General features: G+C 38.9%; 1 protein-coding gene across 2 annotated transcripts; it reads right to left on the minus strand.

The window, feature by feature from the left end:
• Positions 1-21415: 21415 nt before the first annotated feature.
• Positions 21416-52692, minus strand: LHX2 (LIM homeobox 2). 2 transcript variants are annotated; one of them, XM_066579779.1, is made up of 5 exons: positions 51966-52692; positions 48554-48756; positions 47259-47638; positions 24371-24576; positions 21416-23986 (listed from the first exon to the last, which is right to left on the minus strand). In XM_066579779.1, the coding sequence occupies exons 1-5, from the start codon at positions 52176-52178 to the stop codon at positions 23699-23701; spliced, it is 1290 nt and encodes a 429-aa protein (XP_066435876.1). In that variant the 5' UTR covers positions 52179-52692; the 3' UTR covers positions 21416-23698. The 2 variants fall into 2 exon arrangements, with proteins under 2 accessions (XP_066435876.1, XP_066435877.1); XM_066579780.1 differs by having other exon boundaries at positions 52149-52164.
• Between the last annotated feature and the right edge of the window lie 19397 nt (positions 52693-72089).

Consider the following 72089-nt stretch of genomic DNA (forward strand, 5'->3'; position numbering starts at 1 on the left):
TGGGCACGTCGTACAGCAGTCGGTGCACTGGCAGCTTAAAGTGATGTTGCAGGGTGCGCAGGGTGGCAGCGTCCGTGTGGGACTTGCGAAAATGTGCGCAGAGCCGGCGCGCCTTTACGAGCAGGTCTGACAAGCGTGGGTAGCTTTTCAGAAACCGCTGAACCACCAAATTAAAGACGTGGGCCAGGCATGTCACGTGCGTGAGGCTGCCGAGCTGCAGAGCCGCCACCAGGTTACGGCCGTTGTCACACACGACCATGCCCGGTTGGAGGCTCAGCGGCGCAAGCCAGCGGTCGGTCTGCTGTGTCAGACCCTGCAGCAGTTCGTGGGCCGTGTGCCTCTTATCGCCTAAGCTGAGTAGTTTCAGCACGGCCTGCTGACGCTTGCCCACCGCTGTGCTGCCACACCGCGCGACACCGACTGCTGGCGACATGCTGCTGCTAACACATCTTGATTGCGAGACAGAGGAGGAGGAGGAGGAGGAGGGTGCTTTAGTGGAGGAAGCATACACCTCCGCAGATACCACCACCGAGCTGGGGCCCGCAATTCTGGGGGTGGGTAGGACGTGAGCGGTCCCAGGCTCTGACTCTGTCCCAGCCTCCACTAAATTCACCCAATGTGCCGTCAGGGAGATGTAGTGGCCCTGCCCGCCTGTGCTTGTCCACGTGTCCGTAGTTAAGTGGACCGTGGCAGTAACCGCGTTGGTGAGGGCGCGTACAATGTTGCGGGAGACGTGGTCGTGCAGGGCTGGGACGGCACATCGGGAAAAGTAGTGGCGACTGGGAACTGAGTAGCGCGGGGCCGCCGCCTCCATGATACTTTTGAAGGACTCCGTTTCCACAACCCTATACGGCAGCATCTCAAGGCTGATGAATTTTGCTATGCGGACGGTTAACGTTTGAGCGTGCGGGTGCGTGGTGGCGTACTTGCGCTTGCGCTCCAACAGTTGCGCAAGCGACGGCTGGACGGTGCGCTGAACTACACTGCTGGATGGGGCCGAGGACAGCGGAGGTGAGGGTGTGGGTGCAGGCCAGGAGACGGTAGTGCCTGTGTCCTGAGAGGGGGGTTGCATCTCAGTGGCAGGTTGGGGCACAGGGGGAGAGGCAGGGGTGCAAACCGGAGGCGCTGAACGGCCTTCGTCCCACCTTGCGGGGTGCTTGGCCATCATATGTCTGCGCATGGTGGTGGTGGTGAGGCTGTTGGTGTTGGCTCCCCGACTGAGCTTTGCGCGACAAAGGTTGCACACCACTGTTCGTCGGTCGTCAGGCGTCTCTGTGAAAAACTGCCAGACCTTAGAGCACCTCGGCCTCTGCAGGGTGGCATGGCGCGAGGGGGCGCTTTGGGAAACACTTGGTGGATTATTCGGTCTGGCCCTGCCTCTACCCCTGGCCACCGCACTGCCTCTTGCAACCTGCCCTGCTGATGCCCTTGACTCCCCCTCTGAAGACCTGTCCTCCTGAGTAAGCGTTGCACACCAGGTGGGGTCAGTCACCTCATCGTCCTGCTGCTCTTCCTCCGAATCCTCTGTGCGCTGCTCCCTCGGACTTACTGCCCTTACTACTACCTCACTGCAAGACAACTGTGTCTGATCGTCATCGTCCTCCTCACCCACAGAAAGTTGTTGAGACAGTTGGCGGAAGTCCCCAGCCTCTTCCCCCGGACCCCGTGAACTTTCGAATGGTTGGGCATCAGTGACGATAAACTCCTCTGGTGGGAGAGGAACCGCTGCTGCCCAATCTAAGCAGGGGCCCGAGAACAGTTCCTGGGAGTGTTTCCGCTCCTGAGCAGGTGTTATTGTAGTGGAGTGAGGAGGCTGGGAGGAAGGAGGACCCATTAATTGGGCGATGAATGTGGGGACACCAGAAACGTGCCTCTCTCCTAATCGTGCAGCAGTCGGCTGCGACACACCTGGATCAGGAGCTTGGCCTGTGCCCACACCCTGACTTGGCCCTCCACGTCCTCGGCCGCGTCCACGTCCTCTAGGCCTACCCCTACCCCTCAGCATGCTGTATTACCAGTGATTTGATTTCACAGGCAGGAAATAAATTGGCGCAAGACTGCAGGCCAAATATAATTTTTTCCCTTTTTTGAAAACGAAAGGCCCCACTGCCTCTAGTGAATGAATAATCTAAGTTTAATATCTGTGCTGTTTTCCGGCTAATGTGTCACAGAACGTGAGGGTAGCAGAGTTATTAACTGTGGCAGAGCAGGTATTTTTTTTCCCAATTAAGGAAAGCAAATGGCGAAGCCAGGAGTAAAACGTAGCTGGGTGCGTATGATTTTTACAGGTTGCACACGCAGCCGACACGTGTCCACCGGCGTTAGGACGGACAGAGGCAGGACAAATAGAATTATTTTCACTTGTTTTACAAGCAAAAGGCAGCACTGCGTATATTCAATGAATAATAACTGTGTTGTGGCCCTGCCTATACAATTCTTTACCTGCAGTATCAATGGAGGGTGGAATGCTCTGCAGAGGCGATTTTGAGAAGCAAAAAAAAATGCAGCACAGCTAACAGCAGCCTGGACAGTACTGCACACGGATAAATATGGCCCTAGAAAGGACCGTTGAGGTTCTTGAAGGCTACACTCACTCCTAACACTCTCCCTGCCTATGCAGCACTTCTGTCCCTAATGCCGGGTGCAACGCTTTGCAGAGCCGATTTTGAGAAGAAAAAAAATGGCACTGCTAACAGCAGCCAACACACAGCTATCAGTGGCCCTAATAAGGACCTTTTGGGGGGTCTTGAAGCCTACACTAACTACCAATTCTTTCCCTACAGCAGCTCCGGTACAAACAGCACTGTCCCTCATCTAACTCACACGGCATCTGAGCCGAACCGCGGGAGGGGCCAACTTTTATGTTCGGGTGACACCTGATCTTCCCAACCACTCACAGCAGGGGGGTGGTATAGGGCTTGAACGTCACAGGGGGAAGTTGTAATGCCTTCCCTGTCTTTCAATTGGCCAAAAAAAGCGCGCTAACGTCTCAGGGAAGGAAGTGAAAGTAACCAGAACACCGCATGGTGTTCGTTACGAATAACGAACATCCCGAACACCCTAATATTCGCACGAATATCAAGCTCGGAAGAACACGTTCGCTCATCTCTATTCTTTATGTCTTTCCTGACAAGTTATGTTCTTGAGACCTTCCACCATTTCTGCAAACCATCTTTTGACTCATTCTATTTTATCAATGTCTTTCTGTAGTAACAACCCTATTGCGCACTTTTGTGTCATCAGCAAACAGACAGATCTCACCTATGAAACCTACTCCTATATCACTTAGCAACATATTAAAAAGAATAGTACCAGGAGAGAGCCTTGTGATCATCAATTGTAAATCGTGCCACTTCAGTATACACTCTGTTAACAACAACCATCTGTTATCTATCTTTTTAACCAATTGGGAATCCATCGGACTATTAAGGCATTAAGTACAATTTTTAATAACATATCTATGAGCTCTTTATACGGAAATGTATCAAAGGCTTTTATGAAATCCAGATAGGTGATGTCCACATCAAATAAGATAAGTTTGACATGATCTGCCCTCAGTAAAGCCATGCTGTTTAGGGTCCAACAGGCTGTTAGTTTTTAAGTGGTCCAATATCCGTTTTCTCAGGAGAGTTTATATTAATTTAACTGCAACAGATGGTAAAGTAACTGGCTTGTAGTTCCCCACTTCTTCTTCTACCCTTCTTGCGGATAGTTACAACATTGGCCATACTCCAGTCATCGGCAACATCGGCTGTTAGCAGGGACTGGCTACACAAATCAGTTAGAGGTGCAGCAATCACAGATTGGAGTTCTTTAAGAACTCTGGTGTGAACATCTTCTGGACCTTTTGCCTTATTTAACTTTAAACATTCAAGCTCATCTACATCAGCCTCCAAAAACATTGGGCCTGAACCATTACAACTAGAGGTAATACATCATATTATTAATTAAAAAACAAGATTTTGGAAATACTGAACAAAAGTAGTTATTCAAAAGGCCAGCAACAGCCTTATCTAAAACGCATTATGATAAATTAGCTATGGTGCACTATAATGCTGTCAGTCGACTTATCACAATGTGCCAGTCATGCTAATGATTCCTACATCTGTAGTCGCATTTCTGATATAAAAGCATATCCTTTTTTTCTAACCCTGTACTGTGCCTTTAAGAGTCTGTGTTATCAATTTTTCTCAATGATGTAGTTATCAGATTTACTATTTATCCTCAGATTAATTAATTAATTAATTAATTGAATTGCTTTATATGTGAACAATACTAATATAATATATATACATTAGGATGCATTATATAAGCCAAGACTGCTAGGAACTATAGTCAGTTGTTTCAAACTGTATCAATTTACCAATGAATTATAACTATGCGGAATGGGTGAACATATGAACTCATTAAAACGTAACATTTATTAATATCAATTAAAATGAGGGTGACTGATAGCACTATAAAATCAAATCACCTACCACTGATGCATAGTGTAAAAGAATTTTACACATAAAGGGCAATCACTGTAACATAATCGAATGTTCTTACCACTTCAGATGTCAAACATTGCACTTCAACTCATTCAATGATGCCACCATATGTTATTGAATCACAATGAAAGCCATGATGGGCAGATCTAGTAAAAACAGGAGCAGATACGAATAAACTGTCCTTACTAGTTTTTTACAGAATTCAATTTAAACTTACTACCTTCATCCACAAAGCCCTCCACAGCGCAGCGCCCCCCTATATTGCCTCCCTCATCTCAATCCATCACCCAGCCTGGGCTCTCCTCTCTGCTAACGAAACTAGACTGCGCACCCTTCTAATTCGAACTTCTCACTCCCGCCTCCAAGACTTCTCCAGAGCAGCACCGGTCCTCTGGAACGCACTACCAAAGGATACCCGGGCAATACAGGACTCGAAAAACTTCAGGCGTGCTCTAAAAACGCACTTCTTCAGGGAGGCATACCGCATTCCCTAAACCAAATCCTCTGTACTCCGCCTGATAACATGCTCCCTGACCTACTGACTGCAATCCCTGCTAGCCGTCATAAACCACTCCTGCAGTCATACTGATCCTGCCGTCACACGGCTAAATGTCTGACCACTGTCTATGTGTATAACATCCCTCACTCTCCACCTCGCCATATCGTGCACATCTCCAGCCATTTTACCTTCTGTATCACCCCATTACTTGTAGTATGTAAGCTCGTTTGGACCCTCACCCCTATTGTTTCCATCAACTGATTACTATGTAACCGTGGTTCTGTAATTTTTGTATTGTCTTTCTGTATTCCCCCTGTCTATGTAAGCGCTGCGGAATATGTTGGCGCTATACAAATAAAGATTATTATTATTATTACTAGTCCCTAAAAAAGTAATCTAGCCCCTGTCTGAATAAAGTGAGGGTACGGCCCCAGCGTAAACCTAATATTAAAAAGCCATGTTAGGATTCTAATCCTTGGTCCTTGGCATATCTACACGTTTACTAGTTAAGCATGGCTCATCAGGGAACTTATCAAAAACTAATCTCATTAAGAGGCCAAAATTAATAGTAATAATAGCAAAACTTATTAAGAGTCTAGTCTGTGCAATTCAATCAGTCATAGTGTATGGCTAATGGAATACACTCGGGTCTTCCCGCCAGTCACGTGCAGCGGCAGCGCTAGTGTCCTGCAGAGCTAAACCACAGACGGGTGTAGCAGCTCACCTCACATGTGAGGCTATTAATCTTAGCAACATTGTAGCAAACTATTACCCACAATTGGATCTTCCCCATCGCAATTTCTTGTCTGCGTTATTACAGTTATTTTCACTTGGAGGCTAGCAAAAGTTAGCAAGGACCCTGCACAACATTTTCTATTCTTACAGTGCATATTACATATAAAGCCTTGTTAAAGGCCAGACGAACACACTGCTATGCGCTGAAACACGTTACCAATAAAAGGTTTCTATCACTCCTGGGTCTCCTGTCAAAAATGCCGACATCCCCTTTTCTTTTAGCGCTTTGCTGACTTCTGTTACAGAGGCTACTGCTTATCCATCGGGACGCTACTGCTACTATTGATGGGTCTTTAAGCATGTTGTGCTGCGGCACAACCACACCAGGTAACAATATTCCTATTCAATTCTTCTCCTTTTGTTGCCACCGCTGCGCTTGGCCGTGGAGCACTGTCTTACCTTCCTTTGTCGTATATTACATATAAAGCCTTGTTCACATAGGGGTTAGAGTTATGAGTTTCTTATAATGCAGGTGCGGCCTTCAAGCGGTTGTCCTATCATTAAAAATGTTCATTGTGGATCATTAAAAATAAGTACCGTAAGTATATGACCACTTTCTGTGACTTAAAAAAAATTAACAACTTCTTTTATATGCTGTTAAAAATGATAGAAACACGGCAAATTTCTTTAAAAAAAAGTTATTAAGAGCTACCGTATTCAAAATCTTGGTATGAAAATAATTTAAGGGATAACCCTTTTAAGTTAGATAGCAACCTTCTGTTGGTGCTCCCACCAATGTAACGCACCATGTAGTAACTAACAATACCACACACTGCCCAAATAACAGCAGCATATAAAATACCATAGCATATCTAACATTTAGCATACCATAACATGCCCAAGCACCGGTCCCACACAGTTGCCTATTAGAGATGAGCGAGCATACTCGCTAAGGACAATTGCTCGATCGAGCATTGTCCTTAGCGAGTATCTCCCCGCTCGGAAGAAAAGGTTCGGCTGCCGGCGTGGGTGACAGGTGAGTTGCGGCAGTGAGCAGGGGGGAGCAGTGGGGGAGGGAGAGAGAGATCTCCCCTCCGTTCCTCCCCACTCTCCCCCGCCGCTCCCCGCCCCGACGGCAGCCGAATCTTTGCTCCCGAGGTACTCGCTAAGGGCAATGCTCAAACGAGCAATTGCCCTTAGCGAGTATGCTAGCTCATCACTATTGCCTATGTAATGTTATACAATACTATTCCATTTTATTATAAACACCACAGAACATTTTCTTTACGTCTTACATTTCAAGGTAAACTTTGCTGCATCTGTACATCTGACTCCTAAATTACTGCCAGGCAGTGCCATACAAATGATACTACTATATAATTGACCTTATAATAGTAGAATTCAATGTCTAAATAATATTGCAATACAGCATACAGTTAAAATCTTTTTAAAGTTCTAAAGGTCGACTGGTTGGCTATAATGTGGTTTACGATCTTTTAGTGATTCATATCACTGATGGCCATTGCCGGTTCTCATACGAAGCATTATGGGTGTTCCAGGTGCAATATGCCTTCAGCAGGCATAAATTACATATACTCATAAAAAACAACCCTGTATCAATGATTATACTGAAAATTAAAGGGGTTGTCCAGTTGTAAAATCATTGGATAGGTTATCAATAGTAGATCAGTGTATACTTACCAGGGTCCCCACTAATCAGTTGTTCCCCTGGGCTGGTGCACTGAGCTGATTTCTGAAGACAGATCCATTCCCACTGTACTGGTCAGGCTTGGTACTACAGGTAAAATTCCCATTGAAGTGAATAGATGTAATACCAAGCCTGGCCACTGCAGTAGGAATGGAATTGTCTGCTTCCAGGAGAAATCAGCTTGGAGCACGAGCAGCGCACTGGCCCAGCGAACAGTTGATCCCAGGTGGTAGTTTTCTGCTGATTGACTATCAATGACTTTTTCAAAGGATAAGACATCTATAGTTTACAGCTGGACAGCCTCTTTAAAGGTGCTAAAACCATATATCTAATTAGAATACAGCTGTGATCTCTGACTATAGTTTAGCTACAATGCCTAATCTGAAGTGGTCTGGGACACACCCACTACCTCCTCTGCAGCCTGAGCCAATAGTTAGAGAGAAGGGTGTGTCCTAGACTACCTAAAACTAGGCACTGTACATAAGCTATAGTCATTGATCACAGCTATGTCCTAATAAAGTTAAAGGAGATGTCTCGAGGAAGCAGTGATTTTTTTTTTTGCCCAGTCCCCCTAACTAAACATACATTACTAATTACCCCTGTAAATGACTTTTCTAGCTGGTTTGTACTTACCGTTCCAGCGTTTCAGCAACTTATAAAAGTTTCCCCAAGATGGCCGCAGGCTCTTTCCCCGTCACTCGCTGCAGCCCGACGTGCGCGCTCCCGAGACGCTGCCAGCTGTGTCTCCATGGCAACCGGACGCCCTGCAGCCGCCGACCAGACGCCGCGCAGCCGCCGACCAGACGCCCCGCAGCTGCCGACCAGTCACCCACCGCCAGGCAGCAGGTAACCGGCGCTAGCCCCCGGCTCCCCAGCGCTACGCTCCCGGCTCCCCAGCGCTACGCTCCCGGCTCCCCAGCGCTAGACCCTCAGCCCAGGTGAAGGCCCCGGAGCCCAGCGCTAGATTCCGGAGCCCAGGTGAAGGCCCCGGAGCCCAGCGCTGGGCTCCAGGGCCTTCACCTGTCAGTGAACATCACCCCCGACCCATCACTTACCCCCCTGGCCCAGCGCTAGTTCCCCCGGCCTAGCGACAGCCCCCCCATCGCAGCGACAGCCCCCCCCGGCCTAGCGACAGCCCCCCCATCGCAGCGGCAGCCCCCCCCCCCATCGTAGCGACAGCGACGACAGCCCCCCCCCCCGGCGCAGCGGCAGCCCCCCCCCGGCCCATCACTTACCTGGACGGCAGGACAGCTGGACGGCAGGACAGCTGGGCGGCTTCTCCGGACAGCTGGGCGGCTCTGCACCTTCCTCTAACAGAGGAAGGTACAGAATGGCCGCTCCAGCGCGCTCCCGAGCAGTGACAGCTCATCTGCGCATGCGCAGAAGAGCTGTAGCGGGGAGCACACTGAAGCGGCTCGTGCTGAAAGGAGAAGACCGGACTGCGCAAGCGCGTCTAAAAAAGCAAGCTGCCGGCGAATTTAGACGGAACCATGGAGACGAGGACGCTAGCAACGGAGCAGGTAAGTGGAATAACTTCTGTATGGCTCATATTTAATGCACGATGTATATTACAAAGTGCATTAATATGGCCATACGGAAGTGTATACCCCCACTTGGTTTCGCGAGACCACCCCTTTAAGCTAAAAAGAAGTCACGGAGTAAGCACCAAGGTAAAAAAAATAGCATATAATCATCCCCGATACATACAGACTTACATATCAATTTTAAGCTCTTGACTGGAGGGTCACTTTAAGAACCACAGAAACAGTTCTATAACATGATGACAAATACAAGTGTCACTCTATATTGCTATAAACTAAACAATCGGTAAATCATGAACTGTACAAGTTATGTGCTTAGCTCTTGCCTTAAGCTATCATTGGGTTTACAGCTATGGCATGGGCACACCAGGTGAAGAACAGAAGTAGAGCCTATAGTATTTATTTTACACTCTTCCACCTTAAAACCATAATTATTCTGCTAATCAAAGAGGTAACTTATTTTTAGGTGACAGGTTCCTTTCAAACGTAAAGGCTGCCAGGGATTGATTGGTGACTTGAATACTAAGCTGCTTCTCTCCCCTCTTCGTGTAACTGAAAATAACACATCTGCTTGTTTTGTTTCTGCTGCTAATCCTCCCTGGGACTGTTTGTCGTCTGTTGGGGAATGGTAGCGACTGTTTGGTATCTCGGGGCTACAGCAAAGCAAAGAGCCACAAAAATAACAACCAGGAATATTTGTGAACTAGCCTGAAAAATGAAAACTGAGCGTCCTTTTTCCGCGTGTCACCTCGCTACTCGCTTTGATATCAGCTTTTTTTTATATTTGTAATAGAAGCAAGTTCTCTGATAACAGCATCAAGGCTGAACGCAGGCAGCAGCTGTGTGTAATTACCTAGCCACTCAGGTGAGCATAGGGTAGAAGTGTCCAAGCTGCCTAACAAAATGGTACCGTAGTAAGAACTTGATTTTGCATGAAGGCATGTTCACACAAAGACATTGAGTGTTACTGAGAAATTTACCATCTATCCCCATGTTGACTTGTTTCTTTGCTGGTTTGGATGTCCAAACCAGCAAAGAAACAAGTCAACATGGGGATCGTAGCAATATTTGGAATTGGGTCCCCTCCATGGTGGCTCCAGAGTATGAATTCAAGGTCGTATAGACACACACATATACAGGGTGTCCAAAGAAATACCAATTTAAGGGCAAAGGAGATCTTTCCGGCATTGCACAAGAGTTTGTGTGGAGCTGTGTGTTCCAGTGCTAAATAACCAAATGGAATCCATTGAAGATGAATTACTATAACGAATAATTTCTGTAAAGCCTCATTCACATGGGTGTTGTTTTCGCGCAGAATAGGCACATGGAAAAATTGCGTCTATTAGAACCACTGGCTTCCTATAGAAACATTCAGATAAAGGGATTTTAGATGCCCAAAAATCACACCTTACAAAGATAAGACATCTAAGGTCTGTGCTGCGTGAAAAGATAGGACCTGATCTATCTTTGGTGCGAGCTGCGCAGGAGTTTCCATAGACTCCTATGTAAGCAGGAGTTTAGCTGTGTCCAATGCTCGGAAAAGAAGATTACAAGGAGGATTTCAGCCGACTGAGGGACTTTCAAACAGCAGCAGCGCCGCTAAATCAAGCAGCACATTTTAAATGTCCTGCTGTAAACTCCTGTTAGTCCCCGTGGGGGCGAGGGCAAGCCCCGAGGGTTCTATTCATCTCTCCAGGGGTTCCCTTAATCACCGCGGGGACTAAAAGGAGTTTTCAGCGGGACATTTAAAATATGCTTCTGGGCGGCCAGTTTTAAATATCCCACTGTAAGCAGTGGGAAATTCCTCCAGCCCCACTGCTGGGCAATTCCCCAGCAGTGGGGGGGGGGCAGCGGGGGACTCCCTCCACCTCTCTTCCCAGCATCGGATTCCCCATAGCTGGGAGAGAGGGGGACAGGATTAGAAAGCTTCCCCGAGAATGTGGAGGAGAGGGCAGGACTAAAGGGATCCACCCTCTAGCCCCACCCCTCCTTGCTATGCGGAATCCCTGTGAGAAGCATTCTCTCTTCCTACTATGGGGAAATCCTGAAGCCCTGCAGGGCTTTATCTCTTTTTCCTCCCAGAGCAGCTTTCTTTTTTTTTTAGGCAACACGCTGCTCCAGTGAATCCCAGATTTTCAAGCACTTGAAGCTCAGGTCTTCTGTGCGTGAAAAAACGGCCATTCACACTATTTTTCATGCAGTTAGCGGCAATTTTTTCATGCGCCTATTCTACACGAAAGACAAATGCAGGGGTTGAAGCAAAAAAGTGAGCTTTATTATCTTACAGAAAATTTCACCACAACCAACGTCAGTAGTAGAGATGAGCGAGTATACTCGCTAAGGCACATTACTCGAGCGAGTAGTGCCTTAGCCGAGTATCTCCCCGCTCGTCTCTAAAGATTCGGGGGCCAGCGCCGGTGACAGGTGAGTTGCGGGGGGGAGAGAGGGAGAGATCTCCCCTCCGTTCCTCCCCCTTCTCCCCCGCCACTCCCCGCCCCCCGCCGGCCGCCGAATCTTTAGAGACGAGCGGGGAGATACTCAGCTAAGGCACTACTCGCTCGAGTAATGTGCCTTAGAGAGTATACTCGCTCATCTCTAGTCAGCAGGTATACAAAGATGTACATGGTTCAGCACGGCAGTATGGAAGTTTGCCAACAGTTCACATTTCTAAGACAAGGTCTGTGACCCTTTTCTGTGCTGCCGATCTGCCTCAAGCAACGAATGAGTCAGAAACAATGTATGTGACCATTTGTACCTCTCGTTAATTCTACGTGTTGCAGCTCCCACGTTTCGTCTTGTTTTTCCATAAAGAATTACCATTTCACAGTATTGCTCATTCGTGTATGACATTACCATTGTGTATTCTACGTATTACCTAGCAGCTTGCATCATTGTGTCTCTTATTATAGAGACACTGTCATTGTGTCGTAATATAATTCGCCTAGATTTCTTTACTGATTTGCATCTTGGCCTGATAGAATAATTTACCTATTGCTGCTGATTTACCGCATGATTGTTACAGGACCTGTTATTTGACTGATTTATTTTATTTTACTGATTGTATTATTAATTCGTAGCAGTTTTAATTGTCATGCAGGAAGAGAAGTGTTCAGCACTCAATTCATTTAATCATCCCAGACAAATGTCTGTCCAGCCTTTGTTTGAACACTTCCATTGAAGGAGAACTCACCACTTCCTGTGGCAACCTGTTCCACTCATTAATCACCCTCACTGTCAGAAAGTTTTTTCTAATATCTAATCTGTGTCTCCTCCCTTTTAGTTTCATCTCATTGCTTCTAGTCTTTCCTTGTGCAAATGAGAATAGGGCTGATCCCTCTGCACTGTGACAGCCCTTCAGATATTTGTAGACAGCTATTTAGTCTCCTCTCAGCCTTCTTTTTTGCAAGCTAAACATTCCCAGATCCTTTAACCGTCCCTCATAGGTCATGATTTTCAGACCGCTCACCATCTTGGTAGCTCTTCTCTGAACTTGCTACAGTTTGTCGATGTCTTTTTAAAATTGGGGTGCCCAGAACTGGACACAGTATTCTAGATGAGGTGTGACTAAGGAGGAGTAGAGGGGGATAATGACCTCACGTGATCTAGACTCTATTCTTCTCTTAATACATCACAGAATTGTGTTTGCCTTTTTTGCTACTACATCACACTGCTGACTCATGTTCAATCTGTGATCTATTTTCATATGTGCTGCTGCTTAGCTCAATTCCTCCCATTCTGTATGAGCTTTTTCTTTTTTCTTGCCCAGATGCAGGATTTTGCATTTCTCCTTGTTAAATACCATTCTGTTAGTCACTGCCCACTGTTCCAGCTTGCCCAGAAATTAATTTTCTCTCTCTCTTCTCCAGTGTTAGCTATCTCTCCAAACTTTGTGTCATCGGCAAACTTGATCGGTTTCCCATCAATTCCCTCCTCTAGATCATTTATAAAAATGTTGAACAACACTGGGCCTAGGACAGAGCCTTGTGGTGCCCCACTTAACGCATTCTTCCACTTGAACATGTAGCAATTTATGACCGCTCTTCGAGTACGATCAGTCAGCCAGTTGTGAATCCACCTAACAGTTGCTTTGTCAATCCCATATTTGGTCATTTTTTTCAATAATGATGGTATGAAATACTTTGTCAAATGCTTTACTAAAGTCAAGCTATACTATATCTACCACATTTCTCTGATCCACCCAATCAGTGAATCAATATAGGAGAATGGAGTTACATAAAAATAGACAGAGGCATTAAGCAGGTAAATATTAAGACAACCCTAGTCTTCATATACAGTAGATTAGAACAATGAAACTACATTTCAACACCAGCTAGACCACAGCATGACTTCTGCTGTTAATAAGACCAACGTTCCATTGTACACATTGGAACTTTACAAGACAAGGCAAAAAAAATTTGTATCTGTTGAGTTCATTTATTTTAAACACAACTTGTCAGCAGAAAAGAACCTTTGCATTAGATTACAATAAGAAGATATTCCCAATACACAACCTATAAAAGTGATACATAGCTTATCTTCTCTGTAGGCACCTTCAGCCATTTATATATGATTACTTACAAAAAGGAAGAAAGCTCTTTCTAAGGATTCAGGGGCAAGTCTCACTGCACCTTGACTTGTACTTTATGGGTTAACTGTTTCATGGCACTCTAACTGTGCCAGCAATTCAGTTTTGATAGCACAACATACAGGTAGTCTAAAGGTACCTTTACACGGGGCAGCTATAGCCCAAATAATCACTGGAAACAGCGAATTCAGGTGATAGTCGCCCCATATACACACAGCCACCAACAGCGCACTGAGCAAGAAATCACTCACTTGTCGGAGTTGCTTGGATTTTTGCTCATCTAAAACCCAATCGACTATCAACCTGAGTAGGCAGATACTCGTTCATATATGAATGTTCATATACTGAATGAAGGCGGGAGGCCGGAATCATCACGTCCTGGAACAGCAGAACTTTCCTACAGGATATAGGGCATTTAGAAGGAATGATGTGCCTTATCAAGAACAGTGCAGCCCACTTCACAGAGAACTGATTCATATTTGAGAAGTGTTTTAGCACTGATTTCGACTATGATAGGAAAATACAGACCAGACACTTTCCTTTTACAAGTCCTTATTTTCAGGTTCTGTTCCACCTTCACATCACTGAAATGTTGGATTAAAATAAGGGTAGTTTGGGAGGTTGCCCTAGATCCTGAAGCTCCTGGGGAGTCCACAGCTATTCAAAGTACCTGAAGATTTGCTGCAAATTGCAGTTTTCTCACGTTTTTTTATCACAATAAAATAATGAAAAAGCTGCAATATGCAATAATCTCTACGTGCATTAATGTGCGCAGGACCTTCACAGCTTTGGTCACATGACCATAGTTGTACATTTTCTGCCACAAATATATTCAAGACCTGTTACTGTATAAGAACCTGCACACATGTGGTAGGATCACATAACCATATGTGTGGGGGTCCTAAAGGTAAGGGACAGAGCAGCAAGGTTCCATATAGAAGGAGAGTGTGAGCCACTGTGTATATGTGTCTAGAGCCCAGTCGGGAGTAGGTATTAGTCTAGGAGTCTGTATTTAGGAGTTCTGGTCTGGGATTTCTATTAGTTTAGGAGCACTAGTCTGGGGTCTGAATTACTTTAGGGCATCTGGTGTCTAGTCTAGGGTCTGTATTTATAAATTCAGGTTTGGGGTCAGTATTAGATCAGACAGTCTGGGGGTCTAAATTAAGAGTGTGGTCTGGGGTATGAATTTATTTAGGAGTCTAGGTTTGTATTTAGGTGGTCTGGGGTCTCTATTTGATTAGGGAGTTCTGTTCTATCAGATGTAGTAGTTTAGGTGGTCTGTGGTCAGTTTTGTTTGGGAGGTTTAATCTGAAGTCTTATCTGGGATCTACATTAATTTATGGGAGTGGTCAGAAGTCTGAATTTATTTAGGGGTCTGATTTAGAGTCAGAATTAATTTTAGGGTCTAGTCTGTGATCTGAATTTATTTGTATTGTTATAGACGCTTGCAATGGCTGTGGAAGTGAGGAGACAAAAATGTTTTAGCATCAAACTTCGTAGTAATCCTGAAAAGTTGTCATGGTAGTCTGGGACAGGTGGAGAAATTAAAGGAAATAAAATATCTGCAATCAGAGAAAGTATCACCTTTGAGTCACTGGATGTATAGAGAAGCTGTTCGCTGTTAGTAACTGTGCACACAAAGGGACCTGCAAATCAGCATGTGGAGGAAGTAGGAGGGCATGGGAGTGTGCACATATGCATGATCTTCATTGGACTCATCTCCACTCTAAAGGCCCTTTATACATATAACCTATTTATTAATTTCAGATAAACCATACAAGAGCTGGATAAGGCTGCTAGAGGATGGGGTTCTAGACAGGGCGCACTTTATCAGAGTGATTCTTTCTAATCAGGGTGATATTCAGAACTGTTTAGGGATGGAAAGAGAGAGTTTTCATCCCCTTTCTGTGAATAGCCACAGACTTGTGTACTCTAATGGCCACAGTAAGGGGCGAGACGAGCCCGATTGACCTTCTTTAATGGATATAATAACTAATGCTAATTTTTGGATCTGGTGGCTCTGTGATATTTAACTGTAGGTTCTATTGAACCACTCATTGACACAAAAACTCTTGGCTTTCTTAAGTTTTGTTTTTGATACACACCTATACAGTAACATTGCTGCTGCCTGGATTAAGCTGGATTTGTTAAACTCACCTAAATGCATATTTCCTTTTATCTAGGTTGTAGTTGTTCTCATAGTTTGTACGGGTTACATCTGATCATAGAATACTGTACAGGTTATATTTCATTAAGCACTTTGAACCCAATCTGTGGTAGTTTGCAACTTTTGGTGGTACCTTTGTAAGGAGGGGACCATTTTAATTCACATGGTCTTTGTATGTTACAGTGCGCTATTCTTTAACTAAGAGCCTGTTTCTTTAAAAAGAAGGTAGGGCTCAAGGAGCTGCAGCCTCTTTGTGTGGCACTGGTTTCCAAAGTGGGTAGAGCATCAAGGTTGTATAAGCACAGCAGTGTTGGGTGGATAAGCTCCACCAAATTGCGAGTATACATAGCCCAACGGGCAGGACTGAGGATGAACTGCACCAATTTACCCTTAGGGCATAATGGCTACCTCCTTTTTTCTGTATGAACTCAGACTGCTGTTACCTACTGCCTTTGCCCAAAAAGTGCCTGGTCACCAGGGAGTGTGCCTCAGAGTCAGTAGGTCTTAATCCTTAAAAGAGAGCTACATTGATGCCCAGAAAACAGAAAGCTAGCAAAAAGACTTTTGTTGATACAGCATAACTGCTACATGAGGACTGTGGTTGCCTTTATAGTCCGGGAGAACTGTGTGTAGATTTTCGTTGATGTTTAAACGACTTGTATCACAGAATTCAGGACTATTGTCTAATTATGGCTGTGATGTTTATTTTTTCTTTTATTAAAGTTATTGAGCATCAAGATATCAGGTCCCAGCTTCTTTATTGCATTTCCAAGGAGTCTGCGCCATACTGTTGGCCCTTGGGCCTTATATCGAGAGTACAGTCGAGAGCCAAGATATGACCCAGCATGGCCCTATCCTGGCCATGAAAGATTGATGTCCTAGTTGCCAACCCGTGAAAATCAGGACATGATGACCCACTTAATGATTCAGTAAATGACCGAAACTGAGATGACCCTCCTACTCCCAGACCTGAATCATACTGTTACACTGGCCCAGTTTCCTCTGGAAGATAGGGACCAACCCCAGCCTGAAACCCAGTCTATCCCAATACCTTGATCGCTATGGTGTGATCATATAAGTAAGCTGCCTGATATCTGCCTATAAAAATACCCTAATTCATAACCTTACACCTCACCAAGTAGACATGCTACAGAGAATAGTTGAACATCCTAATTTGTGGTATTTTTCTATTCCATGCCCATTTTCTATTTTCTCTTCTTTTGCCCTACTCCTCCCAAGCCTTTACAAATCTCTGGCCAACACGGCAAATGTGAAGTATCTTCTCTGCAATACCTGTTTTTTCACACTGATTTTCTGCATTGAAAAGCAGCAAATGTATGTAATGCTTGCCCTCACATTGAAAAATTGAAGTGGATTTGAAACAATTGCATTAAAAAGTGTGAAAGACCAGATATATATTGATGCCTAATACTTTCTATGGCTTAGAAAAGAGAACTGTAAATTCATCAAATCCATGAAAATGATATTGCAGCTATTAGCAAACATGATACAGGTCTGAAAAAAAAGAAGACAAATGTGCACAGACATAAAGAAACCCATACAATAAGATTAATTGTTAGGAAATGCATGAATCTTAATTAACAACTTTCTCTATATCATGTTTTTAATATTTGGTTCTATGGACTTAAAAAAAATAGGATGTTTTTCCCCAGAAACAGCGCCACCCTTGTGCATTGGCTGTTTTAGGTTTTGCATCTTAGTATACATTCAATACCCCGTAGGACATGTACAAAAAAATCTAAATACTCAATTTTGATCCAAACAACTGCACTAAAGTATGCCGTATTAACAGAATAACGTTCTGATCAAGGGGGCTTGAGTACTGGGACTCTCGCTGATCCCCAGAATAGGGGCCCCAAAGGTTCTTGAATGAAGTGGTAGTCAAGCATGTACACCACCACTCCATTTCAATGGGACTGCTGGAGATAGATGAGTATGAGTAAGTGCCCAGCTATCTCTGGCAATCCCACTGAAATTAATGGAGGGATTAGCACAACCCATTTAAAGCTTACCTCATTTACTGCTGTTTGCACCCTGTTTCAAGTCTGTAAGTTGTGATTTTCAGGTGATCTTCCCCATTTTTCTGTTGCCCTACTGTTGGCAATCCACTTTCATGCAGGGGTCATGTTGCAAGCTTAGCATTCTGCCAGTAGTTCACTGTCCTGTACTTCCTTTCCCTGACTTCCCATGCTGTATCTTATATGATATATCAACAATTTTTTAACTATAGTTTATATTTTTTCTATTTGCATATTATACAGATATTATGATTATTATATCAATATAGATTTTTCATGTACTATTATTGGCACTTTATGAGGTTATTAACTCTTTCAATTTTTATTCCTGGACAAGTTACACTAGAACTGAGTATCCTAGATTTTAAAAAATTGAATTCGGTTTATTTATAACATATTATATTTTGTGCATTATGTGAACTGTCAGATTATTTATAGAGCACTGTGGTAGGGAGGCTTGGAGATCTATGGCCTCCTTTTGTGATTTTTGTGTGTTTTCAGAGCTTTTACCTTATTTATGCTTTACATGGAGATGGTCAATAAAAGGTTTTACACGTTTTTATGGGTGTGCTCACCTCTTTGTTTGTCACTTTCTCTTTGTGGCTTACATTTTTCCACACTGCTTCTACATTCTCTGTGCCAGGTTTCTTTTGACAGGCTACAGCCCAATCTGTGTACGAGATGTCACAAGCTTCTGCAGGCATAGTCCCCAGTGTTCAAGTTCTGAGGTGTATGATTGCTGCAGCAGCCAGTGATGTCCCATACACAGGCTGCTGCTGCCTCTAGACAGAGTTTCAAAGGGAGATCTCAAGCTGCTGGGGCAGGACATGCAGAGAGTATAGGCTAATTTATTATGTTTTGGCAAGTGGAACACTAACTAAATGGAGAAAAGTTAGCTTGGGCAATTTCTTTAAGGCTAGATTCACACACAGTGTTTTGAAGCATTTTTGTGGCATTTTTCGGTGTTTTCTTGGGATTGACAACCTTATATAATTAGTTCAGGAGAATGGGTAATGAGGATATAGGTAAATTACTAATTCACAGTTTGAGAAGTCCTGTGCCAATTAGTTTTTGCAGCACACCCCTTTTTTTCTGAGAGCTCCCATGCTACAAATGGCTCTGAGGGGCACATGATGCCACCCCATTCATCTGCGATTCCCACTGATATGCACTGTGCCTGGCACAGTGTCAAGGAAAGAAACTGGCACAGTGCAAAACAATGGGAGGCGCCAAAGGACTGGGTTGTGTCACATACTTTTCTATCAGTGGCCATTTGCAAGATGGGAACAGTGAGGTTTTCTGGGCAAAAGAATGAGTCTTGGATGCAAAAATTAAGTAATCTGCACAGAACATCTCAAGATTACGAATTAGTGACTTACACATATCACCATTAGCCAACCATCTGAACTAATTCTATGTAAGGTGGCCAAACCCATAGCAAATTATTGAAATGCCTATATACAAAAAGGCATATCTATCATCCTTTGTATCCGAGTTTTCTGATGTACAAAAGTCACAATATTGACACATGCACCAAAATTTTGACTTTGCGTATTCACGCTGGCCCCAACATATTTTCAAAAACTTTCACGAGGCCTGCTTGCAGCCCATCATATTTACTATAATGTATGCCCAAAGGTGGCGTACATTATAGCAAAAACCTACCCTAGCTTGTAACTGCTGTAGCTTTCCATCTGGCACACAGAGGCACCGCCAGATGTGACCAATATAATTTGACAGGAATGCCAGTGCTGTTTACTTGGGGTATGATCTGCTGGTCTAAGTGAATAGGCCCCAAAATGTTTTAGTCTCTGGCATTTTTGTGACATTTTGGGGGTCAGTCAGGTTTTTCCTTTTTTTCCAAAATACAGCAAGCACTGGAATTTTTCCCATAGACGTCCCTATAAGACTGGAAAAATGCCACAACAAATGTACGTTAAAATTGTTACGAAATGTAAAAAGTGGCATTAAAATCGGCTGCAAAAAATACTAAGAAAAACACTTAAATGAATGACATTTTTTTACATGCTAAAAAGGTATTACATTGTGAAGGATCCCATTTTCAAATAACCTTTTGGGGAATTCTAAGTAAGGCCTCCAACACACTCTCCGTGTGTCTGTGTTGCGCCGGAGAGTCTTGTGTGCAATTCGCATCAGACACCACACAGACACCTTTCCATGTGAAGTCCGATAAATAGACACCCCACAGATTGACATGTATGTCCTTATTCTTGTCTGTGATACAAACAAGGATAGGACATGTGATTAATTTCTTTCACACTGACCCAATTTCCTTTGGTCAGCTAACTTTTTGGGGTCCCTTCCAGCAGACAATCCCTTTAAGAGATTTCTGGTACTGCCTCCTTCACACTAGCGACAAAGTCACGCGATTTTGTTGCGTTGCTACAATACTACAAATCGCATGCATGTGAAGCCCATGCTTTTCTTTGGGTTAATTTACACATGCAATGTTTTGTAGCATGCAACAACCCGACACAAAAACCTTGCGGGTCCCACGATATGCACGTGACTCGTGAGGTTTTTAGCCCATGTTTCCCTATGGAGCCTTTCTCTCTGTTGCATCGCATCACACGAAAATGCAATTTTCGTGCAGTGTGATGCAACTTTGACAGTAGGAAGTCCTACTGTCAAAGCCCTAATCTAAGCCCTTGCTGCAGGGGAAAAAAACAGTATACATCACCTAAGAAGCGCTGTCAGCCCAGCCACATCTTCTCCCCAGGTCCCCGGAGCTATTCTCCTTCATTCTGGCCAAGAATTGAAAAATCCCCGCCTCCTGGAAGCACTGCCTCTGATTGGCTGATGCTTCGCCAATCACAGCCAGCGCTCGATGAACTAATCACAACTATTCATCGAGAGCTGGCTCTGATTGGCTAAGTTTTGCTTCCAGGAGGCAGGGATTTCTCAATCCCCGGCCAGAAGAGATGAAGAAGACCATTAAGGGGGACCAGAAAGAATCTGCAGTCCCGGACAACACTTCTAAGGTGAAGTATACTTTTTTTCTGGAGTTATGGCATATTTTCAGGGTAGGGCTTATATTTCAAACCCACCTCTTCCCCCGAAAATCCTCGCATTTGGAACTACAAAGTCGTGCGACTTTGTAGCACCACATGTGACTTAGTAGCACTACAAAATTGTGGTATTGCCGTAAGAAGACGCAGCGATATTGCACCAAACAGCGATGCGATATCGCTGCGATTTTCTCACGGCGATGCCGTGTCGCCTGTGTAAAGGAGACCGTAGGGCTCCCACCCACTTGCGTTTTTTTAACGCTGTGTTAACGCTGCATTTCTGTAACGCGAATGTCAATGGGACTTTCTAATGTTAAAAACGCATTGCACAAAAATCACAAAGCACAAACTTGCGATGCGTTTTTAACATTAGAAAGTCCCATTGACATTTGCGCAAAAAAAAAAGCAAGCGGGTAGGAGCCCTTAAGCTAACATATATTTGATAAAACTTATACCAAACTTCTCAAAACATTGAGCCATGTAATATAATATGTATCCGACAAATTTGAAGACCAGTTGTTTTCGAGTATTTCTTTTATAAGTTACAAGTTTCGTAAATTAATATAAAATGAAGATGTAAAATAGTAAATCCACTTCTCTGCAACAGTGAATTATGTCACGGACAAAATTTATTCTTCATATCAAGAACACTAATGTTTCTGTATTAAACAAGAACAAAAAGGCATACGTTCATTCTATCTTAAAAATTACGCATTGCTGAGGTAAAGTTATCCATCCAAAAGATGCAACAACATCTCAGAATTCTTCTGACCTTATCCAACATTACAAATAGGGGAAAATTTTCACAATATTCTAAAGCAGCTGTACTGTAGTCTTGGCTCATGTTCTTGTTGGTCTTCAGCCACCACCATTTTTTTATTGATCCACTTGCCAATCAGGTGGTAAACAATTTTAATGGAGACGATGCTGTAGATCAACAACCGAAGGGAAGCCAAATCAGAGTACCTCTGTGCTAAGAAATGGAATGGGCCCAAAACAAAATAAATGAAGCAGCTTTTGTTTATTAGTATATTTTTTTTTCCTGCTTTATACCTTTTTTTTTTAGAGATCAAACAAAACTTTACAAAAAATTACACACAGGTCATTAATTTATACAAGGTTGGTTTGAATTGGCTTTATCAATATTATTAATGAACACTAACTATGAGTTTAGTCATAAAGGGCATCATTTCTAAATACTTCTGGAGACTCTCAGAGTCGGAGTTGGCCTGTAACATATTCCAAAAGTGTTTCAGGCAGGTGTGGCACTGAATGGGATATGTTTTAAGGTGAACAGTGGAATCGTGTGCCTTTCTTAATTTCCTCATCTGCATTCAAGGAAGTTACATGGGATTTTTGTAGATCGTTCTACCGAGTTTGTAAAAAAGTTGAAAACACTGTGTAGTGAATTTATAGGTCATGTCGTCTTAAAAAAAAAAAGTGCTGTAAAATGACCAAGTGCAATTTTCTGCATCACATAGCTTGCAGAACACATCAGACAAGTTTACTGAAAAAATACAACTATTGCATTCTGATTTAGCCCATAATGTTACTCAGTGCGAATTACAGACAATAGGATGTTCTTCTAATGAAAATATGGTTTCCTAATCATGGCCTCATGGAGGGATCACAAGGAAAACTATTAAAGGAGTTGTCTCAAAAAGGACATTTATCACTCATCCACATATCACTTAGATGACATACCTGATGGATAGGGGATAAAGGTCCATTGTCAGAAAATCCTTTCAATTAATTAGTAGAGAGGTCATTGAGTTTGGTTGTAAGGGACACTTTAGTGGATTCTTGTGTGGTTGGTTTCATGGTCGTTTGGAAATTAGCGTTTTTTTTGCACTCATGCCCCCATATTTCCAAACTCATGAGTAGATTACTTTAAACTCTAGTTTGAAATGCATGTAAACACTAATACTGTATAGCCTGATAGCTCATACTGTATAACCAGGTAGCTCATATGGATTCACTGCCTTGTGAAATATGTCAATAGCTGCAGAGGATAACTTGGTTTAGTCCAATTAGAAAACAGTTTTCACAGTGAACAATGTAGCTAAGCTTTAAAGGAAAATAAGTGAATTTCCAACAATGGTGGATGAACTTACTCTCACTGGGTCGCCAATTATGTTATCTGCTAATTTGTTCTCTTTTATCATTTTTCATTATGTTTAATCCATCGCTTCAACTAGCCAATTATTTTCTGTCATAACCCTGCATATTATATAAACTTATTTACTGGATTGGAAGCAGGCGGGGTCAAAACATTATCTAGGACATCATCGAAAAGCCTTCTAAGATGATATATTTCACACCTCAAAATTTTAAAGAGCGCTATGAAAACTTCCTTCCCATTGACTAATGTTGCCCCTCCCCCCATAAAATCCCGTCTGGATGTTGATACCAGTGCAAACTTTGCAAGTCGTTGACAGAAACCACCACATTATCTATAAATGCTGAAATTTTACACTACTCACTTAGAGCAAAGTTCTGTCCAAAAATGTCTAAAACAAAGTAACTTTTTTTTTAGGACTAATTGAAAAGTAACAAACTTTTAACAATTTTTGTTCTGGTCATAAATATACAGAGAGAAAATGTATGTTGATAAGACAGTATATAAGGCACGTAACAGTCTTTGAGAATACAGAAGATTCAGCCAACTTAAATTAATGGTTCTTTCCCTTGTTTAGTCCACAAAACTGTATAGTTACACAAATGTTGTGTTGCAGATACATCTTCCAAGCAATCCTTCAGTTTATCAAAACACCAGCACAATGAACCCTTCATCAAGACCATTCACCAAAAAATGTAAATTATTCATTGAACGAAGTCTCTATTAAAATACACTTGGAAATCGACTAAAAATATTTTTTTCTTTAAAGAAACTTTCAAAGAGTCATCAGAAGAGATTTGTGAGTGTCGTCTGTGGAGGGCTTCTAGATTCGTGTACGTCCAAGCTGCCAGGCACCGAAGTCAGTACAGAGGTCACAGTTGGCATGGTGGGGTTAGTTAAGTCTGTTAATGTGGTTGGGGTAGTGGAGGGACTCATTGAGGCATTTGAAATTTCAGAGGCTGGTCCTGATGGAGTCCCGGCTTGAAGAGTAGAATCTGATGTTTTGTCCACCCCATTATTTTCTTGCCGTAGAAGGTTCCTTCTGAATTTGGCTCGTGCGTTTTGAAACCATACCTAGAAGAGAGAGAAGAACATTCAGAACTTGGCTAAGAATTTTGTCATCTCAAATGATATCCAAGTATAAATGAACTAAACATAATACTATTATAATAGGTGGGGTTGAATGGAGAAGCTAGTAGGAATTAGAGATCCAATCGACCACACGGTAAAGTACAACTATCGATACCCATTAGAAGCATTCATATGACATAACGAATCTCTATGTAGTCAATAGTCATTTGACTCCTGTGTAGCTTCTATTTTCTTTAGGACACACATTGGATGTTCCAAAAAGTATATCATGTGTTAAATATTATTTATTTTGTTACTTACTATCAATTGTAATGTTTTTGTATCTGAATTACATAGATTGGTATTTTATAAATATTTTATGTATACCTGTAAAACTCTTTTGGTTAAGCCTGTCTTCTGTGCTAGTTGCTTTAAGTCCTTGGCATCTGGATTGTGGTTAATAGCAAAGTAAGATTTCATTGTCCGCAGCTGATGGTGTTTGAAAGAGGTCCTCATGCGTTTGGTTTTCTGGTTAGGGGTGTACTGTTGGTCTCTGTCCATGTGGTCTCCATCATTTTCATTGCAGCTTAGAGCTAGCAAGAAACAAGAGAGGGGATGTTATTAACTGCAGTAACAAAACAATACTGTAGTTCTCTTACGATTAATTTTACCACTGATGTGAACTGGACTTCTAAATAAACTGTACAATGATATCTCTGAGAGACAAGGGAAATCTTGGAAAAAAATCTTGATTGCCTAATTATTTGTATATGCTTCAGTTCATCCACCTGTGCCACATGAGCAATAAATATCGTGTGACCATATAAGAACGCCAGTACACATCCAGGGAGTACTAGAAACCACAGCAGTGGAAAATCAGGAACAATACAACATCTTGGACTTTTGCTTTAAAACACCTTTGGTGGATAATGAAATTCATAAATACATATTATCATGTCAACACTCTTAAGATGAACTATCATTAACGTTGTCACCGGTTAGCCATCAAACTAACTTATCAAACACACAATCCCAACTTGTGGAAGGCTCAAATGGTTTACAGTTAAAAGGGCCTTCAAAAATGAAAACTACACAAAAAACATGGCCTGAGAAGTGTTAACCCAACTTTTTGTCTGCAACTTCAATACCACAAAAGAATATGGACACTTTTGCTTAAGAACTTTGCTGCAACTGGTTTCTACTAACCTTAAAATTCATTTTCATTACAGTCCCATTGTTTTGTTTGTATGTTTATTGTATGGGATGGTTCGTACTCATATATCTATTTTGCAGTTATCACCCTCATATATGTACAATTAGGTTTTGTGGTTGGAGGGAAGATTACATTTTGATTTTACTTTAGGTTCTATGTTTTCTTAATGTTGTCCTATGCTGCTGACCTTTCATTGACTGTATTTGTAAAAAATAACCATAAAGACCATAGTACTCTTGCCACAAATAATAATTTCCCTTCTACCTTTTAGCTATTAAGGTATACACAGGAGTCATTAGGGAGCTATACAGATTAAAACTACTATATGTAACTAGTTTGCAATTAATTCTTGGATGTACTATCATAATGATAGATAGATAGATAGATAGATAGATAGATAGATAGATAGATAGATAGATAGATAGATATGTGATAGATAGATAGATAGATATGGAGATAGATAGATAGATATGAGATAGATAGATAGATATGAGATAGATAGATAGATAGGATAGATAGATAGATAGATAGATAGATAGATAGATAGATAGATAGATAGATAGATAGATAGATAGGAGATAGATAGATAGATATGAGATAGATAGATAGATAGATAGATAGAATAGATGGATAGATAGGAGATAGATAGATAGATAGATAGATAGATAGATAGATAGATAGATAGATAGATATGAGATAGATAGATAGATATGAGATAGATAGATATGAGATAGATAGATAGATAGGAGATAGATAGATAGATAGATAGATAGATAGATAGATAGATAGATAGATAGATAGATAGATAGGAGATAGATAGATAGATAGATAGATAGATAGGAGATAGATAGATAGATAGATAGATATGAGATAGATAGATAGATAGATAGATAGATAGATAGATAGATATGAGATAGATAGATAGATATGAGATAGATAGATAGATAGATATGAGATAGATGGATAGATAGATAGATAGATAGATAGATAGATATGAGATAGATAGATAGGAGATAGATAGATAGCTAGATAGATAGATAGATAGATAGATAGATAGGTAGATATGAGATAGATAGATAGATATGAGATAGATAGATAGATAGATAGATAGATAGATAGACAATGTGGTAGAGAAATATGAAATAGATAGATAGATTATGTGGTAGAGTTAAATAAGATAGAGCGATAGAGATGGGATAGAGAGATGATAGATAGATAGATAGATAGATAGATAGATAGATAAATAGATAGATAGATTAATCACTCGTCTGCTGCATGAGAGGAGTTAAATCTATCTCATATCTATCTATCTCATATGAGATAGATTAGCGGATCTCAAGTCTAATGCATTTTAGACCTGAGGTCTAAAATGAGACAAATGGATATTAGATAGATATGAAATACTATTATACAATATTAAACATATGAACCCTCTAGAAAACAAAGAGTAAATGGCTTTTATTGTTACTAGTACTACAATAGCAGCCATGCTTCCGTACTATCAGTGCAAATTTCTAGCACTGTATCTAGGACGATGGACGTGTAAGATCTGTACATCATTATCATTTCTCGGAGCAATGAATCTCATTGTTTTTTGAATTATGCAAAAGAAATAGGGCAACGTCATTACTGCAGAGGTAACACCATCGGAGAACGCTGGGAACGCTGCATACTTGAGAAGGAGCGGTTTCACATTGTAAAAAGATCCTATAGTGTGATATGTAAATGCTACTGGCATCGCTCTCCAGCATAATGCAGAATAATCCTCTAATTCTCTATGCCAGTGCCAAAAGCGTTTTATGTTAGTGAGGACCAACATGCCAAATCAGAAAAGTGATGTGGCGTTTTCTATGTGTGAATGCATACAAAGATTGGAGTCACAATCAATGCGACTCGTTAGTTAGATTACAGGATGTATATTATTGCTACACATGCTACATAACTGTTTCTTTAGAAGTGCAAGGGAATGCTGGGAAAAGTATCATTTGCAATAAGGTAGGATATTTAAAGGCAGCTATTCATGAAGCATGGACGCAATAATGCTGAATTTGTAATTGTTTGTGCATATTACATTCTGTTATACCGCATAATCATATTCCAGTTATATCACATATCAAACTCAGCTCCGCTTATTGAACTGACATAGTCGAGTTCAAAAAAGGTAAATAGTTGATGATGTGACAACCATCGATTTAGATAGGACTCATTATAACTAACAGCAGTGTTTGTTGTCTTGCCCAAGTAACCAATCAAAGTTAGAGAGGAGCGAGCATACTCGGTAAGGCAAACTACTCGAGTGAGTAGTGCCTTATTCGAGTACCTGCCCGCTCGTCTCTAAAGATTCAGCTGCCGGCAGGGGGCGGGAAGCGGCGGGGGAGAGCGGAGAGGAACGGAGGGGAGATCTCTCTCTCACTCTCTATCCTCCGCTACCCCTGCTCACTCCCGCAGGTCACCGCTCACTCGTGCCGGCAGCCGAATCTTTAGAGACGAGCGGGCAGGTACTCACATAAGGCACTACTCGCTCAAGTAGTTTGCCTTATCGAGTATGCTCGCTCATCTCTAATCAAAACTAATCTCTTATTTCTTAAATGGGAACCTAAACTACATTATGGGGCTCAAAGGTGAGGGGATGGGAGGGCGGTGAGCTGCTTTTTGTACTCATTGATTCCCCCTTTTCAGCATTGTGCCTCCGAGAAATCAGCACACTCACACACAGCGTGGCTCTTTTTACGAGGATGACTCTTCAGAAAACAGTCACATTGTGTGTGTGTGCTGATTTCTTGGTGGCCCAGTGCTGGAATGGGGGACCCGATCAATATAAAAAAAAACAGCTCCGCAGATGCCCCCATGCCCTTAGCTTTGAGCCTCAACATAGTTTATGGGGGCTAAAAAGGTGATGACATGTTCCCTTTCAACTGCTCTTGAAAAATAAAAGCTAGAATCCGATTGGTTGCTTGTGTTGCCCATAGCAACCAATCAGAGCTCAGCTACTATGCAAAAATGAAAGCTAAAGTCTAATTAGTTAATATGGCTAACAAAGCCATATTTTTTTCTAATTGCCTGGCATGCCTACAAGTAAAGTATCCTGTAATCCAAGCATCCATAGTATCCATACAGCAACGAATCAGATGCCAGCTTTAATTTTTCCAGAAAATTACAAAGTGATCAGACTAGTTGCTATGGGCAATTGCCCTATATTTTATCAGCACTAGTTTTTATACATTCGGCCTTCTATGTTTAGTATCGTAATTAGTCATTAGTAGCTAAGAGTCACTAGCTCATTCTTGCTTCATTCCTATCATTTTATTGGGTACTGATGACTCAAAAAATTGGTTACATATAATTTATTACTGTTAATATTGGCTGTTGTCCTTGGAGAAAAGGTTGGTAGCACTCCGTCTAATGTTGATCTCTTTGAGTCCCACCATCACAGACTCCACAATATCCAGAAGCACCAAAATAGATAACACACAAAGGATCATTTTATATGATGTTTTTAAGGACCTCGTTGGCAGCTTCGGTCCCCTTATCTCCCCATGTTGGAAATTGCTGTTCATTAGGATCTCCACATATTGAGCGTCTGAGGAAATTTACAGATTGATAAAGGGCATCGACCCGAAACATCACAATTGTTTGTGGATATCTGGAATAATGCAATAAACCTTAAACGTATCATATAAAAAGATCCTTTGTGTCTGCTATCCATTTCTGTGCTTCGGCATATTGATTGTTGTGACCCCAAACAAGCAAGTTCTTAGTAAAGGAAATACAAAATGAGTCGAAAGTCAAGAACCAGCCAAATATAGCACTGATACACCCAGTGGTCAAATATGGGGGTCACAGTGATGAGATCTATCCAACACTGTTGAAGATATGTCAGTATTTCCTTAGTTTCATCTAAAAAGACAAACATTATGCATGCCTACTCTACTGGGTACGTTGAGTCGCTGACAACAACACTACAAAATGATTAATAATAAAAGGGTTGTATTCGATTAGAAAACAAGTTTGGCTTCTTTCCAGACACAGCTTCTCTCTTTTACATGGGCTGTGTCAGGTATTCTTGTATTCTCTCGAATGAAGCTGATCTGCAGTACCAGACATGACCCATAGATAAGAGTGGCGCTTTTTCTTGAACAAGAAAAGCAGACTTCTAAGTTAATAGATGGGGATTTCCTGTTCAGGATCCTCTTTCCTTGGTCAGACTAGAGAACGAAAGATATAAAAAGTATCTCTAGTTCTGGAGGACCTGTCCTGTGCTGCCTTACCCATTGATTTAAATGGGTGTTGTATTATGCTGAGTTACCCTATGGCGGTGCTGCATAGAAATTAAACACTTACTGCCATCTATTTTCACAGATTAGAGCCAATTGGGGAGGGCGGCTCCCACCAAGGTATATTTCTTGTTATGGGTACCAAGTAGGGATTGTCCACACCAGAGTACCCACTTTAAGAGGAAAGCAGCCAAAGAAAATGAGAAAGAAGATGAAGAAAAAGACAAATGATTATGAATATTAAAGGGGTTGTCAAGATGGCCAACCACCTTGAGAATGCAAGGCTTAGTTCTCAATCTCAGCAGTCCCGGCAAACAGTTTATCTAGGTCGGGGGATACCAAAGCCAGCTTGACATTTCTCCTGCAGGGAAAATGTACTATTACAGGACGGACATTCACACGAATGGCTGTCCTTTAATAACAGGACACCAGAAGGTCCACCAGGACAGGAATGACTCTTAGTGACATACAGGGTGGTCCCACTTGATGGCTTTCATATGCCATAATAGAGTATATGAACAGAAGATGCCATCTTGGCACAGCCCTTTTAAGCAGCACTACAGCTTTACAGTTTAAAGATCAAAACCTATGATCCTAATGTAATATAACCCTTCTATAAAGACCACATGTAGATTATGGGATTTAGTTTTGGGATCCACATTATATGAAGAATATAGTGGAGCTGGAAAAGGTTCAAAGGCGGGCGGCAAGATTATTAAATAGGATGGGAAGTCTCTTCTATAATGAGAGGATAGAAAAATTGGACTTGTTGAACTTGGAAAAAAAGACGCTTAGGGCCCTTTTGGGTGGAACAATTTTATCATTCAGCTAATCGCCGGATTGTGCGTAACTGAACAATAATCCTTCAGTGTAGAAGGGGCCAAGACTGAATGATAATTCATTCGCTTATCATTCGTCAATCAATTTATGCAGGCATGAAAACCTGAAGATAATCGGCCCGTGTAAACAGGCATCTATGAACAATTGCCCATTTACTTTGAATGGAGGCAGTTGGCCGGAAGAGTCTCCGACGAGCTCCGCCCTCTATTTAGTGAGCTGTGAAAACACAGTACGAATGATTGTTGGGATGACTGTCAGGCACTTGAGCACTCGATAGTCATCCTATGTAAAAGGACCCTTAGAAAGGATCTCACTTATGTGTATAGCATACAACATTATATATGTATTCCCATGTATTACAAAAATGTGTGGTTGCTACAAAGTACTGGCAAATTGTTTATTTTTACCAAGGACTTTACATACGATGAGAGGACATTCTTTACGGGTGAAGGAAAAGGGTTCTTTACAGTTAGAGCAGTCAAACTATTGAATACCCTACCATAAGAAATAGTAACGACAAATTCTGTGTCAGCATTTAAAAAAAGACTAGATGCATATCTAACAAACGACATTGAGGGTTATAATTAATCTGGCAAATAATGAGGTTTAATTAAAAATCAAAAAAAGGTTGAACTTGACATTTCTGGGTCTTTTTTCAACCTATGTAACTATGATAATGTTACTAATAATTGCTATTGTAAATATGGTTGGTAGGGGTATTCCTTGCCGAAGAGCAAACCACCAAGAGTTTGAAGGTATGCCATTTGATAGGCTGCCAGACATTTAGCAGCTGGCAATTGTCCATGGAACTCTGTACTTAACTCATTAAATGCTGTACAATGGCTCATCACTTCACATTCCACAGAGTACAAGAAAACAAATAGCATTATACAACATACACTACATAAGCTTGTAGCAGTTACTCTCAATCACAGATAATCTTCAAGAAGGCTCCTATTACTAATGTCACATTTGGAATTTTTCTTTGTGGTCGGAGATAAATGCTTTCCCAATTTTTTGACAAAAACATTTCCGGTTTCCCCCATGTTCCGTTTTATTAATTTTTATATCATGAATCTTAAAGAATACTTAGCGCACGGAGCCTAAGAAAACGATCTGGAAACCAAACGATATGTGGTTTAGAAACTGGTTTCAATTTTCAGCTGTTCTTTGGTCTGGCTTCGAAAAAAAAATCAATTGCTTTTGAAAATAAAGCTAGCTTTAGCCGCAGCCAAAACTAACTGACTTGTCTCCAAAGGACAGCAAAACTTGTTATTGTAATAGTGACACATGAAATCTGTTGATTGCTTGCAAAGTACTCTGGCACAGGCCTACGCCAAATCATTTCATTTCGCAATGCAGAGAGAGAGGGGTGTTCACTCCCAAACTATTCTGTGGAATAAACTCCAAAGAATCTGCTGCTTAAACTAATGATTTTGTTATGTCAAATAGAGCAAGAAAGGATGGTCGATAAGTGCTGCATTCACATGTACTTGATATTATTAAAGTATGAAAGCTATATTGTGCATATTCAGCTCTGCTACATTTGTAGGTCATATATCTAGAATGTCCCATATTATATTATGACATTTTATTATCAGAGACATAACTTGTAGTTCTTAGGCCACAAGCCAAAATATGTAAAGGAGACCCAGCCATTATGCACTATTTACAGTACTAGAGATCTTATGTAGGGACTAGAGATGAGCGAGTGTACTCGCTAAAGGCAATTGCTCGAGCGAGCATTGCCTTTAGCGAGTATCTCCCCCGCTCGAGACGGAACGTTCAGGTGCCGGCGCGGGGGAGCGGTGAGTAGCGGCAGTCAGCAGGAGGAAGCGGGGGGGGAGAGAGAGAGAGAGAGAGAGATCTCCCCTCTGTTCCGCCCCGCTCTCCCCCGCAGCTCCCTGCCCGCTGCCGGCACCCGAACCTTCAGTCTCGAGCGGGAAGATACTCGCTAAAGGCAATGCTCGCTTGAGCAATTGCCTTTAGCGAGTATACTCGCTCATCTCTAGTAGGGACTAGTTAACTTTAGGGGCCATTTAAGCGCCAGTATTGAGTGCGACTCCAGTGTTGGGTGCGACTCCAGTGTTGGGTGTGACTCCAGTGTTGGGTGTGACTTCAGTATTGGGTGTGACTCCAGTATTGGGTGTGACTTTAGTGTTGGGTGCGACTCCAGTGTTGGGTGCGACTCCAGTGTTGGGTGTGACTCCAGTGTTGGGTGTGACTCCAGTATTGGGTGTGACTCCAGTATTGGGTGTGACTTCAGTATTGGGTGTGACTTCAGTATTGGGTGTGACTTCAGTGTTGGGTGCGACTCCAGTGTTGGGTGCCACTCCAGTGTTGGGTGTGACTCCAGTTGAACCCCATACAACTATGTACCTGATTAGTTTTTGTTCATAAATAGGTAAATCTAAAAAGAACATTCATTGTTGAACCTCAAATAAAAACCAACTAAGGGAACTTGTGTTACAGGTAGAGAGAGGCCCAGTCAACGTTGTACGGGGTAACACTCAAGTTGGAGTCACACATGGCATAAAACATCTAATAATGGTGGCAGATGTGTTTGTGGCATTTTTTATGCCATCTATTTGGCGCTTTCACACGGGGCACAATTAGTCCACACAGACATTTATACAATCAAATATTATCCTATTCTGCATCTGTTAAAATCTGCGCATCTTTACTCCAAAACCGCAAGATTACATTTAGAGTTTTCTGCTGCGGTATTACGCCGTCTTGCAGAATTGTTGTTACGGATTTCCAACAAACAGGATATATATTCCAGAATTAAAGTCTGCGGGGAAAAACAACAAGCAATTCTGCAAAACACAACAAAATTCACACATTTGACAAAATCCGCAACTGCCTTGCATCCTGCGGAATAATTCTGTCCATGTGAAAGCACCTTAAATCCCCCCTTAATGTTACTTCTCTGTTATAACAACAAAACTTCGTTACTAAAGACAAATATAACGGAAAACAGAATTGGAATCCCTAGAAATGACAAAAATTAGACTTAGCAGAGCAGAATTTGTCACATTCGGATACATCAGTGGGGTTTAATAAGAGTGAAGGTAAACCTACTATGTTAATGCTCGTTTGCACGAGCGAACGAGTTGGTGACATCATCATCAGCTCATTCGCGTTCGTGCAGCCTGTTTAGACGGGCAGATATATCGTTGACTCATTCAACGAGAACCGATCACTTCTCATTCAAATTCCCTATGTGAAAGACTAAACGAGAAGTGTTTAAACGGAACAAGTGATCAATGATTTTCAGTCCTGCAGAAACTGAATGACAAACGAGTAGCGAATAATTCTTATTTGTCATTGACTCTCATTTAGACGGAATGATTATCATTCACTTTAGTTAGTTTGAATGATTATTTCCATCTAAACTCACCTTAACTTACAGAGTTATCTCAATGCAGAGATGATAAAGCTCCAAGGATAAAAGTGACAAACTGAGCCCTGTTACGTATTTTGGTTACTTTTGGTTCTTTTCATAGTATTGAGTAGATCCTCTCGGCCAGCGAGGTATATGGGGTCTAGGCATACAGACCGCTCTTATACAGCAAAGAGTTAAGATTCCTTTTCTGGCTATTTGGATATTTGGTTGGGAATTACTCTACAGAAAGAATAAGTCCAGCACTTGTAGTACAATGAAGCACATTGTGCGGCAGACTGGGTTTATCCCTCTTGTCTGAGTGTGTTGAATCTCTTGAAGCACTGCAATAGGGTAAAGCTCTTTGGGAAACAAGCTACAATTTCTATGACAAACCTTCAGCTGTTGAAGAAGTAGTGGAGCAGAATTTGTCATTTTAATCTGTTTACCTCCAGCCTTATGGAAAATCACTGATAATGCACCATGATATCATAAGAAGTTGCGCCAACTACAAACAGCATTGATACACTAACACACTCAGCTCTGCTGCATTGACAAATGTAGCCTTGCTACATCTACATGTAATGTGCTGAAATAAATGTTATGCATGCATTATGCTTTAGACATAATACTACACTTAATGCAACGCATAGAAGGGCTTAGAGTACATGTAATCGCGTATAATAACCTGGATATGGGATAAGTTGATAATGTGCAGTATGTATAGATGTAGCAGAGCTGAGTTGTGTTGTGGAGCTATTGTATGTTTTTACCTTAGTTCATTAGACTAGTACACAAAAGATGCCTAAATGACTAACCCAACCCTGACACATCGATATAATATACATAACATCATGATAGAAATATCACATGTATATATCATATGGGTAATGCAGAGCAATGTTTAGACAACTGTGTCTGTTTTTCTAGGATTGTTCAGCTTATATAAGAGGGTGACGCGTGGTTTAGTTTTATGGTGCAAGAGGAGGAGATATTTAACACATGTAAAACAGATCAAATCTAAATACAAGTCAAACAGGAGTGTATGAAATCAAATAAAGTACTTTTCAAGAGGGAATTCCTTGGGTTTCCTACAGAACCAAAGTTCATTGTTCTACCATGACGTTTATGGAAAACATGTTCATGCAACACAGTGCTGCACAGTCAATCATACAGATACCTATAAGTGATATAGGTATTAGAAGTGAGCTGGGCAATGCCGTATTGATGAATTTGTCATTTGGTGCAGCTCAAAGAGAAAGAGGGAAGGAAGGAAAGATTGATAGATAGATAGATAGATAGATAGATAGATAGATAGATAGATAGATAGATAGATAGATATGAGAGAGATAGATAGATAGATAGATAGATAGATAGATAGATAGATAGATATGAGAGAGATAGATAGATAGATAGATAGAGAGATAGATAGAGAGATAGATAGATAGATAGATAGATAGATAGATAGATAGATAGATAGGAGATAGATGATAGATAGGAGATAGATAGATAGATAGATAGATAGATAGATAGATAGATAGATAGATAGATATTAGATAGATAGATAGATGATAGATAGATGGATGATAGATATGAGATAGATAGATAGATAGATAGATAGATATGAGATAGATAGATAGATAGATAGATATGAGATAGAGTGATAGATAGATATGAGATAGATAGATAAATAGATAGATAGATATGAGATAGATAGATAGATAGATAGATAGATAGATAGATAGATAGATATGAGATAGATAGATAGATGATAGATATGAGATAGATAGATAGATAGAAAGATAGATAGATAGATGAGGGTGAGAGATAGATGTCTTATTTATTATATGCCCTTTTAGAATATATTTCATGATGTTCAATTAACCGTTAACATTTTACACTTCAATATAGAAAAGGACTCTATTTTGATATCAAGATTGACCAATTGGTAGAATACTCTACTCTACATTGTACATGGAAGCCCAGGATTACACCTACCTCTAGAGGTCCGGCCCCATTGGAGTCAGCACTCAGGAGCTCATTTCCTTTTACATTAAACCCCCCATTGTCTCAAAGAAAAGAGTAAACTCACAATAGTCAGAGAGAACTAAACCCAGGACAATGCAGAGCACCCTCACAATAAACTTTCACCATACAATCCATATACTTTCTTTCTTCCCTGGGAATTAAGTCCATGTAGTGATTCAGCCTCAGCATTCACCCCAAAGACTGCTCTCCAGGGGGGAAGGGGAGAAATCTCCCTGCTCTCAATGTGCCATTGCTATGTAAACAGCCTGTCAATAGTCTATTAAACAAACAACATACAAGGAGTGATATTGTAGCTCAGTGGTCAATCCTGCAGCACACTATATGGTGCGTTACACTACCACAATGGTGGGAGCGGGAAATGCCAAACCTGCATTATTAGATCATTAGTAGTAGTAGTATACTAACCTTACTACCCCTATCACTGCTAATACAACTGCTACAACAACTGATCCTCATACTAGTATTACTACTACTTATATTACTACAACTGCTCCTCATACTACTATTACTACTACTTATATTACTACAACTGCTCCTCATACTAGTATTACTACTACTTATATTACTACAACTGCTCCTCATACTAGTATTACTACTACTTATATTACTACAACTGCTCCTCATACTAGTATTACTACTACTTATATTACTACAACTGCTCCTCATACTAGTATTACTACTACTTATATTACAACTACTACCACTTCTAATATTACCACTACAACTATTACTTATATTATTACTACTAATTACATTACTACAACTGCTACTACTTCTAGTATTACCACTACAACTATTACTTATTATTACTACTACTTATATTACTACACCTACCACTTACATTATTACTACTACAACTGCTTCTGATACTGTTATTGTTACTACTACTATTAATACATCTTTTACCACTATTATCACTACAACTACTTCTTATATTATTACTACTACTTATATTACTACACCTACTACCACTTCTACTATTACCACTACAACTATTACTTCTATTATTACTACTACTTATATTACTACACCTACTACCACTTCTGCTATTACCATTACAACTATTGCTTATATTATTACTACTACTTACATTACTACAACTGCTACCGCTTCTACTATTACCACTACAACTCCAACTTATATTTTTACTACTACAGCTGCTTCTGATACTGCTATTATTACTACAATGCCTACTATTATCACTACAATTACTGCTTATATTATTTTTGCTAATATAACTACTTATTATTATTATTACTACTACTTCTGATACTGTTGTTATTATTACTGCTACTACTATTACTACAGCTATGACCACTTGTACTATTTCCAGTACAACTATTACTTATATGATTACTATTACTACTACTTCTGATATAGTCATTCTACAACTCTATCTGCTCCTACTATTATTATTACTACTAGTAGAACTGATGCTTTTACTTCTACTATTACCATCATTACATCTACTACTTATTATGATAGTTGCTATTACTACTATTATTAGCACCCCATTGCAAAGGCTACTATTATTATAACAACTTTTGCTACTGAAATCACGACTATGAGAATTTTATTACTGCCATTATTATTATTACTATTATTTTTTCTAATACTATTGTTACCATGATGGAGAGTGCCATAAATATTATAAATATCTGTACTATTTTGTAATCAATATTATGACCACCATTATTTCAACTCCTTGTATTATTATTACCATATACCTGAGATGGATGGATGGATGGATAGATAGATAGATAGATAGATAGATAGATAGATAGATAGATAGAGCGGACCTCAGGTCTAATGCATTTTAGTACATGCAGGGTCTTATTTCGGCATAACCCCCTAATATATATATTTATGTTGTAAGACTCTTTAGCCACGCCCATTAGAAAATAAATTTAAATCAGACACAACATTAAATTTGGTATAAATGGTTTCATGCATTATGATGGGGTTTGTTCTAACCACCATATTTTCTGCCAGATTTGAGCCATTTTGACTTTGAACATACACAGATTGATACATGAACCCAACCATTTGATATAATGACAGCAGGACTGATGGATTTCTGTCATACAGATAGAAGAAAGTGTAAAGTGCTACAAATGAAATGTTTATAGGGTGTAGCCGGTATAAAAGACCTTGTTCTTTTAACAGCATTGTATTAATACTGCAGATTGTATAAGAAAACAGGTGAAGGTAAAAAAAATCACATGATCATCACATTTAAGGATTTAAGAAGGAAAACACAAAAGGAAGTTTACAGACTGAAAACTTGCAGAGTCACTCAACTGCCATGCCAAGCCATTAAACCTCCATCAAACGTGGCAGAGTTAATTACAAGTCATAGTGTAAGAATGACAGCTTGGCAGCAATGATACTGCATTATGTCTGCCACTGTGGGAACAGATATAATTAACTCATTAAATAGCCTCTGATAAGGTCATGCATAATGTATTGCTGTATTTGTGGGTAATATTAATATTATGTGAAGAGGGAAAAATTAGATTGCTTGCAATGACCTTGAGATGGTTCTACAGGAAACACTGATGTAAAATTTATAAATTACTTGTATTTTTGGAAATCCAGTGCTATTGATGTCATCTTAAATACTGGGCAGAGCTTACATTTTCGAGTTATTTATTAATCATTTCTTACTAATTTGTTTTTAGTTTTTTTTATTATTTTGGATTTGTTTCTTCCTTTTTTTTCAACCCTTAAAAATGTTAATGTTTTAGCCATTTGTAGTAGTTGTGTTCTGTGATGTCACAGCAATTAATATTATGTATGAAATATTCATTTGAAATCTAGGGGGAAAATATCCTTATCAGTATCAGATTTATATCTGTACATCAAGTGAAAAATGCAGTTCTATACAGTTAAGAGATTTGGATTATGGGCTGGAATTAAATATTTTCAAATTAGGTTTTTCTTTTGTTATTTTTGCTTAATTTGGTTTATTGGTTATTTTTCATTTTAGTTAATAAAATCTTATATCTTATGCATGAGATAATAGAATATATAATAGGTTTTTTAAATAATAAGTAAATTGTTCCTAAATTCATAAAGTAGATACAAATCCTGTTGAGATGTAGAAAATCCTAACTTTTTTAAATTACTGCAGAAAGTGAATGTTTATCTGTGAAAGAATGCTAAAGACATGAATCAATTTTTGACAGACTGTAGGAATTACATTGTGTTGGTTTGCATAGTATACTGGATATTGTTTTAGTTATTTTATAAAACATAAGGTACTTTTTCAAAAGTATCATCAGTTTGCTTACGATTTTTTTAGAAAGATGCAAAAAGTGTAACGAGTTTTGTCCACTTGAGCGTTTTTTTCTAAGTTTGTTTTATAATTTATACATTTTTCTGATCACTTGAAGTAAGTATACCATAGAAATGAATAGGATCCATAAAGGCATTTTTTTAATTTCATTTACTTGATTTGCTCTCCAAAGGGATTTAATAACACACACAAGCATGAACAAAACCATGGTCTTCTTCAGGTCCTTTACTAGAACCAAATCTACAAAACTAATTGACATGCTGATTTAAATTAGGGGCACGTTCACACTTTGTGTATTCTTTATTGCGTGTTTTAATTTTTTTTGTATTTTTGTGCAAGTAAAATTTTAATAGATTTTTTTGTATCTGAGCCTAAATTTAAGGTACAAAAAAACTCACAGACTCCACAGTGGAGTTTTTGTTTCCCTCTCTTTGGCTAATGCATTCTGTCAGTGTAAGTTTCATAGGAATTAATGAGATCCATCAGAGGATCCTCTTTTTATATTTTGTATGTCAAAATTAGGTACGGACAAACAAATGGGAATGTAACCTTAGAATATTTTTGAATCACACTTTTTTGGATCAATCCACAAAAAAAATGAAACATACAGATGCCATTGTGAATCCAGGCTCAGTTTGGGTGTGCAATGGAAATGAGCACAAAGCCACCATGATGGATTTTATGTCACATGTCAATATTTAGAACCAATATTTATCTACTATTAGTATATTTTTAAATGTTTTGTGGATTTAACTTTTCTTGCAACATCCAATCAGATCCAGGATTTTTTGGTTTTTGTTTTTTTTCTCCATGATTTTATTTTAATTTACATGTAATTGATTTCATATTTTGCTACATATGTTTAAGATATATTTTTCTTTTTAGATATAGTTTTTTTTTCCATGTGTTTGTGTTTTTTATAATCAGGTTAAAATTTAAATATGACTTCCAGTTCTGACGCATTTGAGCCAGGATGTAGTAATCTACGTGTTCAATACAGGATGCAGTCATTAAGAGACTAGGGAATAGATCAGGATGTTCAAGCAGGAATCTATCTTATTGGAAGGTGTAAATATTAATTTCCAACTCTTGTGTTAAATCATTCAACTCGTTCAAGTGGATTTTTATAGAAACTAACTAGTATTAACCCCATGTTGATCACCTCACTAGCAGCCTAGTCCCATGAGATTCAAAAATGTGAATACTATACGAAAACAGTAAAATAATGAATTTTATAGGGAAAAAAAAATTATATAAAAAATAAAAAAAAATGCAAAACTGATTAAAACTATAAGTGCATGGGATCTCCAAGGAACTGCACAACATAGAGGTGTCCTATAGCATATTTTTATGTATTCCTAAAATTGATACAATTTAAAGAAGTTACAGTTTACACAAGTTACAATTTACAAACATTACAATTCAAGGACTGACAAATGTCACCAGAATTCAGACAGCTTCTATTGATTATTGGACTATACTACAATAATTCAACATTCCCTTATCAGCCTTCATAAAAATGAACATGGAACTCCATTTATATCACAGGGTAAAATAAGAGTTGTGGCAATAATATGATTCCCCAGAGAGAAAATGTTAATTCTATTTAACAGTGCACGCCATAGATAATCTTAACCCCTTCCTCTCCAAAACCAATCCCCACACAGTTGTAACAGTGCAGTGTATAAAAGCCATAGTAAAACCAAATAGTAATAGGAATCATGATGACCTTCAAACTTTTAATTAATAGTAACAAAATTACTTAATGCAATTTTATAAATAGCAAACCAATGTAATAAACCACCAGTGTGACACAGCTTCAAAATACATTTAAAATCTGTGTTTACTGGTGAAGTTTTCTCTTTTTTAGACTTTTAACAAAAAATATAGGAAAGGGTTATTTGGTTCTGGCCAAAATGGAATTTTTGTTTCTTTTTTTTTTTTTTTCTGACAGATGCAGAGTTCACATTCTTTAGAAATACATGGGATCAGTGGTTGCTTCTAATTTTTCAAGCAAAAACAAAAGATTCTTTTAGGGTGGGTGGAGCAAATAAATGAAAAAGATCAGTTTATATCAGTTCAGTTAGGATATGTTTTTTTTAAAACACGATCCTAAAAAATTACAAAGTGGTCTAGCAAAAAAGTGTGAACAAAGTCCTTCTACATCCTTTGGGTCCTGACAGTAGAACCAGATGGGTGAAATAACTGATGTAACATATATGCAATTTCATGTATCAATTGTACAAGCAATGTGGATCAGATGCAAAAACTAAAACAAAGAAAACAGAAATAACAAAAAATAATTATTTTTAGAAAAAAAAAATAATTATAAAAAATATGCTGCGATAGAAAGTATGATTCAAGTTTTGAGTTGCAGGCAAATCCACTGCTCCACTAACTGTTTAACTTTACCAGCAAGAAGCTTCTTGTAATTAGTTTTATTATAATCCTATTTGCTTATGTATTTATTCATGTTGCTTATGTCGCAAGAACATATTCTGCAGTGCTGCACAAAAATTGTCATTACTCATATCAATCCCTGTCCCATGTCCTTGTTTATGTGCAGTGCACTATACATTGTGTACATTATGATTACTTTACTACTAGCATATCATTAAAACAAGTTACTAATATATTAATAACCAATAGTGACACAATGATTCCACTAGGTTTATAATGTTGTATCATAATTATAAAAGTCATATTACTAATATATTCATTTTTATCATTTCGAGTCTGTGTGTTTTAATTGTTTACAGTTTCTTCGAGAATGTATTTCTTCTCCACCGACCCCCATGAACACTGACATTGTTTGTATGCGCATACCTCAAACTGCCTCTAGGAGGAGCTGGAGAGCTGCGATTCTTAGGCAGGCAGCGTCACCAGGAGAACATTAAAGCATTGTCACTTCGGGCTGCTTTTAAATAACCGAAGCTCAATTGCTCCTTTCAATTCTATTTATTGATTTACAATAAATATAAATATTAATTTTGTACAATGTATCTTCACGTTATATTCACGTTTAAGGTTCAGCGGGTTTAAACAGAAATTTTGGATCTGGTTTACAATATATCGAACATTTCCATTCAGGGGTGTACACATTTTACACTGTTTATTATTACTTATTACATCTTGATATTATGGGGAAGTTAGATATCAGTGAGTCTTCATTATAATGAATGCCATTCCTTGTTTGTTTTGTTTTACTTGTGTTGTATTTTACTTTATTTCTTAAGCTTTCTATCATCTCTTATTTATTTGACTGTGTTGATTACAGTTCTGTTGCCTTCCTGGATGTCATAAGCCCCATGTGATAAAATAATTACAGAGTACAGATTTCTGGCCGACATAATCGTTGTGTAATTATCGATTTTCTCTGGGAATTGGATTTAAAAAATACCTAAGGATCAACAATGTTTATATTACTGTATGTACACATGTCTATAGTTAGAAAAGAAGCGTGCCATATTATTATATATTAAGCTAAATAGACAGACAGACAGTAAGATAGATAGATAGATATGAGAGATAGATAGATAGATAGATAGATAGATAGATATTGATATGACATAGATAGATATGAGACAGATAGATAGATAGATAGATAGATAGATAGATAGATAGATAGATAGATAGATAGATAGATAGATAGATATTGATATGACATAGATAGATAGATAGATAGATAGATAGATAGATAGATAGATAGATAGATAGATAGATAGATAGATATGAGATAGGTAGATAGATATGAGAGAGATAGAGAGATAGATAGAGAGATAGATAGATAGATAGAGATTGATATGACATAGATAGATAGATAGATATGAGATAGATAGATAGAGAGATATGAGATAGATAGATAGATAGATAGATATGAGATAGATAGATAGATAGATAGATAGATAGATAGATAGATAGATAGATGTGAGATAGATAGATAGATAGATAGATAGATGTGAGATAGATAGATAGATGCTTTGTCTGTTCATTATACTTACTTTTAAAATACATATTGAGTTCCATTAACCATTTACATCCTGATTCCAACAATGACCAATTGGTAGAATACTCTACTCTACATTGTACATGGAAGCCCAGGATTACACCTACCTCTAGAGGTCCGGCCCCATTGGAGTCAGCACTCAGGAGCTCATTTCCTTTTACATTAAACCCCCCATTGTCTCAAAGAAAAGAGTAAACTCACAATAGTCAGAGAGAACTAAACCCAGGACAATGCAGAGCACCCTCACAATAAACTTTCACCATACAATCCATATACTTTCTTTCTTCCCTGGGAATTAAGTCCATGTAGTGATTCAGCCTCAGCATTCACCCCAAAGACTGCTCTCCAGGGGGGAAGGGGAGAAATCTCCCTGCTCTCAATGTGCCATTGCTATGTAAACAGCCTGTCAATAGTCTATTAAACAAACAACATACAAGGAGTGATATTGTAGCTCAGTGGTCAATCCTGCAGCACACTATATGGTGCGTTACACTACCACAATGGTGGGAGCGGGAAATGCCAAACCTGCATTATTAGATCATTAGTAGTAGTAGTATACTAACCTTACTACCCCTATCCCTGCTAATACAACTGCTACAACAACTGCTCCTCATACTAGTATTACTACTACTTATATTACAACTGCTAACACTTCTACTATTACCACTACAACTATTACTTATATTACTACAACTGCTACCACTTCTATTACCACTACAACTATTACTTATTATTACTACTACTTATATTACTACACCTACTACCACTTACATTATTACTACTACAACTATTACTTATATTACTACAACTGCTAACACTTCTACTATTACCAATACAACTATTACTTATATTATTACTACTACTTATATTACTACACCTACTACCACTTACATTATTACTACTACTTATATTACAACTGCTACCACTTCTAATATTACCAATATAACTATTACTTATATTACTACAAGTGCTACTACTTCTATTACTTATTATTACTACTACTGCTACCACTTCTAATATTACCCCTACAACTATTACTTATTATTACTACTACTTATATTACTACACCTACTACCACTTACATTATTACTACTACAACTGCTTCTGATACTCTTATTGTTACTACTAATATTAATACAACTTCTACCACTATTATCACTACAGCTACTAATTATATGATTATTGCTACTACTTCTATTCCTACAACAGCTCTCACTTTTACTAGTACCACAACAACTACTGCTTATATTCTTCATATTATTATTACTACTGCAGCTGTTACGCCCACTATTACTACTACTGTTACTATTATTACTACTGCTATTATTGCTATTAAAACTAATTCTATTACTTAACTTAAAACTATGATCTCTATTATTACTAATACCTTTATTATTATTATTGTTATTTTGGCTAATGCAGTTATTACCATGATGATGATTCTGAATAAGACTTTAATGTTTACCAGTATTTTATCATCACTATTATGACATCCCTGTTTTTATTACTTTTGCTATTATTACTCTTATGATTCCTTTTTTTTATAATTGCTATTAGAATAATTTATATTTTAGTTGTTCTTACAGCTAACATTACCAATATGAATACTACTGCAATTAACATAAGTTCTACTAACGATCAGAGTATTCACAGCCCCCTTTAACTGACCTATCTCTAGTATCATGACTACAAATGAGGCCTGGTGTTAACAATTTGTGGTCACATTTCTTGCTGGGACCGACACAACCAGCATTGTACAAGGACACTATGGTGCCTTCATTATATAGTCAAACCCTGACTAGAAAGACTAAAAGCTCCCAGGCTGTAGGAAGTGTTAGCACCAGTCACAGGTAGTATATCCCACGCTATAGTTTACAGGTGATCCTGTATGAGAACTATCCCAGGCCTTGATTTACTGACCTAAAAAAGCCATCAGCCTTAAACACTAGAAGCCGAGGGAGAATTCCAATCACATAGAGGAGGAGGAAAAGAGTCTTTTTGAAGTCTTAGTTCCCTTCTGAGCTATTTTCTGCTTGTCAAGATCCATCCACATCCAAATTGCCCCAGCTAAATCTCCTGGACCCTGAACAGTTATTGGGGCACAATGGCAGCTCTTTACCCCCTTAACAAAGAGCACCAGGGACTAAACAAGATTAATACAGATAGTGCTGTGTTCTCTAAATGGTTAAACGTTAACCCCTTTGGTGCCAACTGGACCAGAAATGCTTATCTAAAAAGTCTCTGACAGAAGCAGATTTCCGCCTGAGAGGTGACATTGTGGACTAAGTAATTATATCTGCATTGAGTATGTGGGAGACAATGCTGGGCTAATATAACGTCACACAAAAATAATATCTATCCATCATTTATCTACCTCTACATGTTATAAATATACATATAATCCATTTTTCTACATATATGCTATTAAGCTCTATGTATCCTATATCTACATACTATCTATTAGCTGCTTTATTAGTTTTTAAATCTATATACATAATCCATCAATATACATATTTATTTGATATTGCTCTGATATCTATCAATTTCATCATTTTCTTTCACTCTCACACTTTCTCTATATATTGTCTGCCTATATATCTCTATAGTTAGTTTATATCCATCTATTTATCTGTCTTTCTATTTACTTATTTATCTCTCTTTCTTTCTCACTCTCTCTCCCTCAGTATATATATATATATATTTTTTTTTTTTTATTTTTTTTTTTTTCTATTATTATTTTATTTTTTTTATATATATATATTGTCGATTAATGTATTGTTTAATAAAATCTTATTCTAAGCAATGTACGAAAATAAGAATACTAAAATTGCCTGGAAAGCAGGAAATCCAAACAGTACAATAGACACCCCACAACTTCCTCAACAGCGAAAGTTATATGTCTAGTTCAGTAGTTGCCCATACCTAGAGAACTCTTAAAAAGAACTAACAAATCCACATCACTATTCAGTGGTACTAATTATGACTAAATCAGAGTTCTCCAAATATTTGGCCCATTCTCCTACTTAATCAGTCCTGATCATTATTATATCCATTTCCCTCTCATTTGATTTATTCTATTCAAAACAAAGCTTCAAAACTGTAAAGTTCTATTTCTAGCGTGATTATAAAGAACGTTAAAGTTTCATTATTAACAATAGCAACAGTTATAATCATCATAATAATTAGTTATAATAGACTGGGGTTTAATATTTCCAATGCCAACAACAACGTATTATGTGATATTTTACAAACTAGAATTGTAACATTTTATGTATTCACTTCTCCCTAATGAACTTTTCATAGAAGACATTTCATTTTATCCACAATGAACATACATATATATATATGTATGTATATGTTATAATGAACTGTTCGCATATGCAATAACATACAATTAATAATCATATATGACTCATAGGCTGCTGGGTATGATTTTAGAGGGGAAATTGGTCTGCTCTTTATGAGGTGATGTATAAAGCAGGGACTAGAATTGTGTTACTGGGTGTAATTATTAACACAAATATAGTCAGGAAAGCCGCAATCACAGCCTATTTCTGTTATTTATTGAGCGCTTCTGTGCAGACTGGAACCTGATGCAGGAGCTGCACTGCCACTCACATCTGATTACCCAGCACTCCACTCATGCCTGGCACCTGCAACACCTGCTTAATCCCCTAGCAAGCACAATGCACACTCTTGCCAGCATTGCTATGGTTAATAGATAGATAGATAGATAGATAGATAGATAGATAGATAGATAGATAGATATGAGATAGATAGATAGATAGATAGGAGATTGATAGATAATGTAAATCAATTCATAAGAAAGACAGAAAACACAATGATTTATGCGTAGTTATGCAGATAGATAGATTTTTAGTTTGTTACATTGTATACTTAGTTTGTTGAATCTCTTTTCTAAACACTCTATACATTGTTACATATAATGCAGCTGTATTTCCTGATCAGATGATCTCCTTGAAGAAGCCTCTTCCCCTCTACCTTATTGCCATTCATTGCATTTCTACCTGAAGTGAGGAAATGCTAAGATTCTGGCTCCTGCAATTACCAGCTTGACAGCACTCGATGCAAGTAATTATCCCCAGCCAGGCTATTATTATCAGTTGAGATTTAATAAATGGAAGCTGTTTTGTGTAATCAAGAGGAAAACACAACATTAGAAATAAATGAGAATGCTGCTGCTGCTTACCTGCATTGTAGGCTGCCAGGTCTGCACCAGGCCCTGGGCTCTTCCTCTTCCTAGGCCTGCCCTTCTGCACAGTCCCCACACCATTGTAATAAGGCAGCCCCAAGGAGGTAGCCCCAGACCCCAGTCCTGAACCCTTTCCTGATGTCACATCCGAGTGATTGAAATGGACTTGATACTCTCCCTGGATTAAAGTCTCAAAGTGGAGCCTGCAGTAGACCAGATTGTCCTTCATTCCAAAATGGTCCCCAGTGGTCAACATTTTGTTGCAAGTGTTGCAGGTAAAGCAGTTGAGGTGGTAGACTAAGTCCCTGGCTCTCATGACCATCTCAGAGGCTGAGATTCCCAAGTGACATCTGGCACATCTCTGTACTGAAAACCTCCTGCAAATACAGAAGCAAGGGCACCGTTATAGCCAATTAAATCAGGACAGTAGAACTTTCACAGGGCTTAAAAGGACCACTAAGTACAAAAGTGTCTAGAAAGAGCTGCTAATATCATTCACACATCTGTGTTAATGTTTATGAACTATGAAGTAGTGATTATTTTTTGGACTCACTGTATCTGCCAGTCATTCTTTCCTCTGCTTACATGTGACTACAGGATACGTAGCCAATGTAAACAATATACATTAGTGTGTGTGTGTTCCTTTAAGGAGTATGTAGGTTCTATCCACCATCAGTACTATATGTACTAGGCTATATGTAAAATCTCAATTACAATATCTAATGCCAATAATACCACATTCATGTAATTTTTGTAACTTGGGAAATCAAGGCACGACTGTACCCCTCACAATGGGCCCAGAAGCTGAGATAGACGGAGATGTTTCTCAAAATTTTTAACCTGGGGAGCAGATTTTCTCTGTCTGAGAGGAATCCATTCTCAGAATATGTTGCTTTTGTAAAATAAAATAGATTTATAAGAAATCGGAGGATTCTGTTTTATTGAAGAAATGTTATTTTAGCGGTTTATGGTGGTGGTAGTATTATTGTAAGAGAAAGTGATATAATCACAACCTGGTGTGGCTTGGGGTTTTATAAGTTGAACGGTTGTTGTTTTTAATATTGTAAGAGTGAAGGTTGGATTAATAAAATGGATGTGAAATAACTGTGGCTGGAGATGTGTAGAATGGTAACATTTATACCATTTACATGATTCATTTCAGTATTATTACAATTATTTCTATAGAAACACATGTAGCAGAGCTGAGATGCATATATGTCAGATTTTATAGCAAATTATTGATGGATAAATCCTATTGACCCAGGGCAGGGCATTGAGGGTGGCACTCATACCTGTAATAGTCCTCTTTGCAGTAGATGCTGCCATCTTTACTGAAGCAGGTGAGCTCAGACTCCAGGTTTAATTTACATTCACAACACTTCAAGCAACGCATGTGCCACTGTTTGTCCACTGCCAGGAGGTAATACCTGTCCGAGATCTTCCCTCCACAGCCGGCACACAGAGCAGCCCTGTCATTGCTAATGGAGGGCATCGTCTGGGGGGCAAACATGAAGACATTAATATCAGCACACATACCCTTCCCATCCTAACACAACGCTTTCTGAACTTCCTCCAAAAAGCTGAATCTAAAATGCTTCATGGGACATTATCACAAAAGAAGCTGACAATATCTAAAGCCTAGAGCTTACAATCATAAAATAGTAAATGAATATATAATAGTATCTGCATGAATCATAACCCTTTACACTATCCTAAAAAGCTTACAATCAAATCATAAATAAGTGGGTAATTTCTTCATATAAACCTAAATGCAATATATAAGGAATCATATAATATTGTAATGAAAAGACCTTTAATGTCATTAGGCTGAATAATGCAGAATATGGAGCCATGCCAAGAAGCTGAATGGGTTAAACACAAGCAGAGAAGTTTTTTTTTGTTTTCATTGATCAATTTGATTGAAGACGATAGATAGATAGATAGATAGATAGATAGATAGATAGATAGATAGATAGATAGATATGAGATAGACAACATTGTGCTCTAGTGTTGCACTATTTTGTAAAGTATGTAGTATTTGCCCAGATGTAACTTTTGGCAAATTAGGTTTTATTTTCTCATTTCAATGAATAAAGACTACTATTAAATTTAAGATGAATTAACTAGGGCAATAATTAGACCATTTTGTCTAAATTCAATTTAATTCATCCATATCTATCTACAGAACATATGTAAATAATTCTGAAAACAGTCACTCGCTTTACACTGGAGACACCGGCTGATCGCAGGAAATACCGATCACTGGACTGGGCTCAGCATTAATAATTTTATAAGCAATTTCCTTGCAAGTCACAGCAGTGGGAATACAAACTCTCTATATATCTGGCACTGGTGGGCAAAGCCAAGAAGAAAAATCTCAAATTTGGGTTCATTAGAGGGGTTTTAAAATATTAGATTTTTAAAATAACTTTTTAATTGCCTATATAGTCAAAGAAATAAACATCATACAATATGTCTATTCCTAAAGCGACTTACTTTTAACACAAATGTGTTAAATTACTATATATATATATATATATATATATATATATATATATATATATACACACACACATGTATATATATATAATTTAGTAAATATTAGGTTCATATATTATCTATGGGCCATATCTTATATTTTTATATTCCCCTGTCTATTTCTTTATTTTGTCTCTCCTGTTTAGTAGTTTTGGATTACCTTTTTATTACATGAACGTATACTAATATTATATGACAGAACTTTTAGCCTCCACTAATGTTTATGACTACAGATACAATAATTTGATAGAAAACATTTTGATTTTCTTCGATTTGCATGACTATATATCCTATAAAAATTACTTGACAGAATAAGAAAGATGCAGATTCTAATCTCTGTTATTAGTTTACAAATACTTTTCGTCTCGTGTTAATATAAAAGTCACTTGGGCTGTTTTTTGTTTTCTTTTTGTTTTGTTTTTTTAAGCTTAATACAGGCTCAATAACATGGGATCTACATATCTATCATAGGTTGTTATATCGTATATATTTACACCTATATTTCATTTTTGGATGCAGTATATTAGGGCAATGATAACATTCTGTTCTGATTCTGGTATTATATAGACATAACAGTAACATATACATCAAGACTGCTGTTCTCACTGCTATTTTATATTATAGGTATAATTGTTATAATGACGTCTGTGATTTTTATCATTATTATTACTAGAACTATTGATAATAGCAACGGTAGTAATAAGAATGCTATCACTATTCTTTATTTATCTTTGATTTGACATAATTGTAGCTAGCAGACCTGGGCCCCTCCCCATCCCGAACTTGAAACCCGGCCACTACCTCCTATCTAAGTCTCTCTTCTGTTTATGGCAGAGCTGATAGCTGATATGTATGAATGATAGTTGTTAGATAGATAGATAGATAGATAGATAGATAGATATGAGATAGATAGATAGATAGATAGATAGATAGATAGATAGATAGATACCATTGTGCCTAAATGTTGCCCTTTAATAACAAATCATTCCGATTCTAATAAATCTGCTAAAAATGATCCTTTTTTGGCAAATGTATTGTTTTCTTATATAAAAGGTTACTATATGAAGTAGTAATATTTGGGCCATTTTTTAATATTAATTTTTAGTTATTAAATTAATCCATATCTATTTGCTGTGCACATATAGATGACACTGAGGAAAGCCTCTTGCTTTATACTGGAGACATCGGCTGATCGGAGAAAATACAAATCACTGGACTGGACTCACTATTAATTCTATAAGAAATTTCCTGGAAAGTCACAGCAGTGGGATTACAAACTTTATACATATCAGGCAAAAGATAGGAAAAATATCTTATTCAAGTTAATTACAGGGCAGAAGATTTTTATACTATTATTATTGTTTTAACTTTTTGATTTTTTTTAAAATAACTTTCTACATCAATATCTGTGAATTTAGAGAAAAAAAATATTGCACATCACTTCTATCCCTAAAATGACTTACTTTTAACATATTAACGTATTTTTATTTTTTATTATTCTATATTATATTTGTAGATCTACATTTATATTTGATTTTACCCCTAATGTATAGTAGTTCTGGATTATATTTCCTAACCTGAGTGTCTATTAAATTTTATTAATGAACATTCAGCCACCAATAATAGTTATGACTACAGATCAAATACCTAGATAAGAAACATTTTGGTTTTCTTTGATTTGCAATGCTATATATCCTATAAACATATTTAGCAAAATAATAGTAAAAATACTGATTCTAATCTCTGTTATTAGTTCAGAATGTATCTATAATAAACATATTTGTTTTTCGTACATAATATAATTTTTTTTATTGCTTACTGTGTTTTTTTTTGTTTTATGCAATTTTAATTAAATGAGATTTATATTTGTATTATAGGTTGCTGCATTACAAATATCTACACATATATTAGATTTTTAGGTGCGGTATATCATGACAATAATTCTGATGTGATTCTGGCATCATGTAGATATAGAAGTAAATTATACATATTTCTAGTAAATTTACATTATTGGTATTACTGTTATAATTACCGTGTCTTCTATAATTAATAGCAGTATTAATAGTAAAAACAGTTATTACGTGTTTGTCTTTTATTTGATATATTTGTAGCCTGCAGTCCTGGCTTCTCCCTCCCCCCCAGACTTGAATCCCGGCCGCTGCCTACCGTCTCAGTCTCCCCTCTGTCTATGGCAGAGCTGATGGCTGAGGCTTCAGTTTTGGATCTTCTGTCCATCTCGTCGATGACCCCATGCATCTCCCCCCCTGACAGACTGTGGAAAAGCATCTCTGGAGCGTGGAAAGAACACGTGTGGTGGGAATCTTTACAGATGCTGTAGCTGCAACCTACTTCCATAAACTGGAGTCCTAAGCCATGCATTGACTGTCCCCCCTGAGGAGCAGATTGGTTCCTGGGACGGTTCCTTGTCGATGAAACCAAAAACCCACAGGTGTTAATAGTCAATGTCCTAAGAAGGTGTCCTTCCTCAAGAATGTCATGTGATGAACCCGGTAGCTAGAAAGCTAACCTTGAGGACATTGCTGCTGCTGGTGATCCTCAGGTGGCCACTGGATTTGCAGGACTTCTCAGTGTGGTCACGAACAAAACTGTCTTATAGCTTTAAATACTATGAAGATCAGATGAAAAAGATGCAATTAGACATATAGGCCTTTCACAGTGCAGAAGGGACAGGATCCAGTCATCATCTGCAACATCTTTGACTCAGTCCTCCAAAAAGGAGCAGAAGTTTGTGCATCGGAGAAATAGATTTCTTATTTATTGATCACAACTAAATTCCCCAAATCAACTTGAGAGTGGTGTGTGGGTCCTGTGGATCTTCCTGCAGGCAGGGCTGAGTATGAGTAATGGGGGAGGAGGGTCTTCTGCATGGACTTGGTGTAATCCCTTAAAGTGAGAAGCTCTCGTCTTTATTTCTGTTCTGCAGTCCTGTGTGCACTGAGCTCTGCACCTTTTCTACAGGGTCTATGATGTCATCACAGGCCTCTTCCCCATTGGCTGCTGCCTGCCACTGGCTGCTTATTATAGATAGCACTGTGTGTATGGGATGGGGTGGGGGGCACAGCAGTTTGCATGCAGAAGAGGGTCTGTTCTGCTCTCCCTTATAATATGCTAGCCTATACCTAATGTTAGAGAGGACATGGGCACTTCATCTTCTTTCCGCCCCACGTTCTCAAATCATCCATTCTATCTAACAGCAAGCACTACAAGGGCATTTAACGAGAACAAAACAGTTTTTGGAGGAAATTTGACATTACGTTACATATAGTGCAGTTATTCATTATAACTATTTTAATGTATTACTATTATGGCACAGCATATTATTTAGTGCAATGGATTGGATACTATGCAATTTGGTAAAGGTCATTTATATAAAATCTATTAATTATAATGAGTATTATATAGTTACAATAGTATAAGACATTCAATAATGCTTTAAAAAGTACCCCCTTGTCATGTCTCATAAAGTATCAATGTCTTTCACATTCACTATCAATGAGAATACATGAGGTCTCTCTTCTAATACAAAAGCATTTTGGAAATGTGGATGGAATTTAAAAATCCAAGGGAAAAAGAACGGGAGGAGGGGATGAGAGGAGAGCTTAACTCCTTCATTTCCAGAGTCTCCTTGCAGAATGTACGTAATAGTAGGCAGCTTTCCAGCAGCAGGAGAGTTAACAGAGATCAATTAGAAAAAGAGTTGTTGATTAGAAAGCCAAACATTTAGTGTATCAAATTCAGCAGTTCAGTCTCCAAATTCAGCAGAGGCATAAAACAGGATGCCTAATATATATATATATATATATATATATATATATATATATATATATATATATATATATGTATATATATATATATATATATATACATATATATATATACATATATATATGTCCTCCCCACTCACCCGGTGTATGAAGTATTTAGTGATACATGAAATAGATCCAATGATATAACATAGCTGCTAACAATCCACTGACACATTGTATCAGTACACAGGCATATGTGGACATGAAATACAGCAGTTGGCTGCGTTTAAGGTGAAAATGTGTGTGGATGAATAGGAATAGATAGATATACAGATAAAAAATATGATGATGGACAGATAAAAAAATCAGGTTACAGAGAGAGAACTGGTTTATGTTACATTTATGCATTACATTACAATGTCACTTCTATGAGTTGAACTAAAAGAATACTGCAATTTTACCAAATGTGCATATACACCTATAGGAACTATCCCCTTCCTGAATTAAAAAACTGGATGTACTTTGCACTTTTTGCACTTTACTCCCTCAGTTAACTCCTTCCCCACAGGCAACATATACTTATGTGTGTCTACTCAGTGTACAGTTAACCCTTTTACCCCCAACAACACAAACACATATTCCATATTTCTATATGTGTGTGTGCGTGTGTGGATGTGAATAGTGGGTGAAGGAGTGCTAGCGAATTATCCTGTTGAGATTTCCTTATAAACACAAGGACCTTTCAGAATTTGTAAGTAGCTGCCTAATCTGGCGCCTGTGGGATCTGCTCAGACCAACCCAATGCAGAGGAGTCTCCTGTACCAGAGCAGCAAAGACTATTTGTTCTGGCGTCTTTATGATTTTGCTCAAAAGGAAATAAATGTTTAACCTCTTTTTTGTCCAGATAGAATGATAGAAAACAGAATAATTGGAGTAAATTTATATTTCAGGACCATCGTCAACATTCTCCATTATTTAGAAGCTCTATGCATTGAGTGTTAGGAAAGAAGGTCAAAATAGTTAAATATATAACATATAACGATTAAATAGAAAAAAAATATTTAGAAATAAAATGCAACCTATGATGTAAAATGCCAAATGGAACACAAACAGGGCAGCAACTAATAGCAAACATGGATTTTATACAATCATTGCAAAGGTTCCGTCAACTAAATATATACATTATACACTACATTTTTCATCTTTAGACCGATTGGCCCATGTGTAAATAGATGCCCTGTTTCTAGGGTTACATTAAGATTGCTGAGGAGCAGCATCCCTGGGTCCACTGATGGTCCCACAACCTCTTATTCTGCAATAAGATGACAGGTGAACAAACCACAAATGCTGAGACTCCCTAGCCAACGCCTGTGTGTAGTAATCAGCTATAGTATACCATCTGCCAGCTACTAGAAGCCCAAAGCCTATACCAGTTCCCAGCCTAGCTAATGTGCCTAAAGCCCAACAAAGGGACCATGCACAAGGCTGGGCACCTGGTGTAGAATCCATATCACAAGCGAAACCCTGTATGTATCATGTTAATAGGATCATCTCTGTTGGGGTTGGCCGGACCTGAGATGGCACAGGTAAGTAAGGGGTTAAAGAGAGAAATCAGCGGAAAGAAGTGAGGAGGAGGATGTGATTGATCTGTCATATGTTTCCCAAGTCTCATACGGTCATTAAGACTTAATATATAGCAGAGCATACAATAAAGCAGGAATTAAAACATGGTTGTAGCTGGAGGCAGGCTGCACATTGTCTGCTGTGGTGTTATGTCTTCATAGATCAGTCAGTGACACCGGGTAATTAATCATTTTACTCACATGGAAATGGGGCCTAATCCATTCATTGCCTGCACTGGTGTAACAAGCAGCAGATCATTCTTCCTCTCTCCATCCAGGAGGGAAACAATGATGTATATAGAGCTGGTGGGATGTGGGGTAAGGACCTCATGCTTTGTGTTCATGATAACCGCATTGTTTATGCTCTGTGGATGTGTTCTTCACTTTCCAGGCTCTGATGTGCCGCTAACACATGAGGCACTTTGCTTTTTGACAGCAAGATCAGATCTACAGTTCTTGTTGTCTCTGGAGGATACCTGTACACTTCTTCCATAGAAAGAATCAGTCATTCATATTACGCCCAAAGACTATGCAGGCCATAAATTGACACAGATAATATAGCTCAACAATATTAACTACATAAAAGAGGAAGGGTTCGCCAGTTGTAGATCTGTCACCAGTCTAGAAGTTGATGGATACAAGCAAATGACTGGGTTTACCAGTAAGTAATAAATTAATGTGATTGAGTAAAGAAGTGATGACTGGATGGATGGATGGATGGATGGATAGATAGATAGATAGATAGATAGATATGAGATACATAGATAGATATGAGATAGATAGATAGATAGATAGGAGATAGATAGATATTAGATAGATAGATAGATAGATAGATAGATAGATAGATAGATAGATAGATAGATATAGCCTGACAGTACAGTTAATCTCAGTATCCTACTTAATACAACTTATAATGACCATTACAAAGTATTATAATTTATTTTACTTTGCATGTACATTATCTCAGTAAGTTATTTTCAAGTAAGTGCAAATACAGTGTCAGCTACATGTGTGTGCCAATAGATTACCTCTCATAGATAGATAGATATTGTCCTAAAAAATATTTGGCATTGCGTTATATTTGCATTAATGCGTCATTTTCAATTTACGAATTCTTTTAGTTATACCACAGGCCAAAATAACAATGCTTATAGTAACCGCTTGCAAATGATTAAGAACAAATGTTGCAAAGTTAAGTGTGCTTATTATCACATGTTGAGTTTTAGGGTGCGTTCACATGTAGCTGATTTGCTGCAGATTTTGTTGTGGATGATGGTGCAGAACTGCCACAGATTTCATACTTTTAAGGGTGTTTTTGCACATTGCTGATTTGCTGCAGATTTTATTGTAGATTTTGATGCAGATCTGCAGATTTGAATTCAGTTGAAAGGGTGAAATATGCTGCAAATCTGCTCCAAAATCCACAACAAGATCTGCACCCAGTCAGCTGTGTGTGAATACACCTCAAACCTTCTGCATTTGCCTAAATAGGTTATCAGAGTGCATAAAACAGAGGAAACAGGAAATGAAAAAATCAGCTCAATTTCTGAATTTCCCTGTCAAGCAGTACATGCTAATAGTGGGCAGGGATTGGTGAGCTATAAGGAGTAGTATGGTTCAACCCAAACTATGTACTTCACAACATTAAGGCTCATAGCATACACTATATAAATACTTGGAAAAGTAATAAAAAGTCACATGTAGACAGAAAAATAATCAAGTAAGGAAATATCATTAAATAGATGATAGATAGATAGATAGATAGATAGATAGATAGATAGATGGTTTGCTGCATGAGAGGAGCTAAATCTATCTCATACTCTATCTATCTTCTATCTATCTATCTATCTATCTATCTATCTAGCTATCCCAATACCATTCCATCCTGTAAAATAGAGCTCTCCCACAATTGATGGAGAGCAGTTTGGGTTTATAGCTGTATTTAGGGGGGAGGGGGTCCTGCTGCTGGAAATCTGTCTACAGTTGATTTTCTTGTAAGAGAAGTGTTGCTGAAAACCTTAAAACATCCGCATTCTTTATTACAACAGTATCCAATTACTGTGCAACCAAAGCAAAAGCTACAAGTAGCCAGGGAAATGGGGGGTTAATTGCTAAAGCCCCACTTAACACATTTCATTCCTATGCCGCCCCCCCAACCCCCCTCCATCTTAGGTGTCCCACAAAATATCTTGCACACAGCAGCAAGGAAACCTCTTTGGAAGGATCAGGGGTTGCAAATCACACTGACAATGGGAATAGCTGTTTAATGTGCTCACATTCCATCCATCTCACAACAGTTTACATGTGCTGTGTAGTATTAGCATTATTAGCATTAGAATAATGGGTTCTGTTATAGCATGTGATGAGTGATGTGCTATATGTAAATCACTGCAATAAATACGTGTATCCTTCTACTCTTCCTGCCTGATGATCACTTCAGTCCTCACTTCTACAATAGGGGAAAAAACGAATCTGTTGTGTAAATGCTACTCTATCTCTCTATCTATGTATCCCATGTCTATCAATCCATCTACTTATCTCATATCTGTCTATTTCATACAGCATCTGTCTTTTGTCATTTGTCAATTACACATTCTACCTGCATTTGTAACATTTTATCTAATTCTATCCATGTATAGTTCACTTTGTATCTATCTATCTAATGTCTTTCCGTGTATCTATTTATCTATCATCATCTATTTAATTAATTTCCAGTTCTATTGAATAGATAGATAGATAGATATGAGATAGATAGACTATTTCAGATTAATTAAGTGCTGGGTCAGGCACACTGAGGCAAAGTTCATTCTAAACTACTGAGAGATTGCTTCACTCCCTGTTTAGCCAGGGAACCTTACATTTCATTGTACAGAACTAAAACTGATAGCTATAAATAAATGATGATAGATAGATAGATATGAGAGAGATAGATATGAGATAGATAGATAGATAGATAGATAGATAGATAGATAGATAGATAGATATGAGATAGATAGATATGAGAGAGATAGATATGAGAGAGATAGATATGAGATAGATAGATAGATATGAGATAGATAGATATGAGAGAGATAGATATGAGAGAGATAGATAGATAGATAGATAGATAGATATGAGATAGATAGATAGATATGAGATATATAGATAGATAGATATGAGATAGATAGATAGATAAATAGATAGATATGAGATAGATAGATAGATAGATATGAGATATATAGATAGATAGATAGATATGAGATAGATAGATTTGGAATGTATAGTATAAGTTGCTGGATTCTATCAGCAGGATAATCCTTTGATTATATATTTATAATGTACACCAGCACATTGCATTATAGCAATCCCTTTACTTTCCATGATTCCCTAAATGTGAGCTTCATATTCTGATTACTACTACTATCATATATATATCTTTGTCATTGAGAAATACACTAGAAATCTATATCTATGACCATTACAGAATACTGACAGGGCTACTAGTGTGTTTTGTTAGTTGTTTCTATATTGAAAATTTTTGTTTTAGTAATAATAAAAATAACATCCACAATTATTCTTGTTATTATTTTTACCTCTACACGAATGTTATATTACTTTTATATTTGATACACATGGAAAAAAACTACTGACTAAAAGGCCAGAGATCCATATACACTCCATATCTATGAAGGCTCAGGTGTACCGGGTAACTATGACCCCCCTGCCAATTCTGGTTTGTTTGTATTGTGCTAGCATTAATTAGACAGGTATGTGTTTAATTACTGTGAATAGATTTGCATTCTACAATGACTGCACATCCTTCTGCCAGCAGCTTTATGAATTATACAGGCATATTCTATATTATTATGATGTAAATGCAGAAATCCACACCTCAGAATGTCAATCCTTTCCTATATGTATAGGAAAGCCTGCAAACCTCCCAGCATCTGCTGGATCACACAAGCTTCTTTTCTAAGAGGGACCATTTTCATATGATGATATTGTAATATGATCTGCAATGACAGAATGCATGACAGTTGTCCCACAATACATGGCAAGTCAGTCAAAGGACAGCAGCGACATTTGGATAATTAGCACCCATTGGGCAGTCAATCAGGCGCAGAGGACAAGCTGAAAAAAAACCCCACAGAGGACTTGGAAACAAAAGGTGCCCAGGCTGCCCAGGATTAACTGCTCCAAAGCGATCTAAATGCTTTTGTATCCAGTGCTCCCTGCATCCTCCCAGGGATCCCACTGAGGCAGCACCAGGGTTAAACCTCCTTTCTTTCACCTCTTCTATGGAACACACAAAAGCTCTTAGATATATCTATTTATTCTAAGAGCATGGAAGTTATTTTTTCTTGAGCCCTGCAAATAATAAAAGGTGAATCCTCTATTTCCAGTGCTAAAGATTAATTTCATTACAAGCTTATTTAGCTTCATGTCATAAATTAGCAGAATTCTACTAAACACTCCAATAATAGGCTCTCAGGGAGGAATTAATAAAGCACTGAGACTTTATGGCCACAGTCAATTCTTTGAAACTAGCAGGACCTGGCAGCAATAACACAAGAGTCCCCATACACCAATGCACAAAGACTATAGTCCCTATGGACAGAAGGGAGTGAGGGATTGGGGTGCTGGAGGACCAGAGCACACCCCCTTGCCATCCTATGCGATATAATAGAGGAAAGAGAAAGGAGTTCTTACCTTGCTGGTCCAAACAGTATGGGCAGAGCAGACCTGGAAGCTCCTGTGTGCTGTTCTCTGGGTGGGGTATATTCTGGTATATGCATATGTACAGTAACACACAGAGAAGGGAGTGTGTGAGAGTCTCTATAAATCAGCCCTATTCTTTTCTGCATGGTACAGTCTGCACTACTGAGCACATATCTCCAATCAGTTGGCATATATGGCTTGGCACATAAGGAGCTGACTGTATAGAAAGATGCTACTCAGCAAGAATACCATGAAAGTGATCAGCAGCAGCATCTCTCCATAGCAAATAATCCCTGGTAGAGGAGCATTCCTAGTTCAGTTCAGGTCATCATCACCATTATCCACAACTTGTGCGTCAGGTTTACTTTTAATGTTAATTTGCCATTTCAACCTAAATCCCAGTCACTTGGAATGACAAAACCCACATTTACAAAAGCACAACTACAGGTGTATAACGGAGGATGTAGTTTAATAGAAACGTCTCTGAATGTATTCGGATACCTCAATTCTTAAGAGCTACAAATATCAATCAAAACATCCTAACGAGACTTTCCCAGTCATTGCCAGTTGGTGGCTTAGTAGAATTTAATAGCAATGACATAAAACACAATTAGAAAAGCTGAACTATAAGGGTGGCTTTGCATTTTTTGGAAAACGCACGTAAAGTTTTTGATGCACTTTTTGAGCCAAACCAGAAGTGGATTAAAAAAAAGGATGAGAACTATAAAGAAAGGACGTCTACTTCTCCTTCCTATTGGATCCACTTCCGGCTTTGGATCAAAAAATCGACATCAAAAACTGCCCGTACGTTTTCCAAAAATTGCTGTGCGTGAAGCTACCCTAATAATACATGTATCACATACTGATACCTGTTCTAACATACTGGGAACTTTTCATGAGTAGTGAAAAACAATTACAGTCATATACTATGGGCAATGCATTAAAAGCAGAGACAGTCAATCAAAAGTCATATTATTCGAATCCACATATGTTAGCAAAGACCAGCGCAGACGGTCCTACAGTATATATGACTATATAACTATATATGAGGATATTGCAAGTTGACCATAATCGTGCGTGTAGACATTGTGATGATACAGGAAAATGATTTCTGTATTTCTTTCTTAGTTTGGGAATTTTTTTTCTAAAATAACAATAGAAATAATGAAACAGCAGATGAAGAAGTCAAACAACCAAGATATTTTTTCTTTGAGAAAGCGTGTGGACATTTCTACAAGTCTTGAGCTTCAAACAACATATAAAATGTCCCTTTTATGTAGAACAGAGATCTTTTTACAGTGAACACAATAAATATAGCTTGTTTTTAATAGTTGTCTTTTTTTTTAGAAGATCTAGGGTGATAAACACATAGATAGATAAATAGATAGATAGATATCAGATAGATAGATAAATAGATAGATATAAGATAGATAGATAGATATGAGATAGATAGATAGATATGAGATAGATAGATAGATAGATAGATAGATATGAGATAGATAGATAGATAGATATGAGATAAATAGATAGATATGAGATAGATAGATGGATAGATAGATAGATATGAGATAGATAGATAGATGGATATGAGATAGATAGATAGATAGATAGATAGATAGATAGATAGATATGAGAGAGATAGATATGAGATAAATAGATAGATATGAGATAGATAGATGGATAGATAGATAGATATGAGATAGATAGATAGATGGATATGAGATAGATAGATATGAGATAGATAGATATGAGATAAATAGATAGATATGAGATAGATATGAGATAAATAGATAGATATGAGATAGATAGATAGATAGATAGATAGATAAGATTAATATCAGATAGATATAATAATGTATGGCTATATATGTTATAGATACAAATGCATCTTTCTTTAGCTTGACTCTTAATGTTCCGTGATATCAGGGTGCTTTATTTAAACTTTGAATTACTTTACAGTGGACTTTGTTGTGTTAACATAAGAGAAAAATAGCTTTTTAATGCATTAAGATAACTTTATCACAATCAAGCTCAAATTTGCTGCATCTGTAGATAGATAGATAGATAAAGCTATATCATTACTTTTTGTATGTATCTGGATATTTCTGTTACCAAGAGCTGCAAAAATGAAAAAAGCAGAAAAAGTCTCTCCCAGCAATAGCCGGATATACCACCGTCAACTTCTCCGTCATACAATTTAATTGAGACATTTCACAGGTCATAGTAGTTAACCCCTTCTTCACTAACAAAAAAAAACTCCACAACTGCACAGATGTTCCTATGTATGAAGATAAAACTATATATTAAGATATTGCCACTCGATCACATTCGTGTGTATAGATTTGCATTGCTAATGACAAAGCAGAACAATTTATGTATTTTTCTGTATGTCATTTTATGCATGACCAAGTTGTTCTTACAGTGAACACAAGAAATGTATATTATCTTGTTTAATATTGCATCTTTCTTGAAAGAATATCTGATGCAATACCACCATTCAAAGTTTTAATGAGTATGATACACACAGATATATGAGATGAATATATATATAGAGAGAGAGAGATTATTTATAGATGTATATGAAATAGATTAGATACTCGTGGATGCATAGATATATTAGATTCTATATAGTTAAGTAGATAATATAGAAATTTGTCAGATATGTAATGTATAGCTACATATATGACATATATAGATATCTTATTTATAATGTCGTCTTTTTTAAACAGGAAAATCCAGTGCTAACACCATTCAAAAAATGTGATACACACACATATGCATGTCTAGATAGATATATATTTAGAAGATCAATAGATAGATACTACATGCATACATAAATAGATGATAAATTAGATAGACAAGTACATTCATATATAGATAGATAAATATAAGAGATAGATAGATAAACAAAAGATGGATACTATATGCATAGATGAAGAGATGATATATTTGATAGATAGATAACAGACAGACAGATAGATTCATATATATATATATATATATATATAGATATATATAGATATATAGACATATATGAGATAGATAGATAGATAGCTAGATAGATAGATAGATAGATATAGATAGATGATAGATAGATAGATAGATAGATAGATAGATACTACATGATGGATCAATGGATACTACTAGGTGGATCAATACATGGCTACTACATGCATAGATAAATAGATGATAGATTAGATCGATATGAGATAGATAGATAGAGTGAACAATAGATAAATAATATATGTATAGATAAATACTGTAGATGATAGACAGATAGATATTTAGAAAATCAAGAGATGGATACTACATACATAGATAAATAGCTGATGGATTAGAAAGATAGGTAGATAAACAACAGATGTATATTATATGCATAGATAAATAGATAGGTTAGATAAATACATAGATAGACAGATATGAGATAGATAGATAAATAGATAGATGTTAACAATAGATGGATACTATATGGATAGATAAATACTGTAGATGGATTAGATAGATCAGTAAATAATATATGCATAGACAATTAGATGACAGATAGATATGAGACAGATAGATAGATAGATAGATAGATAGATAGATAGATAGATAGATAGATAGATAGATAGATAGATAGATAGGAGATAGATAGATGGATGTGAACAATAGATGGATACTATATGGCTAGATAAATACTGTAGATGGATTAGATAGATCAGTAGATAATATATGCATAGACAATTAAATGACAGATAGATATGAGACAGATAGATAGATAGATATGAGACAGATAGATAGATAGATAGATAGATAGATATGAGAGATAGATAGATATGGGATAGGTAGATAGATAGATAGATAGATATGAGACAGATAGATAGATATGAGACAGATAGATAGATAGATAGATAGATAGATAGATAGATAGATAGATATGAGACAGATAGATAGATAGATCAATCATGCTTAGATAAGTAGAGAGAGAACAATACTTTTGTATGCATTCACATTGGGCACAAAATGCAGGCATACCATGTTTCACAATATATAGACAGAAGTGAAATCGGGACAGTCAGTTTTGTATCTATAAAGCTTTTGCATTTTGCTAGTTTTGTTTAACCAATACTACAAGAAATGTAAAGTAAGAGGTTAATTGAAATGTGCATTGCCTTCTTTGCTTGTACAAGGTCCCCAATGCCTGATCCTTTACAGCTGACCTAAAACTAATTGAATTTATTATCTCAAGCATATGATTGTAGTAATCTACATCCCAATGTTAAGTGCGCCAATGCAATGCACTCTTAATGACAGTGCCTGCTCCTTCATTTATTACTAATACCAACCTCTTAAGTGTGATTTATCTGCTGTACTATATTGCACAATGTGTCACCCCCTGGTCTGCTTCGTACAGGAGCTGGATTACACTTAATTGCACTAGCAATGAAAAGAGCCTGAGTGCTCATCAAAAGAAATTGAAGATAAACAATAAAATCATTAAATCTTTGCAGCATTAAGTGTAACTAATCAGTTGTGACTGAGGAACACAACACAAATAATTAATCTGTCATTGCAGAGGCTCTCATTAAATGCAGCCAACACCAGGGTCCCTCTGCAAGGACCAGGGTCCTCCCCTAGTGCTTCTAGGCAAGGCTGAGTGCCGTTACCTAGCTCATGTAGCTTCACTGTAAACTATCACTAAAGCTGCCCATTGACGCAATGATTTTCCGATCATTAACATTAATCGCTCCTTCTGTGGTACAAAAATGATCAGACACGATGGATCTACATCAATGGAAACATTAGTAAAATTTATGGGGAATATTTTATCATTTTGATTAATTGTTAACTGTACATGGAGTAAAGATGCTGCATATAATGAGCTGTACACACTATTTTTTCATAGGAGTCAATGGCAAACATATGCAACTATGTAGTCATACAGCTGGATACATCAGGGAGTATTTACAGTGGGTGCAGAAAGTCTTTAGACTCACTTTTTTTACATTTTGTTATGTTGTGGCCTTGTGAAAATCTTTAAAAAAAAATCAAGTTTTTCCCCATCGTTCTGCACTCAATACCCCATAATGAGAAAGTGAGAACAGAATGTTAGAAATCTTTGTACATTTTGTAAAAAATTTAAACATAACATTTCGCATTGACATAAGTAATCCCACCCTGTAATCAGTGCTTAGTAGTTAAAGCACCTTTGGCAGTGATTACAGCCTTGGGTCTTCTTGGTATGATGCCACCAGGTTTACACACCTGGATTTGAGGATGTTCTGGCATTCTTCTCTGCAGATTCTCTCAAGCTCTGTCAGGTTGTATTGGGGACATCTGCAGACAGCCATTTTCAGGTCTCTCCAGAGACGTTCAATTGGGTTCTAGTCAGGGCTCTAGATGGGGCACTCACGGATATTTACAGAGTTGTCCCTATGCCTCTCCTGCGTTGTCCTGGCTGTGTGCTTAGGGCCATTGTCTTGTTGGAAGGTAAACCTTCTGTGCAGTTTGAGGTTCCTTATGCCCTATATCAGGTTTTCATTAAGAATATCTGTTCTTTACTCCATTCAGCTTTCCATCAGTCATGACTAGAGATGAGCAAGCGTACTCGCTAAGGCAAACTACTCGAGCGAGTAGTGCCTTATTCGAGTATTTGCCCGCTCGTCTCTAAAGATTCGGCTGCCGGCGCGGGTGAGCGGTGAGTTGCGGCAGTGAGCAGGGGGGAGTGGGGAGGAGAGAGTGATAGAGAGATCTCCCCGCTCTCCCCCGCCGCTCCCCGTCCCCTGGCGGCAGCCGAATCTTTAGAGACGAGCGGGCAGGTACTCGAATAAGGCACTATTCACTCGAGTTGTTTGCCTTAGCGAGTATGCTCGCTCATCTCTAGTCATGACCGGTCTTCTTGTCCCAGCTGCTGCAAAAAAAAACCATAGCATGATGCTGCCACCACCATGCTGCACTGTAGGGATGATATCAGGCAGGTGATGAGCAGGAACTGGTTTCCTTCAGACATAACACTTAGAATTGAGAACAAAGAGTTCAATCTTGGTTTCCTTAGACTAGAGAATCTTGTTTCTCAATCTGAGAGTTTTTTAGGTGCTTTTTGGCAAACTCCAGAGGGGCTTTTTTGTGGCCACTCTGCCATAAAGCCTAGATTGGTGGAGTGCTGCAGTGATGGCTGACCTTCTGCAAGATTCCCCCATCTGGAAACAGAATATTTGGAGCTCAGTCAGAGTGACCATTGGGTTCTTAGTCACTTCTCTAACCAAGGCCCTACTCCGCCAATTACTTAGTTTGGTAAGCTGGCCAGCTCTAGAAAGAGTCCTAATTATTCTAAACTTTTTGCATTTAAGAATTATGGAGGCTACTGTGCTCTTGGGAACTTTCAGTGCAGCAGAAAATTTTTTTCAGCCTTCTCCAGATCTGTGCCTCCACACAATGCTGTCTCTGAGCTCTACAGGCAGTTTTATCCTCCTCATGGCTTTGATATGCATTGTGAGCTGTGAGGCCTTACATAGATAGGGGAGTGTCATTCCAGGACAGCGAGTGCTAGGTCGCTCTCTCACATGTATATATCACCATTCTTGGTATACTCTGCACGCTGTTTCATGAGAAACCCCACAAGTTTGGCAGTGTATGAAATCCTAGCCCCGGGTAGTCTAACACCGATGACCAGGTCTTCTTGGAAGTCACTCAGATTACTTGATTTTCCCATTCGAATGTGGATTCACACTGAGGCCTCGGTCAGACGGGCGTTTTTTCGTGCGATTTGTGGATCGCATAACGGATGCGCATCTGCAAATCGCGTGACCGGGGCCGACGATTCACTGAAAAATCTGCACCTAGCAGCGTTTTCAGCTAAACGGGCCTGATCAAAGGAGCGCTGTCCGCTGTTCGCCCATTGAATTCAATGGAGCTGGCAATACAGCCGGCTCCATTGAAAGCAATGGGCTGCCGGCGAGCGCTGGATGCATTTTCGGGAAGGGCTTAAAAATATAAGCCGTTCCCTGAAAAACCTCCTGAACCGGCCGGCAGTTCTCCTGAACTGCTCTGTGTAGTATTCAGCAGGTGGGGATTTAAAATCCCCGCCTGCTGAATGGGCTGCCTCTGATTGGTCACAGCCCTCACCAATCAGAGGCAGCTCTCACTCACCCATTCATGAATTCATGAATGGGTGAGTGAGTGCTGCCTCTGATTGGCTGAGCGCAGGGACTAATCAGGGGCAGCTCTCAAGCTCTCTCCAAGCTCATCAAAATAATTCAGTGGAATTAGGAATAATAGTTATAATGCAACAAAGATTGGGGCATGAAGATGATGTGAGGCATGCAGTTTCTTGTAAATGCTATAGCAATGTGGCGATGATCAGTGAGTGTAAACTATAGTGTGGCAGACGTGTATATATATATATGTCTGTCACACTTTATATACACGTCATATATATGTGTGTGTATGTGTGACAGGAGTATCAGTGGATGGAAGGTATATTTTTCCCAGAGTCCTGTTATTCTGTGAAATAGTAGGGAGCAGACTCACCTGCAAGGTAATTAATGAGATGCTCAAGTGGGGAGATGTTAAAAGCCAAGGAGTTTTAGAACTCTGCCCTCTGCCCTGGAGACAGAGATAGCCAAAGTTGTGGAAGTTTCTAATATGTGAAAAATATTGTGTGAGTACAGAACTTATAACTAGACTTGTTTTGTTCATGTGGTTAGGGTGAAGGGGTGTAGCCCACCAGTCGGTGGTGAGGGCCGCGTAAGTAAAGTTAGAGCCAGACAGACTAGGTTTTATTTTGTGTTACTATCTGAAGTGGCTATATCTGATCGTAAAACTCAGCCCGATATCATGCTCGCCAGCATGCGTTTTACCCGCGGATGCAAGCGTTTTTCTGTTAAATGCGCCTCCCATCATTTCAGTAAAATAGCAATACCCCGATGTGGCTTTCAGTAGTGCAGGAGGATCAGCAAGTGTTTCCAATTGCTTTCAATGGTAAGCCCTGCATCGTACGCCTTGCTATGTGTTTTATTGTCCCATTGAAAACAATGGGCAATGCATTCTGAGGAATGTGAAAAGATAGGACATGCAGCTATTTTTTCACTCACGCATATGACCCCCCCATTTATAAGAATGGGTTACATATTTGTGCGTCTCGCAATGCACAAATCTCACACGATTTTTTTGGCCGTGTGAAAACGGGCTAAGGAAGGTGTGTGAGCGGTTGTTTCGTTAGTACCTGTGCAATGCTCCTCCATTTAGCAGTCTAGCTGGCTGCATGTAGATGGATGTGGTGCTTCTACCTGCCCTCTTCTGTCAGTAAATTGGTAAGTATATGGCTTCTTTCTGACTTTTTACATATATATGTACAGTAATGCAAATTCAACAAAGCTGTAGAAAAAAAGAACTGGGCAACTTGTTTGTATCTCCAGCGGGTGTTGTGTTGGAGTGGCTGGGGTCGCTGTGCGCTTTCTATGCTCTGTTGTGTATGGATCCACTAAAAGAGGTCACTGTAAGACGGCTGGTGGGCTTATACAATTTGCAGAGGAGGGAAGTGCTGTAGCAACACTGCTCTCCCCTTGCTTTTAATGGGAGTGAAGCCGATGCATTCACTTCCAGTGCTGACTACTAATGACAATATCTGGCCCGCTGCACTGCCAGTGGCTTGGACGATCAGGTGATGGACGGGGGACCTGAGTACAAAGCCCCCATTCAGCTATACAGCTAGGTGAAGACAGGGGTGAGAAATCTGTCTTCACGTAATTGCATAGCAGAACATGGAGCTCCAACTCTGCCTGCACTGTTCTCTGCAGTGCAGCCACAGCTGTTCCCATACAGCATTTTATTAATTAATGTCTGCATTATGTTTTATTGATTTCCAACTCTACTTAGTCCTCCTGTGTCCCCAAGATCTGTCCCTCAGCACTAGTGTTATTCCTCTCCGTTCTCTGCGGCTCCTTCTCCCAATGCTGTGTTAGAAGGAGCCCTTCTGTGCTGCAGACAGCTTCTCCCCATCACAGTGTCTGTTCCCTCAGGGTCTCAGTGCATTAGATATACACATTACTGTATGCCACAACCCCATGCACTGAGACCCTGACAGTGCATCAGGTCCGGTGGAGAACAAGCATGCTGTGAAGGGGAGAAGCCATCTGCAGCACAGAACAGCTTCTCCTTACACAGACCCTGGGGATGTCGGCAGGAGCGGGGCAGGATAGTAATTACACCAGCACCGGAGGACACATTAGAGGGCATTAGAGGACCAAGTAGGGTTGAAAAGAAATAAAAATACACATATTAATACCCGGTTATTTGGAAACAGCTGTGCCTGCACTAGAGAGAACAGTGCAGGCACAGCTGGAGCTCCCTTTTCTGCTTTGTAGTTAGGTGAAGATAGATTTCTCAGCACCATTTTTCCTAGCTGCATAGTTGAATAGAGAGTACAAAATAGGCTGATAAAACTTATTGCAAAAATATTTAGAATCATCTATTCTGTACATTAAAAAAGTGCATATAACCTGCATCTACTTATGGAAAAAAGTTATTAAAAACATTTTGAATTTAAAAAAGTGCAGCTACTCTTTAAGTTATACTTTGCTGCACCCGTGGGTATTGATCTAGCATACTTTATAGAATACTACTAGAAGGTTGGAATGGGAAAAAAATCTTCAATGTGCATAAATAATGTTCCCATTTGTACATGTAGCAGTATGAGATTTAACTGGACCCAACATCGGTGATCATCCTTATTTCCACATTGAAGAATCTCTAAACATCTAGAATTTCTTCAGTAAACCAGGAATGAATTTGTTATATAAAGCAAGCAGGATCCTTCATAAAGACCTGATCCCCCACCCCCTCTAACAATGAATGCTGAGTAACATGGTTGCCCAGACAGGAAATGAAGTTGCTTCCGAGTTCCATGCATGGGGTCAGATGAAGGAGTGTGCAGCCTTCACGCTGAGGGTTAAGCAGCTTGACATGACTCATATATACTGCATGTGGTAAAAAAGTAAATTGTTTCCAAAGCAAAGTATTATATCTTTGGATTCTATTTGGCTCTGGGCAGAAATTGAACATTTAATTGCGTTTCTTTTATAATTCCAGTCACTCACAAGAACAGTAACGGTTGAGTGAATCACGGTTATAGGTTTGGTGAAATCCTGACAACCACAGCAATGTATTTTTCCCTACATAGTTATAGGGGGCACACCATAAAAATGGTGGTCATAGGATGAGTCACATATATATATGTCATATATACTTTTACATGACATATGAAGTATGGTTAATTAGATCGTTATGTTTAAAAGTGTCCACACAAGATACAGCGATCCTACTCATTTTAACCTATTAAGGACCGAGTTTTAAGGGGGTTGTAACAGAATCCTATGCATAGGATAGGGAATAACTTGATGATCAGTGGGAGTCTCAATGCTGAGACCCCCCCAGGGAATGGGACTCCTGTGTCCTGCTCTACTGTCACTGCAGGGGTCACTTCTCCCACCTGCAGTGATGTCACTCTGAATGGAGCGCTGGTTATCTCAGCAGTGCAACTGAAAGCGAACGGAGTGCTGGTGCGCTTGCGCGACCAGCGCTTCGTGGAATTTCCTCCTCACTGCAGGGGGTGCAGTAACCCCGTGGTGAGGGGGACTGGGGACACAGGATCCTTATTCTTGAGATCAATGGGAGTCTCAACAATTAGGATAGGGGATAACTTGAAATTCTGGTACAACCCCTTTAATCCTGGCCAATAGTAAAAATATGGTGCGGCATTAAAACTCTTGCTCCTGTATTCTAGCAGGCATAGGTCAGCTGTCCGACTGTTAGAGATAGTTGAGAACCTGGAAGAAATGACAGAAATTATTTATAGCCTTCTCTTTTGCAGGCTATGTAGCAGCTCTCAACAAGCACAATTTAGTGAACAGAGGAAGTGATCCTCTATGGAACCCACTTCACAGAACAGTCTCAAAATATAGGCTCCCAGGAAGACCCTATAACTACCACACAGGGCATATAGGGTTAAGTTCCTGACAGGGTCGCCCCTTGCAGGGCGGGTACTCTCTGATTCATCGTAGGTTAGTGTATAGGGTATAGTAGGGAATGTCAGGGCTCCTTGCATTTTAAGTATATTAATAAAAGTTATGTTTTAGTGGCCAAATAGACAGCTTTTTTTTCTCTCTGATTTCCTGTATCGTACCCAGCAATCACGTGAGCGCCAGCAACCCTGGCATGGCAGAGCTGCAGGGTCTTAGCAGACCCCAACTCAGCTCTGCTAGTGACAGTTGTCACTTTAGGGGGATGTTTTTTCTCTATACCTGGGGCCAGGGGCGTACCTAAAGGCTCAGGGGCACGGGTGCAAGTTTTAGCTGAGGGCCCCCCTTCCTGGCCTCCCCCGTACCTTTACCTAAATTGTGCTGCATACAGCTGCAAAACGAATTTCCATACATGATCTAACTCCTTAGCGTAATCTTTCCAAACATGACGCATTTCCTGCACATGAAAATTTGTTGGTAGCCCCGCAGGCCACACACACACCGCTTTTTACCATTATTAGCGCAGTGTCCCGAGCACCATACTAAACACGGTATAACACTCCCATTGATTCTAATGGGGTTACTCAAACCTGCACTCGAGCGCGGTGTTCCTAACGCCGCGATTTTCGAGCGCTGTCTGCTCTAGTTTAGCATTTTCATGTTTACCTCGTCATCCATCACAATGATGGGGTACATTAAAAAGCGCTGTCAAATGCTGTACCATGTGTTCAAAAATGCCGCTAGAAATTCTGGTAAAAATGCCATGATTACAAGCTGTGTTTTCTGAACGCACATGCGAGAGCGGCCTTAGGCTGGGTTCATACGGGGCGGAATTGTCGCAGAATTTCAGAGCAGACTTTCTGCACGAAAATTCCGCCTGCATTTTTATCCCGGGACAAAGCAGCAAAGTGGACGAAATTTGCAAAAATCTCGTACACACGCCGTGGCAAGTCCATCGCGGTTGAACCGCGCTGAAATTGACATGCCGTGTGGAAATCAAAGCCGTGGCATGTCAATTGTATCGCCGTTTTTGCGATGGCCTCTCTCCTTCTATGGGGAAAGATGGCCACAGCAAAATACAGGCGGTGAAGCCGCTTCAAAACCCGCGCCGAATGGTTGGAGTTATGAAGCTGAATTTCTGCCGCAGAAATCTCGCAGTTTACCTGTGCAGTCATTCCACGAGATTTCCGCGGGATTTTGGTCCCG

This window comes from Eleutherodactylus coqui, chromosome 10 (assembly GCF_035609145.1).
Source record: "Eleutherodactylus coqui strain aEleCoq1 chromosome 10, aEleCoq1.hap1, whole genome shotgun sequence".
NCBI lineage: Eukaryota > Metazoa > Chordata > Amphibia > Anura > Eleutherodactylidae > Eleutherodactylus > Eleutherodactylus coqui.

What these genes read in the sequence shown, in the direction of transcription:
- LHX2 (XM_066579779.1), bottom strand. Translation starts at nt 52,178, where the DNA reads ATGCATGGCTTAGGACTCCAGTTTATGGAAGTAGGTTGCAGCTACAGC. An exon ending in ACAGAGGGGAGACTGAGACG is followed by an intron (nt 48,757 to 51,965) that starts GTAGGCAGCGGC and finishes TTTGCCCCCCAG; the next exon opens with ACGATGCCCTCCATTAGCAA. An exon ending in TAACCAAAAGAGTTTTACAG is followed by an intron (nt 23,987 to 24,370) that starts GTATACATAAAA and finishes TCTCTCTTCTAG; the next exon opens with GTATGGTTTCAAAACGCACG.